This window comes from Taudactylus pleione, unplaced genomic scaffold (assembly GCF_031769625.1).
Source record: "Taudactylus pleione unplaced genomic scaffold, aTauple2 ptg000296l, whole genome shotgun sequence".
Classification (NCBI taxonomy): domain Eukaryota; kingdom Metazoa; phylum Chordata; class Amphibia; order Anura; family Myobatrachidae; genus Taudactylus; species Taudactylus pleione.
Genome location: NW_028284698.1, coordinates 7,418,578 through 7,490,666, shown reverse-complemented (window position 1 = coordinate 7,490,666; position 72,089 = coordinate 7,418,578). Strand labels below are relative to the sequence as shown.

At 46.2% G+C, this 72,089-nt stretch overlaps 1 protein-coding gene across 1 annotated transcript; it reads right to left on the bottom strand.

Annotated features, from left to right (window-relative positions):
- Positions 1-12,934: 12,934 nt before the first annotated feature.
- Positions 12,935-57,810, bottom strand: LOC148511693 (protein kinase C delta type-like). Its single transcript, XM_088482907.1, has 8 exons — positions 57,724-57,810; positions 44,081-44,254; positions 35,583-35,674; positions 28,300-28,362; positions 26,427-26,565; positions 19,872-20,015; positions 15,585-15,713; positions 12,935-13,145 (listed from the first exon to the last, which is right to left on the bottom strand). Exons 2-8 carry the CDS (start codon positions 44,201-44,203, stop codon positions 12,984-12,986), a joined length of 852 nt encoding a protein of 283 aa, XP_088339033.1. The 5' UTR covers positions 44,204-44,254; positions 57,724-57,810; the 3' UTR covers positions 12,935-12,983.
- Positions 57,811-72,089: the final 14,279 nt, after the last annotated feature.

Below are 72,089 nucleotides of genomic sequence, written 5' to 3'. Positions count from 1 at the left end.
AGAGGCCGATCCTAGGCTGAACCCTGACAGTACCCCCTCCTTTTAGGGTGGGCACCGAACACCCATAAAGGCTCAACTGGAACTCCTCAGAAAGACACAAAAAATATATTTGAAAAACACAGGAAACTCGAAAATCTTGCTTGAAGATACAATAAGAACTGGAAAATTTAGAAGAACAAGGTTCCCAATACCAGATGGATTCTGAGACTAATAATTGGAAGAAATAGTCAACTTGGTCCAAGAAAGGTTGGTCACCAGGAAGTCATCGATTCTTCTTCTTTTTCCGAGACTTTTTCGAACCACTTGAAGAAGAAGAAGACTTAAGTTGCAAAGTGTCTTTCATGGGAACTACCGAAATTGTTTTTTCATCGTACTCAGGATCATAGTCAGAATCTGTGTTATAATTCATCATCCTTATGCCTACTTGAGTCTTATCCTTCTGGACAGGTTGTACTGGATCTTTTTGAGAAGGACTCAAAGAAATGCATCTGAGCTTAATAGTAGAGGGTGGTACCCCAGAACTTGAGACTTTGTTGAGATGAGTATCCTCGAGAGAACTGTAAGGATAAGTTGGACCAAATTCTTTAATGACTGCCGCAGTAAAGGCTACTAAATCTGACAGCATCGGATCCTTTGAATCATAAATAGGCTCAACCCAGTCCCAAGCTTTACCTCGGAAAGATGAAATTATAAATTTTACTACATTAGCAGGCTTGATTTCAGACCATGGCGAGGATTTCATAATAGCGATGAAATGATCCACCAAGGCATAATACTGCGTTATATCTCCATCAAAAAGAATGGGCGTAGAAACATCACATGGATCCTGAGGGATACCTATAGATATAGTGGTAGCGTCATTTAGTGAACCTCTTAACTGATGGGGCACTAAAACGTTTGACTTTGACACAACACTAGAAGATTCTTCCTTGAGTAAAGAACCGGAGATCTTCCCTTGGGATACAGATTTTGAAATCCCTTTTTTAGATGTAAAACTTGAGACTTTCCTCTGGACTATGAGACTTGATTTCCCTGCCGGGGTACATAACTAGAAACCTTCTCTGGAGGTATGATGCTTGAACCCCCATCTTGGGGAGTAACACTTGGAAACCCTTGTTCTTGGGGTACAAGACTTGAGACCCCCTCCTGGGGTAAGACACTTGAACTCTTCTTTGGAAATGTAATACTCGAAATCCCCCCCTGGGGGATTGCACTTGGAATCCCAACCTGGGGTGAGACAGTTGAAGTCCCCTCCAGGGGAATAACACCACGAACACCATCTTGGGGCATTACACTGGGAACCCCGTCCTGGGGTAAAACACTTGAATTCCCCTCCTGGGGTATAACACTGGGAACCCCATCTTGGGATGAGGCACTTGAAATCCCCTCCTGGGGTATAACCCTGGGAATCCCATCTTGAGGTATGGAACTTGAGACCCTTTCTTGGGGAGTAACACTTGAAATTACGGCCTGCTCCTGGGGCATAACACTCGAAACGAAGGCCTCCCCTTGAGGCATGAAACTCGAAATGAAAGCCCTCTCCTGGGGCGTGAAACTCGAAACGATGGTCTCCTCTTGAGGCGTGTAACTCGAAACAAAGGCCCCCTCCTGGAGCATGAAACTCGAAATGAAGACCCCTCCCTGGGGTGTGAAACTTGAAATGAAAGCCCCCTCCTGGGGTACACCTGTAACCCCCTCCTGGGGTGCAAGACTTGGGACCCCCTCCTGGGGTGCAAGACTTGGGACCTCCACTCGGGGTAAGGAAGTTGAGACCCCTCCTGGGGCTACTGACTGGAGTCCCGTATTGGGAAAAACAGAATCCGGACTGGGACCGATGGAAATGGAATCCGGGCCGTGACCAATAGAAATGGAATGAGTAGTGTCCCTGACTTTAGAAGGTTGAAATATCCTCCCAATATTTCTTAGACGACGGTTGAAGCATCTTGTAGCTGGGCCCCAATCGAAAACTTGAACTTTCTTTTGCTCAGTGGACATCACCTCCTTATCTGTAACTGAAGAAACGGGAATCACTGATAGCACAGACAAGAGCAGAGTGGACTCAGGGAATATATGGGAATGCTGGAAATGATTGGCAGAGACAAGACACAAAGAGAAGTCAGGCATACACTAGGAGAGTGCTAAATGCAAGTGCAGATTTGCACTGACAAGACACAGGGCAGATTGACACAGATAGGTGCTGGGAAGTCCAGCTGTGAGCTAATTAATACCAGCAGGTAATCTGACACCTCAGTGACATAAGGAAGCTGCAATACTAGCAGCACATATACAAAGACACACAGACATAGAAAACAAAACAGTCTGGATACTGGGAGAGAACTACTCTCAGACTAAGAATAGCTTGGAAGCTAATACTGGAAACTGGAGAACTGTGAACAGGCTGAAGTAACTCTCTGAAAGATTAGCACAGAGCAACGCTGGTATCACTGGAACTGAGAAGAAGTTGAACAGCAACTTCCTGGAGTTCTGGAGGTGGATTTATACCCAGGGGTAGCAGATTACTGGAGCACAGCATCAGCTGACTGAATCATGCTACCATAGGTTAGGAGTACTGTCACATGAGAGGAACTGTCATGGCGGCGCCCATGATGGGAACTCCGATCCCCAGCACACATAGCCAACCATGGAAGCTCGCAAAAAGCACCTAAGGCAGAATACTCAGCCCCACATCCATCACTGCACCAGACGTCTGACCGCAAGGAAGTCAGGGGAAGCCGGCAAGGAGGTGAGAGAGGCCGATCCTAGGCTGAACCCTGACAAATGCCCATTACCAAAGTGCCACTTACATATTTGCCCAACACCATTTTATGCCCCACAGTAAGGCTTCTAATTACTTTAAAATTACCTGCTCGTTGCCATGGGGTTTCATGCTCATTGCCATGGGGGTTTATGCTCGTTGCCAGGGGTTACATGCTCGTTGCCAGGGGGTTTCATGCTCCTTGCCAGGGGGTTTATTCTCGTTGCCAGGGGGTACATGCTCGTTGCCATGGGGTTACATGCTCGTTGCCAGGGGGTTTCATGCTTGTTGTCAGGGGATTTATGCTCATTACCAGGGTGGTTTATGCTCCTTGCCACGGGGTTTATGCTCGTTGCCAGGGGATTTCACAGGAGATGCAGCTTTCAGCATCTTCTCCCAGCAGTGCCAGCGTTCCCGGCACTTCCGGGAACGCTGTGTGCATTGCACTCTGCTAACAGACACTAGAGGTCCAGTAGGACCTCTAGCATCTGTCTCCTCCTTGGCAGCGGCCATTTTTGGATGGCCGTTTTCAGCAGAGTCCATGCGGACGGCTAGTCCACATGGAATCTGCTGAAAACGGCCATCCAAAAATGGCCGCCGCCAAGGTGAAGACATACACTTCAGTTCCAGTAAGGATCTCTAGCATTTGTCTCCTCTGTGGCGGCGGCCATTTTTGGATGTCTGTTTTCTGAATCTGCAGCCCCCAAGCCACCGCGAGCAAGCTTTTTTCACCCCCTGCAATCCGGCACCCGGTGCACGTGCACCTCTAGCCCCCCCCTAGTTGCGGCCCTGACATTGGGATGGGGGGTCAGTAATGGTTGAGAACATTGAGTTGGAGAATGGGCAAACACTGTGATGGCAGCACTGACCTGCTGCTGTTCCATTTCTGCCTGGCCTTGCACACTTGCTGCAGCCTCCTGAGCAGCCCTTCAGCACCAGCTGCTGCTGCTGGGATCTGGGAGTGTGCCCGTGGCTGCTTTTCCCTGGCGGTGCGATGCATGCAGCCCATATTAGTGGGAGGGGAAGGACTGATGCTGTGCCCAGCACAGGCATCAGGAAGCCACAGTCAGTGAGTGGCTAAGCTATGAGGATAGAAGGCGGAGCCTCTCCCCAGCTCTGCCTCAGCTCAGGGGCAGACACAATTTGCTGCCTGGCTGCCATTCAGGTTGACAGCACAGGCTCAGCAGGCACAGCGGAGAGGGGAGGAAGGGTTGTGGCAGCTAAGGGTAACAAGATTGGCTGTGCCGCTGGTGGTGGTGTGGAGCCGCTTAGCCAGACAGGCTCAGCCCACTTCCTGGTTGTCGTGTCATTTAACAGCATGTAAGGTTCAGTGCAGCAGGAGGATATGAGAGGGGAGGAAGGGGGAGGGTCAGGAGAGGGAACAGCAAGGGGTGGGAATATGTATAAAGAGCCGCGCAGGCTCAGCTGCACTTCTCTGCAGCAGGCTGCTGCTGTCTGTCATATAGTTTGACAGGTGCAGCAGCAGCAGCAACAGCGGACTCAGAAGCAGCTACAGGGAGAGCGCCTCTCCAGCCTGGCGCCTCCCTGCAGTGCAGGGTCTGCTGAGCGGGTAGCGCCGGCCCTGGTTACACAATAGTAGTAAATGTGAAAGATGCATTAATCTAAACTTACTCAGTATAATGAAATGAAGTGTCATGTACACAACAGATAATTGTGTATTGACAGTGTTGTAAACAATTACAAGCCGCATGTCTGTATAAAAATTTTATGTTATACTGTACAATTTGCAAACGTGTAAACATTTGTTGTGTCCCATATTGAAAATCCAGTAAGGCTCCAATGAGGCTCTTCTTTCCTGCAGAAGCCCAAATGGTAATGACAAAGAGGAAATCTGAAACCATGGTTGTGACCTGATATAATATAGCTGCAAGGGTTGGGTATGTAATATCGCCAGATGTCAGGCTGGCGGCTGAAATCCTGACACCGGGAAGGCCGGCAGATAAAGATCCCGACAGGGGAGGTAAGTAGGCTCTCCCCCCCTAGTGCCTAACCCTAACCTCCCCCCAGGGGTGCCTAAACCTAACCACCCCTCCCCACACCCTAATCCTCTTGGGGTGGTGCCTAACCTTAACCCTATCAGGGGGGTGCCTTACCCTAAGTCTCCCTGGGAGTCCCTAAACCTAACTCTTCCCCTCCGCACGCGGCTATGAGCTCCCGATGCCCGGATTACCTTACGTTCGATATTCGGGATTTCAGCGTTCGGCTAATGATATGCGTAGAGATTTCGACGCCTATCTTTAGTCCCCTGCTGGGCTTTCACAGTCGGGAAGTCGGCAGTCGGCATTTAGCTGCAATACTAATGAGTGACGATCCATCATCTGGTGGGGTCGGTCAGAAGCAGCGAAATAGTGCTACTGGCATCATTATCATGTATCTGTGCATCAGTCCCACTAACAAGCATGAGACCAACTTCTAACGTGGCCTAATGATTCTAGCTGTATCAGGTTCTACTAGGCAATAGCGCGTGTTTGTATGGCAGCGCAAATCATAATAACTGAGATAATCAGATATATAAATGTCTCCTGTGGGTTGACCTGTTCTATTTCCCTGCCATTTTATATGTATTTAGTAGTATTTATGTGAATATGTGTAGATAATATTCTGTTAGACAGCTTGGTAACCACAGATTCCTATAGAACAGCACCACATGTAACTACACATATTATAATAAATTGTAGAAAGCTTCCTGTCTTTTTCTGTACAGCAAGTATCTAAATAATGCATCACTCAGCAGGAAATGTTCTGGAAAACATTTATTGTGTTTGTTCTTACAATTCTTCATATTTTATATTACAATCCATTCAATTTTATATCAATTTATTTTATGTACAAGGGTGGTTCAGTAAATAAGGTAACCTCTCATTGTGTAAGTTTATTCAACTCGTACATATACGTATAATCAATAGTATGGCCTTGGTACAGATTATTTTTCCACCTAGGCCCCATACTTGTCTAAGCATTTATTCCAACAGTATACCAAAGTATCTATCCGGCATACTGTAGAAGAAATCAGTATGAAGCCAGGACATGATGAATTGCTGAACTTCACCATTAGTTCCGAATTACATTCCACCTAGGTGCTCCTTCAATGGTCCAAAGAGATGGAAATGACTCAGTGCCGGGTCAGGGCTGTAGGGCGGATAGTCCAGTACCTCTCAATGGTAGCACCATAAGAACTCAGATGTGCGGTTGGGAGAGTGTGGCCATCATCAGAGGTAGTGCACCAAACCCAAACCTGTTTCCATGACATGGCATTATCATCATATACCTCAACAAGTTGGTGATGAATTTCAGCTGCTGATATGCCCTTTAGACACACAAATCTGATTACACTATGCACCTCAATGTTTGACCATATTTCCGCCAGCCCTGCCATCTTACAACTGATGTTGGGACAGTATAACTGTTACGGTCTCCTAGGACTCACCGTGTAAGACCTCTAGAATCACACAGATGAGGTCTTCACCAATAACAGCCACCCGCTGTTCCCTTAGAACTGGACACATTCACCGGTACTTAGGTGGCCGCCTGGACTTAACTCAAGATAGTAGAGGCTTACATGGTTATCCTAGGGCCACAAGATATTATGCGCCTGTTGAATCTCAGGAAAGGGTGAGATATACAAGGAGGAGTAGACAGGGTGCGGCTTAAAGAGTTGATAAATATAATATAATGACATATGAAGCACAGTGTAACGGCCATGAGGGGAAGCAGTGGTCTACCTGCTCTGGCCTGGCAGGAAATTAGAATGAAATAGAAAACATTACACACATGAGAGGTTATGTTACCTTACTTATTGAACCATCCTCGTATTACAATCCATTCACTTTTATATCAATTTATTTTATTTATATCCGGCCTCCAAACCACCCCTTCCAGCCGGCCAGCACACACCTCTGATGTTATTATCGATTGTCTATTAAATATATACTAAAACCTAAATATTAAAATATAAAAGTAAATAAATAGGAATAAAAGTAAATAAGCTAAAACATATAAATAATATTTTTCTATATATAAAACAACATATTTTATAAAATATATAAAATCTTATTCATAAAATATAAAAATTCTTAGTCTTCTACAATCTTCAATCTTCTATAAACTTCATCTACATGGTCTTCGATGTGCTGTATAATTACAAATGAATATCAGATTAGTATACCTATTACACATGTGTACTCTAGTAACATGTACAACTAGATACTGTATAACATTATATACATCTTTATTTACATTTGTGTTTATTCCCTGTTACTCACCAACAGCTGACAGCATGAAGTAATATAGCCGGGTTATATACCAGAGTGTAATATTACACCCCTACAGAGCATATGCTGCCTTATGACATCTCTTCTTGCACTAATGTGCACACTTATACAGTAAGCACCTGGATCTGTATATCTAGGGGTGGTGCAACATCTTGGTGGGAGAAGTTGGGATAATCAGTGTCTGTAGCTAAATATTGGGGGCTGCACTTGCAGGATGTGATATGTAACTGAGACTGAAGGGAAGGAGATTGGGCATGTATAGGGGCATTCTCTGGTTAGTGGGTGGTCGCAGAGGCTCTTCTCTACTAAAGGATCTTAGAAGGTGTCTGTAATTGGGAGTTGGTCTAACGCTATACTATCAGTAGGACGCTTTTGTATCACCCAGACATCTCTCATATGAATGCCTGTCTAGGTGCACATATACACTTTGTAATAAAAGCACTGACATATAAAAGGGACACATGCAGTAAGAACAGTCCACATCCCTCCCAGTCATTATTAATATATGACTGGTGATGCTTGTTTTAGGAGAAGGCGTAATATGGGAAACTAATGAATAGGGTGATGGTGTAATAATAGGAGGCCGGAATGTAACGTGAGGCTTTTATTCTTTCCATCATCTACATTTCCATGTGCACCCACAATCCATCCAATACAGCTTTATCTCCATTTTGTGGACAGTTACCAAAGGTATAACATGGGCTTCCCCTGTGCATGTCCTAATACGCACATTTAATAAACAGAACACACATTGAATGTCATCATATGTTGCAGTTAGTAAATGACACTTAGCACCTTTGTGAGCTTTCAGCGCTTTTTTTTCATAAGAAAATCTTGTTAATTATTAAGGCATGGGGGCTGATTTACTAACATACATGTGATGTAGTCCATAGCAACTAAGTAATTTCTATCATACTGTACATCTACTCTCCACTAGACTGATGAACGGTAATATCTGTTGTTGTAGCACATTGTCATATTTATATTATTCCATGACTGTCCAACACCCAGCCCACAAGGGGTCCTCAGAGCAGGGTTGCCGATATTCTGTCTGCCCCTTCCGGGAGGGAGCAGCCAGATCAGCATAGCAGGGGGCGTGGGCAACACAAGGGGGCGGGGCGGACAGATTACCGTTATTTGCAGGTGGAGCGGGGTGCGGCCAAGCAATCGCATAATTTTGTCCCTGCCCCCACTACACAATGCTGAGATTACCGCCATGACAAAGCAGGGACGGGGCCAAAATAATGCAATTCAGCATGAATCACGTCCCCGCCCCACCCTTGTTGCAGGGGTTTCTCTAGTTACTGCAGGGGGAGATGGATGGGTCGGCGGCCACCAGCAGGCCCGCCAAGAGCCGTGGCGGGCCCCGGTAATAGGGGGCGTGGCCTAATAGCGGGAGACGTGGCCACGCCCCCTTGCCGATAGAAAAAAAAAAGATTTGCAGGCTGCGCGCTGGGGAGGGGGGCGCTCTGAGCCCCCTCAGCCCAGCGCAAAGCCAGGGGGGGCGCAATCAGTGTGATCGCTCCCCCACACAGGCATAGGAGACTGCTGTGGCTGCTGCTCAGCGGCCACAAGCAGTCTCCAACTGCAGCTCAGCACACGCTGTGTGCTGGGCTGCTGTGAGGGGGGGGGCGGCGCCGGACCCGGGCCCCCACCAGGCCCCTCAGAAAGCCCGGGCCCGGGTAATCTGTACCCTCTCCCCCCCCTCTCGGTGCCCCTGGCCACCAGGAGGCTTTCCTGCCCTTCCGGGGGGCCGGGAGCGGCACCTTATGCTCCCGGTCAAATCGGCAGGGTAGGTAAGTATGTCATAGAGCCTGCAGAGTAATTAGAGGAAAAGGCCTCTAATCATAATGTAACCATCCAAAGAATAAGAACGTGCACCATCATCCTCTTTTTGCTATATAGGACTTCATGTCAGCATGGTAGCACCTTTAAAATTAGAGTGTGCAGTCCAGTCCCCCCTTCACTTGTATTTGTGTATATAAAGAAGATAGCTATTTCCTTCTGCTAGGTACCAGCATCCCTCCTATCTGTTCTTAGGTGTTTATAACCAGCACAGGTTCCTGCATTGCTGTCTACATATTAGGGGGCATTATATAGATATACAATAATAATCTGTAACTAGAAAATATAAATGAGGTTTTGGTAAATGACTGATAATGAAAGCAGGGGATTGGGTGCCGGTATACCAAACCATTTGGAGCAATGCTGGAGGATGGGAAATAAATAAAACAAAGGGACATTACTGTGTACAAACGCTGAACCCTTCTGTAGATAAGAACATGTATTAGTTCTGTGCGGTACTGTATGTGTAGCTGAGTATATAAGGCTGTGTTTTATGACACTTATATCTGATAATGTTAGGAAAACATATGTCTGTGACTGCAGGAAAATGTAACAAGTCCCTCTTGGAACATTTTTAAACATTAGTGTTTCCTATGTGATATGGGCGCTGTCATTGTATGACTTCCTTCATTCATACACATAAGCCTAAAATATGTCCCATCATATAAAAGCTGGTGAACAGGGTGTAGCACAGTACTTTATAGAAAAGTTGGTGGAGAAATAGTGGCATGTGAGGGACAAGATCATGGGCATGTTAGAGACAAGCTGGTGGGTAGGGGCTGGCATGTGAAATAAAGCTGGTGAGCAGGGAGTGGCATGTGATAGAATAGATGGAAATGTGTATGATGTCAGTGGTTTTTCTTTATTTTACTTGTTATTTATTATAAAGCCCTCAGATACCAGTTTAGAAACAAAACAGTAAAGTAGCAATGACCAGCTGACAGTGGGGTCACACTAACCCCAGAGATCTTACTTTTCTAGACACATGTCAGGACCACCAAGTGACATGTAAGAGAAAAGCTGGTGGGTAATAGGTGACATGTGAGAGAAAATCTGGTGGGAATGGGGCGGAATGCGAGAGAATAGGGGTGTGAGATAAAAGCTCATAGGTGGCATATGATAGAAAAGACTGTGGGGCATGAGAGGTAGGAGCTGGTGAGCAGGGTTTGGAATGTGAGAGAAGTTGGTGGGAAGGGTTGGCATGTTATAGAAAACTTGCCAGTCAGGAGACATTTGGGAGCAAAGTTATTGGGTAGGATGTGCATATGATAGAAAACCTGGTGGGCTGATTGTGGTATGTCAGAATAGATAGAAATGTACATATTTATCGTCATTTGTTTTGCTTTAGTTAACTTGTTTTTTTATAATAAAGCCTCCAACCACAGAGCATTTGTGTGGCCAGCCACCATTTTAGAAGCAAAACAACAGTAAAGAAATAGTACCCAGCAGAAAAGAGGGTCTTGTGTGCAAAAAGCTCTTGTGCAGGAGTGTTATTTGTGAGATAGAGACTGAGCATATATGAAGCTGGTATAATGTCAGGCAGAGCATGATACCTGTTGTAGTCTTGGTATCAATACTATATACATATATAAGTTTGTAATAGAATCAGAGCAGAGTGTGGTCCCTGTAATGTGCTGGGTATAAGATACTGTATATAAATAAGGCTGGCATAGAATCAGGGCAGTGTGTGATCCCTATAATATACTAAGTATGTACAGTATACTATACAGGATTTAGTCATAATGCCGGCTATCGGGATGCCGACACTCAGTCAGAATCCTGACCAGTGGCATCCCAACTGTAAGTAGTGGGATTAGGCACTAGGGTGGGAGGGTTAGGCACAAGGGGAGGTTAGGTTTAGGGTGCAGCGAGGAAGGGTTAGGGGCAGGGTTAGAGGTTAAGGCAGGGGTACTTACTTTTAGGCATTGGGATTGTAATCCAGTCGGAATGCCAGCATCAGGTTTCTGACTGCCGGCATCCCATACCCAACCTATACTATACATATATGGGGCTGGATTATTGTCAGCATAAAGTGTGGTATGTATAATGTACTTGTGTCAGTACTGTATATATCAGGCTGGCAAAGTATCAGGACAATGTATGGTTTGTGTAATTTACATTGTGTGACATTTGTGAGAACTTCTGTTGGGCATGGTATGCCAAGGGTGAGAAAACTTGGAAGGCAAGGTTGGCATATGGGATAAACGCTGGTGGGCAGAGGGTGACATGGGAGATGAGATATGGTGGCTGTGGGAGCATGTGAGAGAACAGCTGGTAGGGAGTGTGTGGCATGTGACAGAAATCTGGTGAGCATGGGGGCATGTGAGGGAAATGTTGGTGACCAGGGGGATATGATCAAAAAGATGGTGGGCAGGGCATGGAATGTGAGATAGAAGCTGGTAGGCAAAGGGTGGCATATGATGGAAAAGTTGGTGAGCAGAGAATGGCTTGTGATTGAATAGATACAGGGATAGGGCTGGTACGGAAGGTGTTGGGCACACCCTGGTCCTACTATAGTATAGTGATCAATTATCCTGCCCACTATGTCAATAAGTAAGGGTGTGTAGAGCTAGAGGAATAAGAGAGAGACACCTCAAATTCCTGACTCACCATGCTGTGATCCAGCAGTAAACAAGGAATGTAACTCAGGCCTCACTGACGGGCGCAGCACTGACACGGGAGAAGAGGATCCCTGCCTTGTACACCAGCCTTGGATTGCTGTAAAAGAAAGGAAGGGCAGTTCTGTGAGAGCACCACCATTCATTTCCCTGATCAAACTATACTCACCAAGTAATGAGTTCATCTGACGACCTCGGTGGAATCCTTGCTCCTACTCTTCATGGACATGACGGTGTTCTACTAGCAGGCTCTCACTGATGTTACCAGATGATCTGTGGGCAGAACACACCTTATTACTTATCCTGTCCCTATTCTATCTTTGGTGATACACTCTACAACTATTTACATTCAACCCTGGCTGTTACACTGACATACAATAACCCAATCATCCACTGCACTGATCAGTTACATTTGGGGTACATACCATCTAGAGTACATTACTAGCGTCTTTCATGAGCACTGTTATAAATTCTCCAGCGTTTGTTCCCCCTGGATCAGGCACCATAAGGCCCCGTGAAACAACTTGCTTGGTTCTCTTCTTCTTCTAGGAGTCCGTCCTCTGCTAACATCCCTGACAGGCCTCTTCTCTTCTCCTCACCCCCTGCCCTCAATTTTCCCCATTTTATTATATCTCTTATGCTTAACTCAAGCTGTATGTTTGTTTAGGTAATAATCTCAAGACTGCTATTGTTTCTCCATTTAGGCCCTCATTCAGAGCCGGACGCTCTGAGCAGAGCGCTCGCTCTGAATGAGGGCCGTCCTCCATAAAAATGGAGCGTCCTCCTGGACGCTCGTATAGCTGTGGGTCACCACCCACAGCCTATACGAGCGTGCAGGTTGATGGTCGCGATGGTCTTGACCACCGCCACTGCGAGCCGGAGCCTGCGGTTGAGTTTCTCAACCGCAAGGCCCGGAGTGATTTTGGCTCTATCAGAGCCAAAATCACTCCCACTGACATCACTAGTGATGTCAGTGGGCCGGCTTCTGACGGTAGGCGTTCCCTTGGGAACGCCCGTCTGGGAGGCACGCCCCCGGCATGCCCACCAAAGGGGGCGAGCTGTCAATCAACATCGACAGCACGCCCCCTTTGATCAGACACAACGAGCGAAGGAAAGTCCTTCGCTCGTCGCGTCTCGCGCATGCGCACGACAGAGCTCCCTCCGTCGTGCGCATGCTCAGTGCACACCAGCGACCCACTTGCGAGCGGACAGCCGCTCGCGAGTGGGTCTGAATCAGGCCCTTAGTCTTGTGAAAAGCCTATTGTACACCTGTCATTATGAATATTGATTATTACTGCTCCTTACATTATTGTTACTAGCTCCCTTTTTTTCTTTCTTTATACGTCATCCATTTAAAATTAAAATATTCAGTTAAACATGTTTACAAATAATAAAATATAAATATATTATGTACATACATGCAGAGACCTCCATTGGTGTAACCAGCAGTGCTGCTGCCTGAGCTCTGTGTACTTATAGGCAGGGTGGCTTTGGCAGGGTTCTCCAGGTGGAGTTGTTAAATGAGAACCCATGAAATACTGCCTGGTCCTTAGATGTTATTGGCTGTTTGCTGGCCTCTGCTGCTTCCAGACTTTCCAGGTGGTTCTTTCTGCATCCAGAGTGAGGAATGGCTGACTACAGAAAGAAGAAATAAGTGATTATTGCATCTTTCAATGTGTAAGATAGAAAAACAGCATTTATGAAACTTCTGTGTGCTCTGTGCCCTCAGGAGAAGCCTACGTAACCTAGAAGAGCCCCTTGGTGTGCAGACAGGATAATGAATTTCCAGAGTCACTATAGAAAGTCTAACTATCACTTTATACTCCAACCTCCAACCACTTTATTTCCCCCCATTCAATAACATAAACATTTAAAGGTTTATTTACTAAAGTGCGGGTTTATAGAAGTGGAGATGTTGCCCATAGCAACCAATCAGATTCTAGCTATTATCTCCTAGAAGGTGCGAGACTAATTATATAAGTAGAATTTAATTGGTTGCTATGGGCAACAATACCAGCTTCAATAAGTTTCTCACTACAATAAAACACCATCTAAGGATGGCATTATGTGCACCCTCAAGGGAAATAAGCACAAAGAGACCTGTCACTTTGTGCTTTCTCCCACACTGCATTGCACCCCAGGCTACTTTGGGCCACTAAGGTAAAAGATGTCAGTGGACTCTGTTATCTCCTCGCTAGGTCTGTACCGGCGCCCAAAAATATATAAATATGGATATAAAAAGACAAGCTAAACGAGGCGATGCTTTTATGCCGCTTTTCACTTTCCTTTTTAAATAGAACCCTGTGTGTAGTGACATAATTAGGGGGGGGGTCGAGCAAGGCACATGCCCTGGGTGCCATTGGACTGGCGGCATGGGGGGCGCCACTGGCTGCGGTCCAAGACAGTGGTTTCAAGTCAGTGTAGTGCAGTCCGCACTACACAGTAAGAAACACCGCCGCCAGCGTGGTACACTCGTACTACCTGGCAGTGGTGTTATTCTACCTGGCAGTGGTGTTATTCAGGTAGTACTCGTACTACCTGGCAGTGGTGTTATTCTTTTAGCTACTGAGAATCAGACAGACAATGGCTGCTGCACCCACGGCCGGAGCCGGGCTGGAGCTCACTCATGGGCTCCGCCTTCTGGCTCCCACAGTGGGTGATGGGAGAGATGTCATGACATCTCTCCCATAGTGCCGAGCAAAGGGACAGAGGAATGGACAGCGGAGGGCACGACAGTAGCGGGGATTCAAATAAGCATTGTGTTTTTTTTGTCTTTGTTCTATATATGTAAGGGGCACTGCATAGGGGGGGACTACTACTGGGGGGGCTACTACTGGGGACACTGTATAAGGGGGGACCATTACTGGGGTTACTGCATTGGGGGGACTACTACTGGGGGCACTGCATAAGAGGCAACCAATACTGGGTGCACTACTGGTGGCACTGCATATGGGGGACTGACTAATACTGGGAACACTGTAAAGGGGGCACTGAATAGGGGGGGAGGACTACTACTGGGGGCACTGCATAGGGGAGACTACTACTAGAAGCACTGCATATGGGGGACCACTGCGAGGGCACTGTATAAGGGGCACAAATGGAACTGTATAGGGGGACTACTACTGGGGACACTGTATAAGTGGCACTGCATTGGGGCACTGTATAATGGGCACTACTGGGAACACTGTGTAAGGGGCACTATATAAGTGGCACTACTGGGAGAAATGTATAAGGGTGCACTACTGGAGGCACTGGGTGCACTACTGGGGGCACTACTACAGGGGACACTGCATAATGGGCACTACTACAGTGGCCACTGCAAGAGGGGCACTACTACTGGGGGAATTAAGGTGCATAGAGTGTGGAAAGGAATGCTCTCAGAGTGATGAGAAATGGTGGTGCGACATGATGAAATGGCCCCAATTTTCAGTGGCCACGCCCCTTGTGGCATGTGGCCATGCCCACTTTTTCGACGAGCACACATACTTTGGGGGGAGGGAGGCAATTTTTAACTTGCCCTGGGCTCCAAATACCCTAGTTGAGCCACTGCCTGTGTTTCCTTATAAACTTATTATGAGGGACAGGGTAATTAAACCTGAAATTATTCACAGATGTGAATTCAGCTATAAGAAAGTATTGTCAAAATAATAAAAGTATTTTCTTATGTACTGTATTTGCACTTGTAGAAAGAAAACTCTTATAAATGTGTCTTGTCAGTAATTACTGTATAGACCTGATCACAAGAATATCTTATTTTTAAATTTCCATTTATAATTATGTAAAAGTAGCCAGGTGGCATATTAGTCACATTGCTGCCTCCTGGCACTGGGGTCATGAGCTCAATTTTCAGCCAAGGCCCTATATGCATGGAGTTTGTATGTTTTCCCCAGGTTGGTGTGGATTTCCTTCCAGACTCCAAACTTTTGATTAAACTGGACATGTGTGTGTTACATGGTAGAAGTGACATGTGCACATCTCCTTATATCTATATGACTGACACTTATACATCATCTGCTGATCTGCATTTAGTTACAGGCTGCCCAGGAGCTCATACATGTTCTGTATTATACTTACTGGAGCGGGTATGTATGGGGGTGCAACTTCAAGAGCTTCAATTGAGACCCAGTCAACATGCTGGAAAAATGGATGGTGGCGGATCTTTCCATGCACTCCGAGACGTCTGGTCGGATCTTTATCGCGCAGCTGAAAAAGTGATTTGTATTTAATTTAGTGACTTTAATTAATACAGCAGACGTGCTCAGCACAATCATGTTATACACATTTCTGTTGCCTGGCACAGAGGAATATAAAGTGATCTGTCATGGCCACAGTATGATAACACTGAGATGCTATCTGGGGACTGTAGCATGTCTCACATTGGGCCTGATACAGAGGAGGATGCATTTAATACATCAGATGAAAGTGCCGGATGTTATAAATGTGTGCATGGGTCTAAGACGCACTGAGCAAGCATCATGATGGTTACCGCCAGGGGACGCAGATTGGAATTTCATGGAGACATATACAATTCTGATAGACGTTCCTGGTCAGTTACTGGGGGTGGCTTATGTCGGTGTGCATGTCAGCAGACAGTGTCATAGACTGCATTGTAAGATGCATTTACACTGGCACCAGTGGCCATGTACCATCGGCCATGTCCGATGGTGCAACTGATGTCCAGTCGATGGTGCATCTATTTGTGCACTGCAGCAGATTACAGCATTACAGTAACAGCCGGTGAGTGTCTCAGTAGACAGCCCATCAGCTGCATAAAGTCACAGTAGCCCATCATCATTTCCCACTCCAGGAACATCTAAGCACCAAATCGTTCCTTCCCATATTCCCTGTCATATGTCTGTGCAACAATGGGGGATCAGGTCTGGCTTCATTATAAAGTGGACAATTGTTTAGAAATTTGGAAATGAAATAATTACTCTTATAAATCTTACTAGACAAATTTATAGTTATATGTAACATCATGGTGTTCAAGGCCAAGTGTACACAGCCAGAGTTCTCCAAAGACCACACATGTGACCACTAGAAATATGTTTATGGGCTTTGTTAGAATAATTAGTATTTTTCCAATTTATCTCACTATACATTAGTAAAAATAGTTTGATGATGTAGTCAGTTGTGTATATACATCCCTATGGGGGTGCAGGCCATACCGGATGATACCAAAATAGCAGAGCTGCAGGAGTTATGGATGATGTGTCATACACACTGTGCTGGTGGCGGGAGCTTCCCATTATCTCCCGTTGTGTTGGGCAAGCACCCAGCATGACGAGTATGAGGGCGTGACATTGCGGTCACACCCGAAAATGGCACAAATCTGGGGTGTGGCCTCATGGGGCACAAGGCCATGCCTCTTTTGCGACTGCAGAAAATTGAGGGGTGTCACCACTTCTGGCGTCACCTGTGATATATATGAGTATATAAGTGTAGCTGGAAACCCAAGGCTGCATACGTGACCTGGCTAGCCACCAAGACTGGCCTGGTAAAGCAGTAAGTGACCAGTATTGCCAAGCAGCGGAGTATCACTCATAGCATCACTCAGCTGACAAGGTGATATTTTATCTATAAATGGCATCAATTGATTTTCTATTGCAGCAATGAGTGGTGCATTTTGTATTGCTGCATTTTGATAAATAGCCCTTTATCGATCTTGCTGCATCCTATTGTGTATGAGAGGAGAATATTTCTGATCAGGAAATTCAGAGCCACATTTATCAGGAGACTTTGTTAATCTCATGTATCAGGAATGGTCTCTCTTATGGCCATATTCAATTTAAGGTGAAATGTCGGAAATGTCATTTTTGCCTATTTGAATTATCCCCGTATTCAAATTACATTGACTTTTCGCCGGTGCGAAAAGTCAGTGATAAAAAAACGGGGTATACGTTTTCACCAGCTTTTTGCTGGCGAAAAAAAGTGCAGAATTGGGGTTTAGGGGTGCAGGCTTACAAAAAATAGCCTGCACCCCTGGAAGTGTCATTTAAAAAAAAAAACTGCTTCAAAAAAAGTGCAAAAATAATCGGGACACCCCAAAAAAATAAGTTTAATTTTGGTGGTTAAAAAAAAAAAATAGGGGAACAAAGTGCCAAACTATCTAAATTAATTCAGGTCGGGTCCCCATGTATGCGGCAGGTGTTTTCTTCATTGCGGGGACAAGCATCATGTGCATTTTTGCATAATTTTAAAAATAACTTTAGGGACTTAAAAAAATGCTTACCACCATTTTCATGTACCCCAAATTTGATAGATTATTTTTTTGGGGGAAATAACTATTCCTAAGTGCTATTCTTCACCACTTCTTCATAGCCGCAAAAATGCACATGCTGCGGCTATTGCAAACCCCGACTTCCTTCAGCAGGTAAAAATGGGGGTACCTATAGAGATCCCCCATGTCTGGACATCTTTAGGGGGGCACCAGGCATATTTCCCAAAAATTCCCATTTTTTTTCGTAGATGGTGCGAAAAGTAATTTTAAAAAACAGGGATAATTTTTCAATTACCTTTAGCAGGTGAAAAAAAAGTGCAGATTTGGGGTTTAGGGGTGCAGGCTTAAAAAAAATAGCTTGCACCCTTGGGAATGCCCCCTTAAAAGAAATGTGCAAAAAAAATAATAAAAAAAAATCGGGACACCCCAAAAAAAAAAAAAACTTTTTTTTTTGGGATGAAAAAAAACAAAAACTAAAAACCACTTCTAAAATAGACAGATTAAATCCACAGGGGTTCCATTATATGCGGCAGGTGTTTTCTTCATTGCGCAGAGTAGCGGCAGGTGCATTTTTGCAGAATTTAAAAAAAATGAGTTTAGGGACTTAAATATATGCTAGTACCCATTTTCATGTACCCCAAATTTGACGGGACCACTTTTAAAAACGAAAAAAAAAGCTAAGTGCTCTTCTGCATCACTTCAGCAATGACGGGAAAAACACCTCCCGCGGCTATTTAAAAATGCAGAACACATTCTGCAGGGCTAAACTGGGTTACCCAGACTGAACCCTCATGTCTGGACATCTTTAGGGGGTCCTAGAGTATTGCCAGAAAATTCCCTTTTTTTTCGACAATACAAATTCGCTGGGTCCCGTTTTCGCTATTTTTAAATTGAATACGGGGATAAAGCGGGCACGCGCCCGATACTTTATCCCGAGAAAATTAGCGATGTGGAGCGAAAAGTCCAGCATGGAGTTTTTGCTCCCAAATTGAATACAGGCCTTAGAGTGGCATCACACGTGTGCTTTATATGCTGCATCTATGCATTTATAAAGCAATGAATTTTAAACATGGCGTCACATGAGCAGCAGGACCCCTCCTCTCTCTAGTGGTGCTGTGGCATGTGCAGCAGATCTGACTTAATGCCAGAATCTATTACACATGCGTGGGTCTCCGGGAAAATGGCCACCGCCATTTTCCCAGTGATTTTTGCAGCACTCTGGAGACAACCGACAGATAAGTATAAAGACTGTATGGGTGCAGGGTGTGCGGTGTGGGCCTTGTGCAATGCACACCCTGCACCCATTATAGATATGCCTCTGATGAGCAGCTAATACTATCAAATCAGGGTCGTATTTAGAGAGGAGGGGGCCCGCGTTCACTCACCATCCGGGACCCCCTCCTCTCTCTCCGGTGGCCATGGTGTACTGATAGCTTCAGTAGACTCCGGGCACTAGCCCAGAGTCTACTGCGCATGCACAGAACACCGTGTAAGTGGGTGCTGTGGCCATTTTACCAGTGATTTCCCTACTGCGCATGCACAGAACACAGTGTAAGTGGGTGCTGTGGCCATTTTACCAGCGATTTCCCTACTTCACATGCACAGAACGCTGGGAAAGTGGGTGCTGTGGCCATTTTACCAGCGATTTCCCTACTGCGCATGCACAGAATGCTGGGAAAGTGGCCGCTTCGGTCATATTCCAGGCGTTCTGTGTAGCGCCAATCCAGCTAAAGCGGGACTTCAGAGAGTGAAGTATTAGGAAGTATGGGAGCAGGGTGTGTGGTAAGAGTTCCCCTGGACCCAGGGGCCCATGTGCCCAGCACATGGGCTCCGTGTTAAATGCTGTTTCATAGGAACCCATTTGTTTTGGTCTGCCCTTGTCACACACAGAGAGGGATATTAAATAGGTCCAAAATTACGGACCTGGCATGATTTCGACAAGTTTGCCTCTTAATTTAAAGCAGCAATCAGTTATATGGCAAAATTAAGTGGTGAAATTATACCATAATCTTGAAACCTATAGCACAGTGATAAATTATATTTTAAATTAAACATCTAGGATTTCCCTCATGCTGTATATAATGTTATTTATAGCCATTAGAATTGTATAAGTGACAGAAATAACATAATATCAAGGTTACCTTTACAATGATGTCTCTGGCTGCTGCGCCTGGTGCTTTAAATAGCTTACGTTGGAAGGTAAGTCTGCTGGTGATCATTTGGGTTAGGATGACACCAAACGAATACCAGTCAGCACCAGCGTTGTAGTTCTTGCCAGACCGCATCTACCAGAAGAGAGATAATAGTTATTATGGCTGTCACCAATCCCTCTCTAATGTACATTCTTTTATCTCACTGCCCCAGTCCATCACTCTATATAATAAGTGTTTATGTGGGGATAGAATACATGGAGGTAGAATAACAATACAATATAATGCTCCAATTCAGAACACTGATGAGTGACTGTGCAAGCTTGTAATCATATTGGCATGTGCTGGGTTGTATGGGGAAGGCTGCATGTATACTATACAGGCATTACTATTACTCAGCTCCTTATTTCATTATTTATATATCATGGATATTTCCCTGACCTGGGATATCAGGAATATAATAATAGTTACTGTCTTGTCTCCTACCTTACTCACCTTTTCTTACTGTTTACATAGTAACATCACAAGACAACATTATAAATCACGTGATGACGATGATGGGCGTCATTATAAAGATCCAAATAAATAACTAAGAACTCCTTGTCATCCCCTCATAATGTGTAACCAGCACCAGTGCTATAGCCAGGACTTGGTACAGCTAAAGCAGAGGGACCACCAGGGGGTGTGGGGATTAGCTCTCTGCAGTGTTGGGTCACCAGTGATCTTGCAGATACAACTGTAACAACGTAGTCACATGTGAGAACCTGAAGTCTCACTAATGCTGGGCATACACGGCCAAATAAAATGTCTGTCAGACTGACAGACATTTTATCTGGCAGCCTGCCAGCCGCAGATGTCGCTGGCATACACTGTGAGATTTCTCTCACAGTGTATCAGCCCGACATCCGCGCTCCGCCCCCGGGGGAGGAGACATTTCCCTGTTCCTTCCATAGGAAGGAACACAAGGAAATGTCTGTCGGCCGCGGCTGGGCATACACTGCCCGATGCGGCCGACAGTTTACCGGTAAATATCACATCGGACGGTCATGCTGGACAATCCGGCATGCCCGACCGAGCAATATTTAACCCTCGATCGCCCCCCCACATGCTACAATTATCGGGGCGATCCGCCGATATCAGGCAGATCGCCCCGATAATTGTAGCGTGTATGGCCAGCATTAGAGATCTAATGGGCCTGACTCAGTGATGTACACAATGCTGATGTTTCCACAAGTGGAGTGATTATTTGCCACTACGCAGGCATCACGGTACATTACCGTAGTCACACGCTGCCAGTTATTAATCACAGTGTAATTGGCAGACAGGGAGCATATGGGGGTGGCAACTGGAAGTGTTGGCTAAAAACACAAGTGTGTCTCGTCCATTTAGGGGTGTGTCACTTCCTGCCTCTGTGATCCCGTACACAGGTAATATGGTTCTGGTGTCTCAGTTATGGCAGCCATTGTGAGTGGCCATAGACTCTCTCAAGAACTGTGAGTAAAATAAGTAGCACATTCCAGGAAATTCTTTCTTGGCTTCTATTGTGGTGCCAGTTTTATTCATTTTGTTATTTATTAAATGTTGTCAAATAAAAAAGTTGCAAAATAATATAAGACTCAGGGGCCTGTTCATCAAAACATAATTATCACATGTGATAATTATGGTTTGAAGTCGCTGCGAGTTCAAACACAGTTTAGGAGGCGTTCATCATGCCTCCTGTTCTAAACTATCACCTACGAAAAACTGCTGTTTCTACGAAGCAGTTTTCCGGAAGTGAGAAACTTTGCACTACCTTTCTTTAAGCTGTGCCTGCGGACTTCACTGCCCCCCTCCCCCCCACCTGGGTGTACGATTCGCCCCACCCCCCTTGTGCAGGTGTACGACCCCCCCTCCCCTTCATGCATGTCCGACCCCACCCCACATGTGTCCGACCCCCCCATTCCCCGTGCTTGTCCAGCCCCCATCCTTTTCCTTAGCCCAGTTTACCTGTCTTATTTTGGTGACCGGGGCAACATGTCTGCAGTGGCCCAGTGCTCAGCTCCGGGGCTCGGCAGCACAGACACAGCAGGGAGGGATCTGAATAGAACCCTCTGCTGTGGCCGCCATGTAAATCTTCACAGGCTGCCGAGTAACCAGCAGCCTGTGAAGGTTATCGGAGGCTGAACACCATCTCAGGAAGGCGTTCAGTAACACAATCAAATTTCGAAAACGTGATGTATAGCCCCGACACTTAGTGTTCACAAAAGTATTTGAAAATGATAATTTTCACATGCTTTTGTGACAAATAAGTGATGATGAATAGGCTCCTCATACTGTATATAACTAAGGCCCTCATTCAGACCCGCTCGCAAGCGGGTCGATGGTCGCGCAATGCGCACGCGCGGCGTGCGCAAGCCCCGTAGCGACTGAGAAATTCACTCACTCCGGGGCTCGCTACAAACGGTGTGGTTGTCGATGCTGATCGACAGCTCACCCCATTTTGTAGGCGGGGTGGGGGGGGGGGGGTGACTGGACAAACGGAGGCATTCCTGAAGACACGCCTGCCATTCGTGGGCGGCCCTACTGACATCACCAGTGATGTCAGTAGTGAGCTTCTGGCTCTATTGGAGCCGGAAGCTCACTGGGGCTTGCGGCAGACGAGACCCTACCACAAGGGTCTCGTCGCAAGCTCGATGGTCGCGATGGTCACAACCATCACCTGGCCGCTCGCAAAAGCTGTGGGTGGTCACCGACAGCTTAGTAAGAGGCCAGGAGGCCGCCTTTAAAAAAAAAAAAGTGTCCGCCCTCATTCAGAGCAAGCGCTCGCTTTTTGCGAGTGGCTCTGAATGAGGGCCTAAGCTCAAAATGCCATTAACACAGCAGGTAGATGACTAAGCCTGTCCACGCACATGTACAATCCAATCATTCACTCTGGTTCTTATAGGATTATTAATCAAGTGTGTATGGAAAATAATGCATTCCATGCAATCAAATGTAGATAGTTACTTCAAATCAATAATCTGATTTAGGTGAGAATGCTCTATCCACAATGATTGTTTTATATCTTAGTTTGTGTATTGCAGTTATATCACCACAGTTTTGCAGACCAGGGACGGTTCTAGGGGCGGGCTAACAAGGCTGTTGCCTGGAGCGCCGGCCCCTAGAGGGCGCCGGTGAGTCCCCCTGTCATTTGCAGGCTTTTTTTTTATTTCATTAGTATTGCTGGCTGCCGGGCTGCTGCGGCTACTGGCAGCCGGATTTATATAGCAGCAGCAGCAGCATACTCGGACGCTGAGACTGAGAAGCTCCGCCTCCTCTGCTCTCAGTCAGTCAGTGCTCTGCTCTGGGAGCTTCCCGCCCGGGCATGGCTGCTTACAACGAGTGTGTGGGAGGATGATAGCAGACTACAGAGCCAACTCGGACCGGAAGACCAGCACCAGGTAAGGATTTTTTTTAAAACTAGTGTACTGTTGTAAGTGATGCTGGGGTGTTGGTAAGGGGGGGGGAGAAATGTGCTGCTGGGGTGTTGGTAAGGGGGATAAATGTGCTGCTGGGGTGTTGGTAAGGGGGGGAAATGTGCTGCTGGGGTGTTGGTAAGGGGGGAAATGTGCTGCTGGGGTGTTGGTGGGGGGAGAAATGTGCTGCTGGGGTGTTGGTAAGGGGGGGGGGAATGGGCTGCTGGGGTGTTGGTAACGGGGGGAAATTGGCTGCTGGAGTATTGGTAAAGGGGGGAGAAATGTGCTGCTGGCGTGTTGGTGGGGGGGGAATGTGCTGCTGGGGTGTTGGTGGGGTGTTTGTAAGGGGGGGAAATGTGCTACTGGGGTGTTGGTATATGGGGGGAGTGTGCTTCTGCGGTGTTGGTAACGGGGAAATTGGCTGCTAGGGTATTGGTGAGGGGGGGAGAAATGTGCTGCTGGCGTGTTGGTGGGGGGGGGATGTGCTGCTGGGGTGTTGGTGGGGGGGGAATGTGCTGCTGGGGTGTTGGTGGGGTGTTTGTAAGGGGGAGAAATGTGCTGCTGGGGTGTTGGTATATGGGGGGAGTGTGCTTCTGCGGTGTTGGTAAGTGGGGGGGAGTGTGCTACAAAGGTGTTGGTAAGGGGGGGACATTGTGCTGCTGGGGTGTTGGTAAGGGGGGGAGAGTGCTGCTGGGGTGTTGCTATATGGGGGGAGTGTGCTGCTGGGGTGTTGGTAAGTGGGGAGGAGTGTGCTGCAGGGATGTTGGTAAGTGGGAGGGAGTGTTGGTTAGTGAGGGGGGGAGTGTGCTGCAGGTGCTGGGGTTTTGGTAAGGGGGGCGGAGTGTGTAACTGCTGCTGGTGTAAAGGAGGGGGGTGTTGCTGCTGGTGTAAGGGAGGGGGAATGTAACTGCTGCTGGTATTAGGGTGGCAGTCAAGGGGGGAGCGAGTAATGGAGGCAGGCTCAGAAACATACCCAGGCAGGTAGCCCTTACTGCTGAGAGGCATCCCTATACACCTGTAACCCTTATCACTGGGGGGCAACATAACCAAGGTACACCTTACCACTGAGGCAGTAGGCTCCTCCACATAACCAGGTACCACTCGCCACTGGAGGCAGGCTTCACCACCTACCTCTACACCTACCTCTATACCTTTTTCTACTTGAGGCAGGCACCTCCACATACCCAGGAATCACTCACCACTAGAGGCAGGTTCCTCCACATACCCAGGAACCACTCGCCACTAGAGGCAGTTTCCTCCATATACCCAGGTACCACTTGCCACTAGAGGCAGGCTTCTCCACATACCCAGGTACCACTCGCCACTAGAGACAGGCTCCACCACATACCCAGGTACCACTCGCCACTAGACACAGGCTCCTCCACACACCCAGGTACCACTCGCCACTAGAGACACAGGGGGTCATTCAGACCCGTTCGCGAGCAAAGGACGCTCACAAACGGGTCGATGTTGCCCCACTGCGCATGCGCACGATGGAGGGAGCTCCGTCGTGCGCATGCGCGAGACCCAGAGAGCGACAGGCTCTCCGTCGCTCCGGGTCTCGCACCAAAGGGGGCGTGTTGTCGATGTTGATTGACAGCACGCCCCCTTTGGTGGGCGTGCCGGCCAGATGGAGGCGTTCCCATGGGAATGCCTACTGTCTGAAGCTGGCCCCACTGACATCAGTAATGATGTCAGTGGGAGTGATTTTGGCTCTGATAGAGCCAAAATCACTCCTGGGCTTGCAGCAGCGAGACCCTACCGCAGGGTCTCGTCGCAAGGGTCTTTGACCATCGCGACCATCATCATGGACGCTCGCTATAGCTGTGGGTGGTCACCCACAGCTATACGAGTGTCCAGGAGGACGCTCCATTTTCATGGAGGAGGGCCCTGATTCAGAGCGAGCGCTCTGGTCAGAGCGTCTGGCTCTGAATCAGGCCCACAGGCTCCTCCACACACCCAGGTACCACTCACCACTTGACACAGGCTCCTCCACACACCCAGGTACCACTCGCCACTAGACAGGCTCCTCCACACACCCAGGTACCACTTAACCCTAGAGACTGACACTGACTACTGGAGGCAGTCTCATTCACATACCCAGATACTACTGAAGAACGGCTCCTGCAATGTATTCTAAAGGGCATTACTGACTGTGGCATAATGTGTTATAAAGGGCATTACATGTGTGTGGCATAATGTGTTAAAAAGGGCATTACTGAGTGTGGCATAATGTGTTATACAGGGCATTACTATGTAAGGCGCATTACTGTGTACAGCAAAAATTCATCGTGAGGGGAGAGCTTGGGGGAAGCCCAGCACCTCGGTAAGTGCTGGGCATGACCCAAAGTGTGATGAATTGTGGGTATTCTGCAAGGACACATCCCCTCCACAATCAGTCATGCCCCCTTTACTAGAAGCGTGAGCAGAGGAACGCAGTCTGTACGAACTTTTTTTTTTGGGGGGGGGGGGGGGGCACGCAAATGGAATCTTTCACCCTGAGCTCCACAATGTCTAGAACCGGCCCTGTTGCAGACCTCTATCTTCTATTAGATGCATATTGTGATGTATATGAATGTATCACCTGATGAAAACAATCTTAGTGTAACGTGTCTACAGTACACATTGCCTATAAATGCATTGTGACATCTTGTTGCACGGCTGCAATGGTGCTTTTTATCAGGAGACAACACGTGGTGGTCTCAGCTTTCAGTTTTCCTAGTGAGGAGAAAACATTGCCATGTACAGTATGTGTCAGTGTAAAGACAGATTCAATTATCCGCAGCACTTACCACATGTCTGCAGCTCCTGGGTTTAATGCTCAGAGCTATTTAATTACTTATCAATATCCACCAGCAGTAAGCCCGCAGCTCATTTATAGCCCGTCTAATTTGAGATGGTAAAAGCAGCTGAATATTACAAATGTCCTCTTATGATATGGAAACTGTTGTATGAAATTTCAGTTTACTTTCCTCGTTATTGGATAGTTTGTAGGTGTAATGTACAGGTGATGTTACAGTGTGCCTTTTGTAGCCATATTGCCTTACACCAGGCTTCTCTATGATATGTGAGTAGTTACATGAGTAACAATAGGAAATCCTGTGCATCTCACCTCAGGAGCGATGTAGCCAGGTGTTCCTGCGTATCCATTGGCTGTTCTGTCTCCCAGCATGTTTTCAATTGCAAGACCGAAGTCTGCAATCTTCAGATGACCCGTTTCAGCAACTAGAATGTTTTCAGGCTTTAGGTCTCTGTGAAGAAAATACAATCTTTGTATGCACTGTGCATATATTATATTAATACGTTAAATAATGTTAAACTTCAAATGTGTAGTTTTGAATGTACGTTTAGGAGCAATAACTACAGAGCCAGCAGCTATTATATTGTAATTTTTAAATTATTGTCCATATGATTCCACTATTTTGTATAGAATTTTCGAAGTTGGTTCAATAAACTTTTCTCAGCCCTGAGAAATATCAGACGAAGTCTCTCAGTTTCGGGGTAGATGAAGTATACTATCAGACCAAATAACATGGTCAGATGTCTGTGAGAGATTATAACCACTAATGAAAATGATTTAAACATCATTCGTCTGGTACTTCCATTTTGTATTTGTTTTTAATATCGGCTTGTTCTGCTTTGGTTGGAACACATTATGATGGGTGTGCCCATGCCTACTGTTGATACAGTGGACAAATTATGGTAGCATGCCCATGGGTTTGAATGATCCCTTACCCCGTTGAGGATCAAGTGATAATTCAGGTGTTGAGCCATTGAATTATTATTTGGATATCTATAATTTGATGTTATTTTTTTCATAAATTTTTGAGGCTTATGTTTTCTATGCTATACGCTGGTACCATAGGAACTGTCCAGAATAGTTGACACATGTCATGGGACATTTTTGTAACACTCGTTACCCGCCTACAATATAAAATATCCATTGGGTGCAATATACAGAGGTACCTCATTCTATCATTGGCAAAATTCACAAACAAGCTAGATAGTTATGTGTTATGTTACTTTGTTTTTTTCAAGCTTTTTTCATTACAGTTACACTCCAAGGAAACTTTTAAGGTATACCCATTAAAAGTCAAGTATTAATGTTTTCATACATATTTAACTGGATTTAGTTTGGTTGTTTTCCCTGTAAGTGTGCCCTCAAAATTAGTTCTATTGTGCCTTTTCTTTTGGGTTATCCTATACTTACCAATCATCTGCCCGATGTGTCAGTCCTGACGTCACAACTGGGCGGGCATTTAAATTTGCCCGCCCAGTTGACCTCACTTACAGCCAGGTCCCAGCAGCACGTGTTCGGGCAATCAGCAAGTCGCCCGTACACACCAGTAGGTGCACCAATATATTAGGGATGTGCAGGCTCGGATAGGTTCGAGTTTGCACGTGGAGTTCGGATTTTTCCCTCCAAAAAAACGGAACTCAGAAAGAGGCAAAACGTCATCTTACATGGACGAACATCATCATTCCTGGACTTTTGTCCAGGAATGATGATGTTCGTCCATGTAAGATGACGTTTTGCCTCTTTCTGAGTTCCGTTTTTTTGGAGGGAAAAATCCGAACTCCACGTGCAAACTCGAACCTATCCGAGCCTGCACATCCCTACAATATATTGGTCCAACTATAATGGTATGACTATTGATCGTACCATTAAAGCAGATATATTGGCCATCTGCTATGCTGCACAGCCAATGCAATATGTCTGTGAATGACGTCATTCACAGACATATCAGGGGTACACACCTGATGACATGCTCGCGATATATCGGTCATTCGATTAATCAGCGGATATAACGCCCAGTGTGTACCCAGTATAAGATGTAGGTGGAAATATGTGGCATTGAATAAAAGTATAACATGTAAAAAGTAGAGCGCAGGCAGACCTGATAATAAATATATTACATTCTGCATGTTCAACTTATAATCCATACTTATATTATTCCATTGTTATAGTGTAGCTTTATACTTACCGATGGACTATGCCCTTGGAATGTAGGTATTGAACCCCACATACAATCTCCGCTCCATAGAACCTGATAGAAAGAGAATAAATCAATGTTTCATTGTTAGGATGTTTACATAATGGCACAAAAATTTCAAGTCAACACTCCCTATGTATTCTGACCATGTCCCTGTCATTTGTTTTATATTTGCTAACTAATTTCTCTTTGGTGATCCCTAGCACTAATCTGACAGTATTCACCTTGCTATAAGATCGGCTAACTTGCACACCCACAGGCAAATAGCACCTTTCTATGTGATAAGCTTCACCCCAGCTCTATCCTAATTGGTTGGGGTTATACCCATGTGTCCTTCTCCCTGCATCTGACAGCTGCCTCCTTTCCTATATAAAGCTGACTTGCCCCGCTGTTCTCTCTGACCTGCCTAATGGAGCCCAGCCTGAGATCTGGCAACAACAGTGAGAACAGAATCTCCTCCAAACACATGTGGTGAGTAATATATGTATACATTACTATAGGGACATTTCTCATCAAGTGACCAATGCAACATACCTTACTGATTACTTTTATTCTCAGCACACATTTATTACTATAAGGAGTAAATTTACTAAAGAGAGTTTTTAGAAGTGAGTTTTAAAAGTGATGTTGCCCATAGCAACCAATCAGATTCTACTTAACATTTAACTAGCACCTTCTAGAAGATAATAGTTAGAATCTGATTGGTTGCTATGGGCAACATCGCTTTTAAAAATCACTTCTAAAAACTCTCACTTTAGTAAATTTACCCCTAAGAGTGTGTCCAAATATATATATTTTTTTTATCTCATGTAGCTTCTGCTTTATAAGTGTTTGACAATGTAAAAATGTGGCTAATATTGGGCCTGATTCAGACCCACTCGCGAGCGGCTGTCCGCTCGCAAGTGGGTCGATGGTCTGCACTGAGCATGCGCACGACGGAGGGAGCTCCGTCGTGCGCATGCGCCAGACACGACGAGCGAAGGACTTTCCTTCGCTCGTTGTGTCCGATCAAAGGGGGCGAGCTGTCAATGTTGATTGACAGCACGCCCCCTTTGGTAGGCGTGCCGGGGGCGTGCCTCCCTGACGGGGGCGTTCCCACGGGAACGCCTCCCGTCAGAAGCCGGCCCACTGACATCACTAGTGATGTCAGTGGGAGTGATTTTGGCTCTGATAGAGCCAAAATCACTCCGGAGCTTGCGGTTGAAAACCTCAACCGCAGGCTCCGGCTCGCAATTTCGATGGTCGCGATGGTCACGACCATCACGGCCATCAAAATGCACGCTCGTATAGCCTGTGGGTGGTGACCCACAGCTATACGAGCGTCCAGGAGGACGCTCCATGAAAATGGAGCCCGGCCCTCATGCAGAGCGTGCGCTCTGCTCAGAGCGTACGGCTCTGAATGAGGGCCATTGGCATTGGTGAGCATATGATTCTGAGTGGGACCCAGCCGCGTCCATGTGTGTATCTTTTGGTGGTCGCCCATCTACGACTTTATGCCAATGATGCTGCAAAGTCCTTCCTTGGTGTACTCTTGCCCGTAGATGCTGAAATACCAATTGGTCGTACCACTGACACTGGCACCAGCCTTATGGCAGATGCAGTTTCCCCATCCGAGTACGGCCTCCTATATGAGCGGCTGAGCTGGCAATTTATGACTTTTAAGGCCCATCGACAGCCTGTCCAATTACTTTATTATTCCCCGGAGTTTAGTTTTTCTTGCTAGATTTCTACACATTTTCTATGTATAAGTGTAATTATTTGTAATATAATTAAAAATATATTTATACTATTCAAGTGTTTTCCAGTTTGATACACCAGCGCCTGGCACAATTCTCCTGGTATAAGTGATTGAGAGTCTGTGTACACAACCATTTTCAATGACACGCCCATGGTACACCCATGACACACCCATGAGAAGGACCATCTCTGTGTATGCTCTAAGCCACCTCCCTGTCACCGCCCAGGAAAACCCACTACATTTTCAGTACATTTCTGAGACTGTGTCTCCTGTGCACCTCAATTGCAGCTCTGACCCTGTGCGCACACTATCTGGGCACAGGGGTGCCGCAAGGGGGGGGGAAGCGGGTACTAAATTACCCATGCCCGGGCTTGCTGGAGGAACCCGGCGAGTGCCCGGGTCCGGCACCATCCCTCCCTCTAACATCAAAGCAGCCCAGCACACACTGCTGTGTGCTGTGCTGCACTGGGAGACTGCTCGCGGCTGCTAAGTAGTAGCCACAGTAGTCTCCTATGACTGTGGGGAGAGCGATCACACTGGTCGTGCCCCCCACTGGCTATGCACCGGGCTGAGGGGCTCATAGCACCCCCCTCCCCAGCGCCACAATAAAATGTTTGTTTTTTACTAAGGGGGCATAGCCACGTCTCCCTCAGTTAGGTCACGCCCCCTTCTTTCCCCAGACCCGGCGCAGCTGTCAGCGCCCCTGTCTGGGCACATGCGCAGTGACAGATTCATGTGCACCACAAAGAAATCGGCAGTGCGTGCGACTCAGAGTCAGGCCCTTCATTTTCTAAGGTTCGGATCAAGATATTTAAAAAACAAAACATTTGTTGCCACGGCGCAGCACAAGAGACTCTGGCAGATAGAGCAGCAAGTGGGAGTCGTGTTTAAAAAATCCAGGACGCGCTGTGTGTGCACCGCAGAACAGACGTGCCAATCACTGGTGATTGGTTGGGGAGATGCTGCCGGCAGTGACTGCCTGCTGCTGCGCACACACAGCAGCCAATCACAGCCGGCAGTGTCTCTCATCCAATAAGCGTGGGCTGTTTGTTCCACCTGACTACCGCGCTGCTCCCGGTGTCCTGCCTCCTAGAGTCTGTCCTCCGTCCCTGCCTTCCTCGGTCCATCTGGCTGGCAAGGAACAGGAAGTTAGAACATGCAGCCCTGAAGATAGAACTGCCGGGGAGATGGCAGGCAGCTCCGTTTTTCTCTCTCTCTCGCTGTGTACTCAAGTTACACTATCAGCCAATAATGCACTATAGCTGCCCCCCCTCCCCAGCACCTCGATATTCTGCCCGGACTCCCCAGTCCTGTGAATGTCTCAGAATTGCACCCAAATACTATTGTCACAGCGCTATGCTACCCTGACCCTCCCTATTCAGCCTTAGCCCTAACCCTGCACTTTATACTGTGTCCTTACCACCCAACCCTACACTCAATACTCATCCCCCTAACCATGCAGTCACTACTGTGTCCTTATCCCTTAAACCTGCAACCACTACTTTACCCTTAACCCTATTCCAAATACTGTATCCTCACCCCCTAACCCTGCATTCAGTATTGTAGCCTCATTTCAACAACAACAATAGTCTGCACCCAATACTGTATCCTTACTCCCTAAACCTGCACCCAGTCCTGTATCCTTACACCCCAAACCCTGGACCCAGTCCTGTATCCTTACACCCCTAACCCAGCACCCAATACTGTATCCTTATACCCCTAATCCTGCACCCAGTCCTGTATCCTTACACCCCTAACCCTGCACCCAATACTGTATCCTTACACCCCTAACCCTGCACCCAATACTGTATCCTTACACCCCTAACCCTGCACCCAATACTATATCCTTACCCTCCTAACCCTGCACCCAATACTGTATCCTTACCCCTAACCCTGCACCCAGAACTATATCCTTACACCCCTTACCCTGCACCCAATACTGTATCCTTACACCCCTAACCCTACACCCAATACTGTATCCTTACACCCCTAACCCTGCACCCAATACTGTATCCTTACACCCCTAACCCTGCACACAATACTGTATCCTAACACCCCTAACCCTGCACCCAATACTGTATCCTTACACCCCTAACCCTGCACCCAATACAGTATCCTTACCCTGCACCCAGTCCTGTATCCTTACACCCCTAACCCAGCACCCAATACTGTATCCTTATACCCCTAATCCTGCACCCAGTCCTGTATCCTTACACCCCTAACCCTGCACCCAATACTGTATCCTTACACCCCTAACCCTGCACCCAATACTGTATCCTTACACCCCTAACCCTGCACCCAATACTATATCCTTACCCTCCTAACCCTGCACCCAATACTGTATCCTTACCCCCTAACCCTGCACCCAGAACTATATCCTTACACCCCTTACCCTGCACCCAATACTGTATCCTTACACCCCTAACCCTACACCCAATACTGTATCCTTACACCCCTAACCCTGCACCCAATACTGTATCCTTACACCCCTAACCCTGCACACAATACTGTATCCTAACACCCCTAACCCTGCACCCAATACTGTATCCTTACACCCCTAACCCTGCACCCAATACAGTATCCTTACCCTCCTTACCCTGCACCCAATACTGTATCCTTTCCCCCTAACCTGCACCCAATACTGTATCCTAACACCCCTTACCCTGCACCCAATACTGTATCCTTACACCCCTAACCCTGCACCCAATATTGTATCCTTACCCCCCTAACCCTGCACCCAGTACTGTATCCTTACCCCCCTAGCCCTGCACCCAATACTGTATCCTTACCCCTCTAACCCTGCACCCAATAATGTATCCTTACACCCCTAACCTTGCACCCAATACTGTATCCTTACACCCCTAACCCTGCACCCAATACTGTTTCCTTACACCCCAAACCCTACACCCAATACTGTATCCTTACACCCCTAACCCTGTACCCAATACTGTATCCTTACACCCCTAACCCTGCACCCAATACTGTATCCTTACACCCCTAACCCTGCACCCAATACTGTATCCCAACACCCCTAACCCTGCACCCAGTACTGTATCCTTACCCCCCTAGCCCTGCACCCAATACTGTATCCTTACCCCTCTAACCCTGCACCCAATAATGTATCCTTACACCCCTAACCCTGCACCCAATACTGTTTCCTTACACCCCAAACCCTACACCCAATACTGTATCCTTACACCCCTAACCCTGTACCCAATACTGTATCCTTACACCCCTAACCCTGCACCCAATACTGTATCCTTACACCCCTAACACTGCACCCAATACTGTATCCTTACACCCCTAACCTAAATGATTTTGCTGGTGGCTGCTGTTTATTCAAAGGAGTTTAAATTTGAGGGAAAAAGTTATATATCCTTATTATACTCATCATGGGGAAGGGTTCGCGTGACAGCTGAGTACAGCAATGGGACTGCAGCCCCCTCATAGTAGATTTGCCACCAGGGGGTATATTTACTAAAGTTTCTGCTGGACATGTGGGACTGGAGGAGCCTGCTTGTGGAGGGATCCAGGGGAGAGTTAGTATTATTCTTAAACCACCCCCCGCCTAAAAGTAAAGTCTAGATCCACCACTGGGTGTAAGGAGGAGAACATAATATAATTTGTTATACCACAAACCTTGATGTTTTAAGATTGTGCACACAAAATATCAAGGATCTCAATGCAATCTTATATTTTTAACCATGTTTGTTTATATTAGCACATGACCATGTCTGATGTTCCACTATATTGCAGTCACTTATCAAACATTTATTTAAAAAAAGTTGCTGCCACGGACTCAGCCTCTCACCCCGTCCAGCATTGTGAAGAGAGAGAGGGAGGGAGAATGAGAGGGAGGTAAGATATAGAGGGAGGAGGGGGAGAGAGAGGGAGGTGAGAATGAGAGGGAGGTAAGATATAGAGGGAGGAGGGGGAGAGAGAGGGAGGTGAGAATGAGGGAAGAGAGATCTATATCTTAGGTAGGAGCAGGAGAGAGAGAGAAGGGAGAGACGAGGGGAATAGAGGGAGGAAGGAAGGTAAGAGATATAGATGTAGGAGGGTGACAAAGTTAGTGAGATAGAGAGAGGGTGGAGGGGAGACAGGATGGTGGGAGAGAGACACAGGAGGAGAAGAGAGAGAGGGAGGAGGGGAAGATAGAGAGGGAGGAGGGGAAGAGATATAGATGTAGGAGGGTGACAAAGTTAGAGAGAGATAGAGAGAGGGCGGATGGGAGACAGGATGGTGGGAGAGAGACACAGGAGGGGAAGAGGGGAAGGAGAGAGGGAGGGGAAGAGAGAGAGGGAGGAGGGGAAGAGAGAGAGGGAGGAAGAAGATAAATAAAGGAGAGGGAGAGAGGAGGGGGAGAGAAAGAGGAGAGAGGCAGAGGGGGAAAGAGAGAGAGGAAAGAGAGAGCCGCCCTAGCCATGGTCATATTATTAGCAGTGACAACCAGGTACATACCACTGGTCAAGGAGGGACTCAATGACAAGGGTGTCTGCAAGCAGCCCAGCTCTACCCTCAGGTAGGCTGGTGTAAAACCGAATGTGGTTTAGCGGTTTACAAACTGCTACACATTGGACGTAGAATGAGTTTCAAACCACACCAATAGAAAATGCAACAGTTTGCTTCTGAAAACCACATCTGATGAGTGGTAATTTGAAAACTACATACTAAACTACACCTTATTAATTCTCCCCCTTCATTTTCCTGATCAGTATATTTATATACAGCTGGGTGCACACTGGAGCAATATCGGCCCGAAATGTCTTTTCTGGCCATATCGGACCAACATATCGGCAGGATCAATCAGTGTGTATGGCCAATCTGCACACTCCCATGGTCAATGCCGTAGCTAGACGGCAGTGCGCCCAGTGCAGCACTGCCGCCCCTCTCACTCCCGCTCCGCCCCCCCTGAGCGCTTACCCTACCTTCCGGCAGCAGGAGGGGGGGCGGGATCTTCCGCCGATTTTTCAATGTCAGGCGCGCACCAGCCAGAGGTCTCTATCTGCAGACCTCCGGCACAGAAAATTGTGTGGCCGGTGCCGCTGCAGGATGGCGCCCGGTGCACATGACCCCTCAGCCCCCCCCTAGTTGCGGCCCTGCCATGGTCATTAGCGATATCTTCTGGTCGGCCATGCTGAATGGCCAACTGGATGATATCGCATGCAGTGCCGTGCAAGGTAATGAAAAATGGAACAAGGTATAATTCCATCCTTCATTACATAGTTTTGATGTGTACCATGGATACGATACGTCGGCCCATCGGCTGCCATATTATCTGGGTACACATCGCACCAGTGTGTACACAGCATGACTTAGCTATGATCGGTGACATGTTTGGACACTTTGATAAAACAGCTTTACAATTATGTCACAGCTGTTATTCCCGGATATTACTGATATCCATATTCTAAGATATAACACAGATGTAATTTATGCTTATAGCACAGTGTTATCTATTTCTATACATCAGAATAAAACGTTCATTAAGTCCATCCTCTAATTGCTTTTACAAGATATCATTCTATATCCTCACCTTGCACTGGGGATGTCAAGGCGGCCTTCCCTTGTGAGGAGCTGATGGAAATCCCCACCACATGCGTACTCCATGCCAAGAAGCACGTGCTCCTGTTTATGGAAGAAGCAGTAGTATCATTACACATGTCGGGGAAGCCAGGAGGGAACAAATTGGACTGTGGGGAAATGTCATCTATTTACCAATAATAAATAAACAGAAATTATATGAGTTTTGCATTTTTAAAAATGTTTTTCCCTTATTTTCTCCTCTTGGGAAAATAAAGGACAGTCATAGGGAGGACAAGGAGAACATACAGTGGGTAGGAGAACTGGTAATAAGAAGTATCACACTGAATGAAAGCTCTATAGTGTTTTTACAGTGAAGTTCTTAATACATCACACCAGTAACATGTTTATTTTTACAATGACAAATTAGAAAAGGAAATAAGTTGCCCTACATGCAAACATTGGGCCTGATTCAGAGCCGGTCGCTATTTGCGCTCGCTCGTCCAGAAAATAGGGGTGGCTATTCAAATGAACCGTTCGCTGTTTGCGGTCTGTTCACGCCTCTAGGTCTGAACGAGCGAACAAAACTTGCGGTCATTTTTTGGGAAAATACGCCCCATGGCCGCTCACATCCTACGTCATGTCCGCTATTTATTAGATTAATCGAGTACATCGAACAGGGTATGAGCTGCTCGCTATTCTTGTGGTTGGTTTTTGCTACCACAATTTTGCGAGCAGTTCTGGCTATAAAAAAACCCAGTGACGTGGTCAATGATGCTGCTGTTTTAATTATGCACACCCATAAAACGCCCGTTTTGACCTTTAAGCACGCCTGCGATCGGATCTCCACTCCCCGTTTTCAAGCACCTTCCCCTGTTACCACCCACATACGCCTCATCCTGTCACTCAAATTATCAGGCATTCGCTATTTTGCTAGCACATGAATTTCGACCGCAATGACTGTTTCGCGCATGCGTATAACGATCCGTACACATGCGCAGTTGGGCAAACATCGCTCGGAGCGAACGAGCTGCCGCTTACGAGTGGCTCTGAATCAGGCCCATTGATAATAATTCAAGCATCTAAACCAATACATCGCAATGAATGAGTAATTACACAAGGGCTGCATTACTACATTAGCATTAGAAGCTGATATCAATGGCACTGATCCCAAATCTATGGGCCACATAGCACTGATCCCCAATCTATGGGCCACATAGCACTGATCCCAAATCTATGGGATCCCCAATCTATGGGCCACATAGCACTGATCCCCAATCTATGGGCCACATAGCACTGATCCCCAATCTATGGGCCACATAGCACTGATCCCCAATCTATGGGCCACATAGCACTGATCCCCAATCTATGGGCCACATAGCACTGATCCCCAATCTATGGGCCACATAACACTGATCCCCCATCTATGGGCCACATAACACAGGCAAAGCTGCTCTTTTCTTCCTGCAGGAACCAGGACAGATACACGGATACCTGGTACAGAAATACCACTGTCTCCCTGTATCTGTCCTTTCTTGCATGGCCCTGAGTCTGGCTTTCTGCAATCACCCACACAGCTGCAATGATGCATCTTATAAGTAATGTCAGTCAAGCAGCAAAAATGAATGAGCTACACTGTGATATGCCCCCAGACCATTACTGTCCTATAGTAGAGCATGGTCTCACAAGTTTTACCACATGGGAGGACAGGTAAGTGATATGTAGGGGAATGTGTTACTGCATAGTTGGGACACCTACTCTTCAGGAACCTGTGGGAGGTTCCTGATTTTTCAGGTAGTCCTCCCGCACCCCCAGAGCAGGCACATCTCCCGCATCCCACCTACTGCCGAGTAAAGTGGGCAGAATAGGGAGAATCTCACCAGGAATCCATGGTCCGTCTGGAGGGGAGGAGCATAATGACGTGTTTCTATGACAAATGCATCATTTGGCCCCACTACCTATCCAAATATGGGCGATTCACAGCATTTTGTCATAAGGGGACACAGCCTATTTATATAAATAGTCTTGTCCTGCCCATTACTGCCCACCTGCATCTCCTTTCCGGCTTCTCCCAGAGAGCACAATGTAAAAGTAGGTAAGTATGAGTTGGGAGGGGTGGGGAACAATTACAGCATGTTACTGCAGTGAGGAGGGGGATTGTCTTGTTACAGAGGTTAGGCAGGAATGTGTTATAGCAGTGATGGTGGTATAATAAATAATACATCCCTAACTATATGATAACAAGAGATATGGTAAGAACTTACCTTTGTTATCTCTGTTTCTACGAAGTCCATAGGGTCCACAGGGTTGACCTTGGGGTATAGGTTGGGAACCAAATCCGGGCACCACGCAGTTAAAGCTTTTAGCTCCCAGGATGCACTGGGTCCACTCTCCCTATAACCCCACCCCCAAGCCAGAGGCACCTCAGTTTGTAAGTAGCCAAAGGCCGGAGGAGGAGAGAAAAAGAGAGAGAAAACTGGAACACTCAATAACCATACTCACCGAAATGGGAGACGGAAAACCGGTGACCAGCCACACAGCCCATATGAAGCCAGGTGCGTCAGGGCGGGCGCCCTGTGGACCCTATGGACTTCGTAGAAACAGAGATAACAAAGGTAAGTTCTTACCATATCTCTTGTTTTCTACTTCAGGGTCCATAGGGGGTCCACAGGGTTGACCTTGGGGATGTCCCAAAGCAGTTCAACCAAGGGTGGGGACGCTCCTGTGCTGAGAGGAGAATCCGTCGCCAAAAAGGAAGCATCCTGAGAGGCAAAGGAAACCAATGCCTAGAACCTTAAAAAGGTGTGGACAGAAGACCACGTGGCCACCTAGTAAGGTAAAACAGCCGAGGCGCCACAGCGAGCCGCACACATGGCCCGAGAAAAAACAAGCATCAACAACAGGAAGGCCTACCCATGGGTAGGCCCCTGAGGAAGACCTACGAGGCCATCCAGCCAACATTTGGTTATAGGCCGGCCATCCTTTCCTGTGAAAACCAGAAATCTCAGACCACCAATAAGGAGTCCGATTTCCGTAAGGAACCTGAACGGATCACAAAAATCCAAAGAGGCCAGACCACAGTCAATGAGGCCACACCAGCCGAGAGGACTGGGGACAGAATGGCCGTACCATAAGTTCCAGAACAATATGGAACCTGAAAACCACTAAGAAGCAACACAGGGCGAGAGCAACTCCCACCCTGACATGATGCCCTCCAGAAGAGGGAGCCACATGAGAACGCTCCCAATTCAGACACTCTCCTGGTTGATATAAACACCCTGAGAGAAAGAGAGAGCCTAAGCAATAGACCATGTAATGGCTATCACAACCAGCGGTTCCATTGACTGTCCCCGGAGGTAACGAAGAACCACTACTTACTCCCCAGGAGTCCCTAGGGAGGACAAATGGAGGCATAATCAAGAAAACACTCCAAAGGATGAACTGGATACCAGAGTGAAGCAATTCCATATCTTAACCATACTGACAGTGTAGAGATCCGCACTGTCAGGAAGACCAGGCCAAGTGTGAAACCCAAGCCAGCCGGAAGGAATGCCAGAATATCTGGAAATCCTGGACACCGGAGGATTGTATCGACAGGTACAATACCATAAGATTTATGGCTGCCACAGTTTGTGGTAGGTCCCAGCAAAAGCTGATCCATGTGCTCTAATCATTCCAACGATGACAAAGCCAGGGAAGCCGTAAGACCACTGTAAGGACACAGTCAAAGACAAACGACCCAGGTCCAAGGCAAAACCAAGGACCCTGAGACAACAGGTCCGGGCAGTGAAGCATCAGGGATGGAGTATCGATGTAGAGACTCCGAAGATCCAAGTACCCCTGACATCTGGGGCAAGCAGGAACCACCAGCAGGAAAGCATCTCCGTCTCGATTGAAAACACTTCCAAAGACCTCGAGGAAGAAGGGAGACCGGAGAACACAGGTACACAAAGTGGAAGGACCACTTCACCGACAAAGAGTCGCTGAAGTTTGCTTCAGAATCCCCAGAGCTGAACTGTAACACCCTAGTGTGATAAAGTCAGAAGGCCATGAGGGTCACCTCAGGGGGGCCCCTCCTGCTCACCAGGAGATGAAACCTCTCTTGGGGAAGAGACTAGTCCCCGGGATGCACGTCGTGACGGCTGAGGACTCCCGCTTCCCAATGGAGAGCTCCTGAAATGAACGCTGCCGAGATGGTCGGGAGGAGACCCTCGGACTATGTCCGAATATGTGACATACCTGTCATTGCCACCCAACGAACAGTGTTGCTAAAAAGGAAGCCACTGTCCTGACCCTGTCGGACTGAACCTTTTCAGGTTCACCGGGAAACAAGAGTTATGCCAGAGTAAGTTAATTGACAGGGTGGAATCGACAGACGTCCAACTGCACTGAAAAGGATTCGATCCAGACACTGTCCATAGCAAAGAAAACCCTGGACGAGATGGCCATAGCCACCCGGACAGGGACCGACTTGCCTCCGGAGAGAGCATCATCGTTTGAACAGTTATCCGACAGAAAAAACTCATTCCATCTGGAGATGAGCCAATTATGGAAAGGCCTGGAATGGAACTGAGCCCATTCCACCATGCATCCCAGAGTGTAAAGACATCTGTCGACTGCGCAGACAACCATGTACTCCTAATGGAAGAGAGGAGATTCCGTCTTACGCCAGAAGAATTCTCAGATTCTGAGAATCCAGCAGGGATCCTAGATGAAGAATACCCAGAGAGGGATGCAGGGAGGACTTTTTCCCCGTTGATTAAACGTCTGCACCCTGAAGAAGCCACAGTCATCCTGACCTGGCCGTAAAGTACCCCGGTGATCCCGCTAAGAGCAGGAGGCCGTCCAGGTACAGGAGCATTGGGATATACTGAACAGAAGAACTGTCAGAAAATCCAAAACGCTGGTAAACCCCTGTGGGGCTGAGGACAGTCCCAACAGGCAGAGCCCGAAAAATTGTAAGTGTTGCTGTGATACAGCAAACCTCAGCCCATGCTGAGGAAAGGTCTCTGTAAGTACCCGTAGGCACGCGTCCTGTATATCCAGTGATACCATAAAGTCCCCAGGTTCCAAACATCGTATGATGGAGCATAGGGATTTCCTCCTGAGCCCAGGTAGCTTTAGGAACTGGTTCAGGGAATTGAGACAGAGAATAGGCCAAAGAGGACCATTCAGCTACCGCACCAGAAAGAAAGCAGAACAACCAGTCCCTCACTGAGATAGTGGGGATGGCCTAATTAGCTCCGCTTACCGCAACAACTGCATAGCTTTCTGGATCTGTAAGGCCCTTGTAAAGAGGGCGTACCCTCCTACCCACGTAGCCGCGGCAACTTGACACTAATACCGGGCGAACTGAGAAAATCGGTATCTCCCAGTTGTAGGCCTGTCCCGTCAGGCTGAAGAGATATCCGTAGGTTCAGAAGCAGGATCGGCTGGCAGTCCAGGCCTGCTCGGTACTGGATATGTCGGCCCTTGTAGATGCCGACAGTCTACGAAGAAACAGACCTTTAGGCTGACCCAGAGGACAAAAAAGACTTAACAGACTTAGTCTGAGGCCTTGTAGTGGGCATAGCTGAAAGCGGTAAACTTGTCGTTAGTAATACTGCCAATGTTACTACAATCTTGTCAAGGTCAGGACCAAACAATATCAACCCTAAAGATGGTATCTGCACCTCTGCATTCCCAGAGCGCAGCCATAGGGTATTACGGAGGATACAGTCGCAGCCGGAACTCTGAAAGTTAGGAGACTGGTATCCAATATAGGCATTTCCACCTATGACAACAGCATATATTACGTGAGCGACCAAATACATTTGAACCCCCGACGTGTTGGAGGGGAAAAAACGTTACAAATGCATCAACCCAATATGCAATAGTATTAACCAACCATGCTATAGCCATGGTAGGATGGATAACAACTCCTGAAAGCAAGTATACTGATTTCAGGCAGAGTTACCACCTACGGATCCGAAGAATCCGACCACGCAGGAATGGGAGGCGTAGTAACGTCTGTAATCAGACGAGTAACACGCCCATCCCCCCCAGGAGGGGCTCGTGATGACCCTCAGGGAATTTGGGACAGGAGGCCAAACACTGTTGTAACACCTCCTATCTGGCAACAGCCAGAGTCCCGCTATGCGATCCACCCGCTAGTCAGCAACAGGGAACCCGAAGGCACGCAATACTGAGGGTGTATGATACAGGTGCAGGTCAACATTCACTCTAACCAGAATGGACCTGCTACCAGCCCTAAAGCAGGGATAATAATACCTGAAATAGGCTTCCCCCCGTGTAAGAGGGAAAGAGCCCCGAACAGTACCCAGTTCACGGCAGAGCCAACTGGGAAGTAACCACAGGGCGTCAACCACGCCAATTAGCGTTTCGTAGAAAACGACATCCACCCAGGGTGGCTGTTGTGGTAATCCCTGCAAGGGGAATGACAGACTATTGTGGCACCAGGGGGAATTCATATACTGCGAAAAACCCCTGCAGGGAGCGGTAGTCCGTGTCACAGGGGAAGAGAGCAAGAAGCTGCGAAATACCCTGAGATGAAAAGGGCAGTATGGTGAAGTAACCCCAAGTGAGGTACAACAATGGGGCCCGCCCGGCGATCCGCAATTGAGAGGATCCCGAGAAAACAAACCGCCCAAGGGGGTCGTGAAAGAGGCCGGCACCAGATGACGCCACATACAGAACCCTTTATGAGTCAAATCCTCCGCACTAACACCTGCAGCACATGACTTGCAGGATAGTAAAAATGGGTGCAGTATAACGCTCTATCTCCTGGTCAGACATATCTGACCAATCTTGGCGGAAATATTAAGCAGCGCTATACTGGTCCTGACTGATGCCAAAAATTAGCTGCAGGGACCCATTTTCAGCGTATGCAACACACAGTTCCATCTAAAATATGGCAACGTGCAGCACGCAACAGTATGTGACAAACCACACAAATATTAACAAGTATATAAATGTGAGGTCTCAGAACCACCCTAAGTACAGCTGTATTAGGGCAGATAAAGAAAAGGGATAGATATACACTGACAGGTGAGAGAATAAAGTACAGTCAGCACTAGCATAAGTCACATACAATGCAGATATATACATATATACATAAACATGTCACATAATATACTGCACTATTACACTGCATTCAACTGCCCAGATTCAGTGTCTGGGAAGGCTACAGTGCTGTGTACACTGACCTGATGGTGAGGTACGCAGGGGGACTGGACTCACTGCCATCCTGAGAGATTTCTGCTGCACCACAGAGATAAAATGGCCGCTGGAGACCTCAGAGGAAGCGTGGCCCGCGGAGGAAGCAGCTCAGCGACGCCAGACTATGGATACTGAAAGGCGCGCTGAGCTGAGGGGAGGAGCCGCTGTAACAGGGAAGGCTGCCTCCCCTGGCCGGCTATTAACCCCCGGGACGCCGGCTCCCTGCACCGATCGTTAAGTCCCTGGTGGTCTAGTGGACACACGGGGTATGGGGGGCCCGCCGCCACTGCCGGCGCCTCCGGTCTGTCCCCTGAGACCGGAGGCACAGGACTGCATTTGAAATGCGCGGATCACCGCAAGCGGTGATCCGCGACCTTACCTGCTCCCCGTGGATCCGGCAGCAGTCCTGGGCGCCCACAGAGTCCGGCTAGTACAGACTCTGGGGTCCCGCTGAGATCCCCAGATCTGTACTGGCGTCTCAGCGCCAGCGGGGTGACGGAGCGGCAGCTTAGACGTCCTATGGACAGTCCGACGCTGCCGCTCTGAAGAGTCCAAAGTCCATGGAAAAAACTTTGTCCCTAAAAAAATAAAATAAGCTTAGGGGCTGCTAATCAGCTCCCCCTGCGCTAACGGTGACCCGACTCCGGCCGGGCACCAACTTAAACTGAGGTGCCTCTGGCTTGGGGGTGGGGTTATAGGGAGAGTGGACCCAGTGCATCCTGGGAGCTAAAAGCTTTAACTGCGTGGTGCCCGGATTTGGTTCCCAACCTATACCCCAAGGTCAACCCTGTGGACCCCCTATGGACCCTGAAGTAGAAAAATAGAATAGTGGACAGCTGGCTCTTATTGGTATTTCTATGTTAGGGTATCCCATACTCATCACCTGCTATGTCCTCCCATTTATAAGCCTAGTAACTGCAGCCCCTCAGATAACCCCACTATTAACTGATTATCGGCGAAGGTCTGTGACATATTTAGGCCAAGTAAATAGCCAGGTCTCAGCACTGGAGTATATATGGCAGGAGATACAAAATTGCTGTGTACATGAATATAAAACTGCAGGAAGCACTTAATAGTCTGATGCGACACATACACTCATGTACAACGTTCAATTCTATTGTCTATTTTCAATAACCTCTATATCACCAAGTGTTGTAGATACAGAATGCCAGGATTTCTGGAAATGATTAGATGAGATTTGCTTTCTAGGAAAGAAGAGTCACAGCAGAGGAAATTTAGGATATATGGTATATGTGTATATATTGAGCAATAAAGCGATAATGACAGCAGTACCTTGGTCTGGAAAGCAAAGTACCCATGGATAAGGAAGGCGCTTCCCGATGCAAGTTCTAATATCCTCCTCTCCACAAACACCATATCCTCCTCGCCCTCCGCTAGCAGCTCTCTCTTGCTCATGATTTTTACGGCCAAATGGTGACTGCCATAGGAATCTGCAGCCAGCAGGACCTAGAGGAAATATTACAGAGTCAGCCTCATAAGCCACACAGGAACATAAAGGCAAATGCATTGTTGTATCACAGTGATTGTGTATTACCTGTTGGATTACTGAAAAAGAAAAATACCAATAAGAAGCTTTTGTTCTGCAGTCACCTTCCCACACCCATAATCCAATTTATCTGGGACCATGGAGGATACGGGTCTGATCACCAGTTCCAAGTGGGCAGGGACAGGTACTTTGAAATATACACCACCCTCCTCCCCCTCTCAGTACCTGCATTGCTGGAGGTAAAAGTTTGCAGATACTGATGAGAGGAGTCTTTGCTAAATGTGCATTAGACAAAGAATTGCACCTTGTTTTCCACTTTGCAGAAAGAAACTTGAAGTATTTGGGATATGCAGCTGCTCTAATGTGTGATTGGCTGACAGTGTAAAGCTTGGTACACACTAAATTACATTTTGTACCCATCTATGCGACTGCCCCTCCCCCTCTCCCCTCCCCCCTACCGAGGGGCCGACATATCGGGTGGATGGTACACACTAGATGATTCAGTGCCTGACTGCCCGATATGTCGGACCCTGCTGTATCCCACAGCATGGGGTCATCAACCGCATCATTAAAAAAAACATCTAGTGTGTACACACCTTAAGAGACTGCTCCTGATTGGCTACCCAGCTATTAACTATCCAGGCTCACTTGAGCTTAATTCATTCTATGTAGGGTCAGGGTATAACTAATTTTAAGGGGCCATTGGCCGTCATTCAGACCCGCTCGCAAGCGGGTCGATGGTTGTGCATTGCGCACGCGCGGTGTGCGCAATGCACCTGCGCAAGCCCCGTAGCGAGTAAGAATTTCACTCGCTCCGGGGCTCGCTACAAACGGGGCCGCTGTCAATGTTGATCGACAGCTCGCCCCGTTTTGTAGGCGGGGTGGGGGGGTGGCTGGACAAACGGAGGCATTCCTGAAGGAACGCCTGCCATTTGTGGGCGGCCCTACTGACATCACCAGTGATGTCAGTAGTGAGCTTCCGGCTCTATTAGAGCCGGAAGCTCACTGGGGCTTGTGGCAGACGAGACCCTACCACAATGGTCTTGTCACAAGCGCGATGTTCGCGACCATTGTGACCATCACCTGGCCACTAGCAAAAGCTGTAGATGGTTACCCACAGCTTAGTGAGCTGCCAAGAGGCCGGCTTTAAAAAAAAAGCGGCCGCCCTCATTCAGAGCGAGCGCTCGCTTTTAGCGACCGGCTCTGAATGAGGGCCATAGATTGAAGGGACTCCCAATATATCTAGAGAGACACATCTCTCAGAAGCAGTTATTAATGTTATGGCTGATTGTAGTGCCCCTAGTAACTAAAACTATTGGAAAAGCATAATGTGTATTAAATCTCTCAGCAGCTGTCTGAGCTGACAGCTGCTGAGACGGGACATCTGCCGTTAATCCATTGCGGCAGAGAAAGAAGGAGACCGCTCTATACCATCAGGTGTCGGACGGACGCCGATCACCTGTGGTCTCCGTCCGCCTCGGTGTACCAAGAGTCACTCACGGCCACACTGTTTGCTCCCACACCGGGCTGAGGGACTTCAACACAGCCGCACGACACTTGTCGGCGAGCTCCGGCACACCACTAAGGACGGGTGAATTGTACCAGACTACCACCAAAGATCCAGGTGTATTTGGGAGCAGTGCTGCACACTGATCCCAACGAGCTCTGGTGCACTACAAGTAACATCCAGGCACTATTTACAAGAGTGTTTACCAGATACTTTCAGCGTATATGTGAGAGCGGTGGTGAGCATACAAGTATCAATTTTATCAATTCACTACTAAAGGATCCAAGAATTTTAGTGGAGACATTGTATTTCGCAAATTATTTGAATGGTCACACTAGTTGTTGCAACCAAGACATCAATGTCATCTTATTATAATAGAAGCTGCATATAGATGTTGTATTTTTATTGTATGTTATTAAATATTTAATTATTAATCAGAGAGGCTCAAGCACTTCTTTAAATCAATCAAGTATATTTAATTAGATAGTCCACAGCAGCGCAGTACCTCCTTTTCTTCTTTATTCACTTGGTGAAGTTTTTTGTCAGACTAGCAACTGACATATAGGTTTTGCAGCGCTGTGTACATCAGTTTTTGATCAACCGAATTAGGAGTATTGTATTATTCAACAACACATTAGTGTTCTATTGAGCGCCAGGATAACTGAGGGTATCTAGATGACCCACCTCAGTCATTTTTATACTTACCTAAACTCTCTAAATGGTCAGGAGCCTCCCAAAAATCGGGTTACGCTTCCGACCACCCGGAAGACTAGGAAAGTCAGCCGCAGCCAGCCCGTACCCCCCATTGCTGGCCACTTACTATGCTGTCCGGGGGATCAGATGATGCGATTTGTGTTAAATTGCGTCATTAAAGCCCCACCCCCCGCTGTACAGTACCTGTATTACCGGCTCTGCACAGCGGGGGTGGAGCCATGATGACGTGATTGAGCAGCCACGCCCCCCGCTCCGCCTACCTGCTGTGTTCAGAGAGCCGACCTGGCTGTCCCCTCCCGGAAGGGACAGCCTAAAGGTAGGCAAGTATGCTCTATGGGTTTGAGAAGATGCCATAAAAATGTTAAAAGCTGTGTTCATCAACAGAGAAATGTCTCTATTTACTACTCCAGAGTATTATTGTAGCTGGAGCGACTCCCACAAATTATCAGTTCAGGGGTAATGTATCCGCGTAGTGCTTTCTAATTTAACCACAATATATATGCAGCAGCTTGTGTTTAAGATGCCGATCTCATCTCACTAGTGTAGGCACAATAGCCACAGCGGTCGACTTGGTCACCGTCGGGGCTGCCTCACCTGTGTTTTCCTTAGTTCAAAAAGGGATCTCTTGATAGCAGGTGAGTGAATTGGCTCAGATGTGAAAATATATTTCATGCTGTTTTTCTCATGAGGGATATATATATATATATATCACACACTTTTTTTTGGGGGGGGGTGCCGTAGTACGCTCATGCTCTGGGTGCCCTGGCCACATATCTGTGTGTGTGTGTGTGTGTGTGTATGTATATATATATACACACACACACATGGCAGGGTCACACATACATACATGCATACATACAGGCAGGCAGGGTCACACATACATACATGCATACATACAGGCAGGCAGGGTCACACATACATAAATACCTACACACACACACACATACATACAGGCAGGGTCACATACATACATACAGGCACGAAGGGTTACATATACATACAGGTAGGGAGGGTGATAGACATAACTGTGGTACCTCTCTCACCTTAATTTGGACCATGCAGCTTTTTCCTCATCGACATGCTGCTGTAGCCCCGCCCTCTGATGAGGTCAGATGAACATGTGCTCTGAGCTCCACCAATCAGGGCTCAGCATAAGCTCCTCTGACCACGGAGTCTCTCACTAGAGCAGCAGGAAGGCAGGACAGCTGCTGCTGCTCTGTATCACAGCACCTGGCAGGCTGGACACGGACCCAGGAGGCTGTCAGCTACTTGACAGCTGCTTCCGGAGTCAGACTTCAGGGTGTCCTCTGGGAACTAAGGTGCCTGGTGCTCGTGCTCTGGTGGAACCGCCCTCCCTATGCATATGTATGTATGTATGTATGTATGTTCATTAATATCAAGAAACAGGGTGTGGACAGTATTATGTTATCAATTATAGTACTATGTTATCAATAAAATTGCGAATCAATACAGAAATAAAAAGGCTCATTATTGGTAGGAGGCTACTTGTGCAAACTGTACTGAAACATGGACATACACACTCTGCATAGTAAACAAATATTAGCAAATAAAGCAGCTACATGTGCAAAATGCACTTAAACATGGTCATGTACATGGTGAACAAACGTTAGCATATAAAACAACTACATGCGCAGAGTGCACTTAAAGGCATAAACCTATCCTTTGTGCATAGTAGACAAACATTAGCATATAAAACAATTACATGTGCAAAGTGCACCGAGGAATAAGCAGTAAATAATTAAAACAATAATACATCTTACCTAAAGACATAGGGTCTCATTCAGACCCGGTCGGCAAGTGTTGAGCTCTCGCAACCGGGTTGATGTTAAGACCCTGCGCACGCGCAGCGGCCGCACTGCACGTGCGCAAGCCCCGGAGCGAGAGAGAAATTCTCTCGCTCCGGAGCTCACTACAAAAGGGGCGGCTGTCGATGTTGATCGACAGCTCGCCCCGTTTTGTAGGCGGGGCAGGGGGGTGGCTACACAAATGGAGGCATTCCTAAAGGGACGCCTGCCGTTTTGTGGGCATCTGCACTGACATCAGCAGTGATATCACTGGGGAGCTTCCTGCTCGATCAGAGCAGGAAGCTCCCTGGGGCTTGCGGTTGCCGAGACCCAACCTTAGGTTAGCTTAGCTAGCGACCAGGAGGCCACACTTGCAAAGCCCAGCGGCCGCCCTCATTCAGAGCGAGCGGTCACTTCTTTCGACCGCCTCTGAATGAGGGTGATAGTGACTAGAGCAAACACATGCTGTTGTGTTTGTGCTTAGGACATGTGCAATATTATGAGCAGTGACAGGAAGTGACATAGGACCAGGTGTCCCCCTATGTTTGTAAAAACTGGGTGTATACTAATAATACAGATCACTCAAGCAATTAGAAGTGTGTGGCCAGTGCGGTAACTTGTTAAAGGCTCATAGAGAGCAAAAAACAAAGTGTATAAGTGCTGAAAAACTGGCAGAAATATCCATGACAGGAAGTGGGGCAGTTACCATGACAGTGAAATACAGGAAGTGTGGCATAATTCCTTCAAAATGGCAGGAAGTGCAGCAGGACAGACTAAGTGAGAGGAAGTGAAGCACGGTAATATATACTAATGTTGCCACAGGAAGTGTGGCAATTTTACAAAATTAATGAAAGGAAGTAGGGAAAGCTGCATAAGTCAAACACACATATTAACAATGTATATGCCACATATTAAACCAGAAAAACAGATGAGCCAAAATATTAGTATAAAGGCTAGTCAGAATAAAAAACAAACAAAAATAAAAAGATAAGAATAAAATATAAAATTAAATGTCAGTAAATAAAAAGAAATAAATGAACACTGCAGCATGTACTAGCTATCGTAATAAACATAAAGTATATTTCAATTAATTTAGTATACATGTAATAGTACAATGTGTGATATGGGCTCATATATATATAGCAGCTCAGGGGGCCTGGGTGACATAAAACCAGGGTATTCCAATGAGATTGTTATGATTATATCGGTGCAATAGGACAAGAACTGGCCGTGAAGGATTAAATCGGTCTCTCGACGTCTAAGCCTCAGGAGCATGTGAAAAAAGTCCATAGTAGTTTCATCTGTTAATGATATAAGGTCAAGTTTATCAAATAATACGTGATCCATTTCATCATAAGCAGAAGAGAGCTCCTTGCTCGTATAATTTATTGAGTGGACTTTGTTTCCACTTATTCTGGAATAATGCTCGTCTAATTTATTGAGTGGACTTTTTTCCACTTATTCTGGAATAATGCTCGTCTAATTTATTGAGTGGACTTTGTTTCCACTTATTCTGGAATAATGCTCGTCTAATTTATTGAGTGGACTTTGTTTCCACTTATTCTGAAATAATGCTCGTCTAATTTATTGAGTGGACTTTGTTTCCAGTTATTCTGGACACCCACCAGCATCGCCATATAGAGGAATACAGCGGCTATAGGGCAAACAGATCCAGGGCACCAACGGTTACACGAAACCATGGCAATTGGTGGAACCCCTCCATTTGATGAGGCCCTATTGTCTCAAGCTGAGCAAGGAGCTCTCTTCTGCTTATGATGAAATGGATCACATATTATTTGATAAACTTGTATATACCTATGTAAAGAAGATGGATTAAACTATTCTTTGGAAGACTGGTGAGTGCACCCCTGTGACTGATTTTATATATACAGTCGGGTGCATAAATATTGTGACATTGACAGAATTTTCATATTTTGGCCTCTATTCACCACCACAATGGCTTTGAAATTAAACAAACAAGATGTGCTTTAACTGCAGACTTTCAGATTTAATTTGAGGGTAATTACATCCAAATCACGTGAACGGTGTAGGAATTACAACGGTTTCTATAAATGTGCCTCCCACATATATATATATATATATATATATATATATACTGTGTGGATTTATTTTCAAAATCTGTGTTTTTTAAAGTCAAAGACGACAATAGTACATACAATCAATCAAATGGCCAGAGATGACCTAAACAAGAGACATTTATACAAAGAGAAGAAAAGGGGAAAATAGATTGCATAAATTTTACAAATAACATTTAAGTTATAATAAAGAAATCATGGAATGGTAAACGATCCCAAAATTATAGTATGAGAAATAGTGGATAGAGAAACACAAATATAACCAAATCAAGAGAAAAGAAAAGGATTAAAAGGAAACTGCAGAAAAAATAGAAAAATAAATAAATAAAATAAAAATAATGAGTTGCTTGTGTCCGCTAAGAGGTTGTAGAGGGAGGAGGGGGAGGAGTGGCAGTATAAGCAGCATAATCTAAAGTGTCTTTAAAGCTTAACCAAGGATACCAGGTGGTAGTAAAGTCAGAGGAGGGCAATTTTGAAGAGGATATTAGGTCCTCCATAAGCATATAGTGATCTATTCTCTGGAACCACCGAGAGATAGGGGGGCGAACTGAGGATCTCCAAAAGCACGGTATGGTCGCTCTCGCGGCATTCATCAAGTGCCGCAGTAGGGACTTTTTAAACTATGATATGGGTATATCCATAAAATTAAGAAGCCAAAATTCAGGCGTGTTTGGTAACGGGAGACCAGTGATAGTTATAGATAACCTATGCACTGTTTTCCAAAAGTCAGTCAACTCCGATCACTGCCACCAGATGTGGAGCGGGGAGCCCTGTGTTTTATTACATCACCAACATAGGTCTGATAAATTTGGAAACATCTGATGGATGTACACTGGGCACCGATACCACATAGAGAGGATCTTATATTGAGTCTCTAAAACTTGCAAAGAGGAAGAGCTAGCAAATGTAAAATGAAATATCTGTGAGCAGTGCTCATCAGTCAACTCCCTTGTCAGTTCTACCTGCCAGGCATGTACATTAGAAGGCAAGACTACAGTTGGGGTTGCAAGACACATCTGATATAGTAAAGAGATAAGATGTCTAGGTGGGGCCTCACCCAGGTACAGAGATTCAAATTTGGTTAGAGTCTATCTGGGGCTATCAGTATTGTATGAGAGAATATAATGCCAAAGCTGAAGATAAGCCCAGAACAAATGTGATGGGAGTCGGAGTGTCTGCTGGAGATCAGTAAAGGATCTTAAACCACTCTCAGTAATTAAATGAACTATACGGGAGATACCTGCCTCGGACCAACTAGATAAGGAAGAGGCTGAAAGTCCTGGAGGAAAATCAGGATTATCTAGAAAAGGTGTAGGTAACGACACCCCAGGGATAAATAAAGGGGTATTCTGAAACCTCTTCCAGCAATTAAGGGTGGGATCTAATGTGGGGTGTGAGAGGCGGAACTATGGGGATTTATGCATATTTTATATTAAAAGTTCTTGCTTTTATACATTTCTGTGGAACTGTCAGTGTTGTCGAAAGCGCAGCCAATTACTGTATTAACTATTTTTTTTAAGTACTTGCACACTCTTCTATATTGGCTGCAACGTTCCTATACTTAAAGTCACATAGAGAACGCTATCTTTCAACAGTAATTTTTTCTTTGATATCTACCTTATAGCATATAGTACATTCAGTTCACATTATGCCACATGGTGCCTAAATTCAAGTTATGCCACACAGTGCCACCACTTCACATTATGCCAAGGTGCCCTCAGTTAACATTGGTGGGCAACTGATTACTGTACCACGGGTCTTTGCTTTGGATGCTTTCTTCTACCCCTTGTGCTCTGCACGCCAAATCTGCTGCACATGAGCCACTGTGAGGCACTGGTCTGGTGGATAGGGACAGACTACAAAGTACTTGCCATGGGCTAGTGTATACAATACACAGTATAGAATACACTAGTATCATCATGGTGAGTATTTTGTAGACTGTCCATTTCTGTATTCAATACTATGTCAGCTGTTCTTACCGCACTGTTCGGCACTGATGCCAATGTAAGCTGGGTGCAGGGGTGGCTGGCCCCCTAAGCCTCCAGATCCCATAGCAATAGAACGCCATGCACCCACTATAGCTAAGCCCTTGCAGTTGGGTGCTCCATGGAGTAAGACCATTTATTCCATGAGGCAGGTTGAATAAGTGGTCTGTTTTTCCAGGTATAGTACCCAGAGCTATTCAATTACAGAACCAAGAGCAGCCCAGACACCACAAATGATGCTCATTTATGCTCACACCTCTGGGGGGGTGCAAACATAAATAAGCATTAACTTCATTGCTGCTCGTGGGTTTGTAATTAAATAGCTACGAGCACTTTACCAGTGGAAACAGATGAAGCGACTCAACCCGTGACTAATTGAATCTGCTCATGTGTTTTTATTTCTTCTCATATGGATTACCATCTGCCTCCTGAATTAGATCAGACCAAGAAAGAATAATCAATGTTAGGTAACTATATATTATGGGAGCAGCATTTTTTTCTTGAGTGGTGGCCAAACCTAATTATTAGTCACAGGGCCTGATTCAGCAAGGAATGCAGTTGCTAATATGGACACAATTGGACTATTGTTATGAACATGCATAATCCCGATGGAGCAGGTAAGTTTCCTAACCCTACCCTTCTCCATCTCCCCAACTCTCCCTTAGGGGTGCCTAACCCTAACACTCCCGGGTTGGTATCTAACCCGAAATCCGCCCCTGGGGGTGCCTAAACCTAACCCCCCCTATACCCTAAACCTAACCCTCCCGGGGGGGTGTATAACCCTAACCTCCCACCAGTGGTGCCTAACCCTAACCCCCCCTTCCCCTAGCCTAACCCTAACCCTCCCCGGGGGTGCCTAAACCTAACCCTCCCTCCCACGTCTAACAACTAAGTGTCCCCGCTTGCCTTCGTTCGGGAAGCCATCCTGTCGGGATTCCGTCATAGGCCTAAAGATAGGCGTCTGGATTTAGGCACCTATTTAGTCCCGTGTCGGGGTTTAGACAGCGGGATTCTGACGGACGGCTAACCGTCCGCTGGTGAATTGACTGTGTCCTGCCACAAAGTGCTGTTTGTGGGTGGTAACGGGGGGGGGGGATCAGCCAAACTCAGGCATGCCAGTGCGTTTGAACGCAGTTGTTGAGGCATGCATAAATTATCCACTGTGATGCCCTACACAGCCTGAGGCCTGATAGCGTGCATGGAAATGAGCAATTTCTGAGTAAGGTCAGGGCTTGCGCAAGTATGCATGTGGCTTCGATGGTACATGATTGTACCGATGGTTTAGCAGTCTTGCTAAACATTACGGATGTGTGTAAGGTAAAGTGGGCGTCCTTATGTAGTGCAGCAGCAGCATTGCGTTCGCAATTAATTAGCATACTATCGCAGTTGAAGTGCAGTGAATCAGGCCCACAGCTGGAAGATTTATTTCTTTAGGATTAGTTAATATAATTCTTTAAAATCAGGGACAATATTAATTTCATTATAATCATATTTCTTTATTATCAAGGGCATCATATATTTGTTTAGGCAACAATTTTATTTATTGATGCAATATTTTTTGTCACATATTTTCTCTGATACTCAGTGACCAGGGGCACTAAGGGCCTGATTCAGACCCGGTCGCGAGCGCTGTGCGCTCGCAACCGGGTTGATGGTGGGCCAGTGCGCATGCGCACGATGGAGCTGGCTTTGTAATGCGCATGTGCGAGACCCGGATCGCGACGGGCACTCCGTCGCTCCGGGTCTCGCAACAAAGGGGGCGAGCTGTCGATGTTGAGTGACAGCTCGCCCCCTTTGGTGGGCGGGCCGGGGGAGTGGCTGCCCAAACTGAGGCGTTCCCATGTGAACACCTCCGTTTGGGGGCGGTCCCACTGACATCATGAGTGATGTCAGTGGGAGAGATTTCGTCTCTGTCAGAGCCGAAATCTCTCTGGGGCTTGCGGCAATGAGACCCTACCACAAGGGTCTCATCGCAAGCCCGATGGTCGCGATGGTCTTGACCATCACGACCATCTTCCTTGCCGCTCGCTATAGCTGTGGGTGGTCACCCACAGCTATGCGAGCGTCCAGGAGGCCGTTCTAAAAAAAAAAAAAGACCGGCCCTGATTCAGAGCGAGCGCTCTGTCAGAGAGTCTGACTCTGAATCAGGGCCTAAGAGAGGCCTGACAGTGTGGATCTGAAAACCCCCATCTCATGTATGGGTAACAAACTGCATAATAAACCACAGAGTAAACTAACTCCTGGGTCTTTTATAATACTGTTACTGCCAAAGATTCTGCACATTGCAGGTTGCACCAGAATGGGTATGAAGATGACGACAGGTGCACGTGCAGCCAGTGATTGCTTTCTATGGTGCACGTGCAGCCAGTGATTGCTTTCTATGGTGCACGTGCAGCCAGTGATTGCTTTCTATGGTGCACGTGCAGCCAGTGATTGCTTTCTATGGTGCACGTGCAGCCAGTGATTGCTTTCTATGGTGCACGTGCAGCCAGTGATTGCTTTCTATGGTGCACGTGCAGCCAGTGATTGCTTTCTATGGTGCCTTTCTATGGTACATGCGCAGCCAGTGATTGCTTTCTATGGTACATGCGCAGCCAGTGATTGCTTTCTATGGTACATGTGCAGCCAGTGATTGCTTTCTATGGTGCACGTGCAGCCAGTGATTGCTTTCTATGGTACATGCGTAGCGTTCCCGCTAGGCTGTTTTAGAGGGGCGCGGCGCCCTGCCCTCCTTCTGGAGGGCAAAAAGCACCCTGCCCTCCAGGAGGAGGGCAAAGAGCGCCCTGCCCTCACAGCCTGCGGGTGCCGTTCTCACCCACGGGACGCAGTGTCTCGCGGGTGGAGAAACATGCGGTGTCCCGGTCACCGCTGGAGAATGGACGCCGGGCGCATGCGCCCGGCATCTATTCTCCCTTTCTGCAGCGCTTGGGGGCTGCCCGGCATGTCCGTAAGCGCCGGGCACGCCCCCAAGTATGACGAAAAAAGGACGCGTCTTATAGACACGCCCCCTTTTCATGGCCACGCCCCCTTTTCAGGCGCGCGCATAAGGTTGCCCTATCTAGCACCGGCGCCCTGCCTGCCGCCGGAGCTAGAGTGAACACTACATGTGCAGTCAGTGATTGCTTTCGATGGTGCCTGTGCAGCCACTGATTGCTTTCTATGATGCATGTGCAGCCAGCGATTGCTTTCTATGGTGCATGCGCATCCAATATTTGATTTATTTGGTGCATGCGCAGCCATCAATTGCTTTCTATGATGCATGCGCAGCCATCAATTGCTTTCTATGGTGCATGTGCAGCCAGCGATTGTGTTCTATGGTGCATGCGCAGCCAGTATTTGATTTATTTGCTGCATGCGCACATTGCCTACCCTCCCGATTTGGCCGGGAGCCCCCCGATTTTTTTGGGTGTCGCTCCCGGCCCCCCGGAAAGGCAGGCAAGCCTCCCGGAAGTCTCCGAACCTCCCCACCTCCCCCCTGAAAAAAACAGAAATACCCGCAGCGGTGGGCCCGGTGACGCGATTCGCGCAGAATCGCGTCATCGTGGCCCCGCCCCCTGCTTCACAATGCCGAAAATCACGGCATTGTGAAGAGGGGGCGGAGTCACGATGATGCGATTGTGCGGCTCCGCCCCAGTGTCACAAAATGGCAGCCCCCCCGCCCCCCAGCTCCGCCCTCAATTGCCGGCCCCGCCCCCGCCATTAGCCGACAATCAGCTCCCTCTCGGAAGGCTGGAGCTGATTGTCGGCAAGTATGATGCACAGCCAGTGATTGCTTTCTATGGTGCATGCGCAGCCAGTGATTGCTTTCTATGGTGCATGTGCAGCCAGTGATTGCTTTCTATGGTGCATGTGCAGTCAGTGATTGCTTTCTATGGTGCATGTGCAGCCAGTGATTGCTTTCTATGGTGCATGTGCAGTCAGTGATTGCTTTCTATGGTGCATGCGCAGCCAGTGATTGCTTTCTATGGTACATGTGCAGCCAGTGATTGCTTTCTATGGTGCATGTGCAGCCAGTGATTGCTTTCTATGGTGCATGTGCAGCCAGTGATTGCATTCTATGGTGTATGCGCAGCCAGTGATTGCTTTCTATGGTGCATGTGCAGCCAGTGATTGCTTTCTATGGTGCATGTGCAGCCAGTGATTGCATTCTATGGTGTATGCGCAGCCAGTGATTGCTTTCTATGGTGTATGCGCAGCCAGTGATTGCTTTCTATGGTGCATGTGCAGCCAGTGATTGCTTTCTATGGTGCATGTGCAGCCAGTGATTGCTTTCTATGGTGTATGTGCAGCCAGTGATTGCTTTCTATGGTGCATGTGCAGTCAGTGATTGCTGTCTATGGTACATGTGCAGCCAGTGATTGCTTTCTATGGAGCATGTGCAGTCAGTGATTGCTTTCTATGGTACATGTGCAGCCAGTGATTGCTTTCTATGGAGCATACGCAGCCAGTGATTGCTTTCTATGGTACATGCATGGTTTGCAGATATACACACTTGCACATGCATCAGAATCAGTCCCTATGTGTCTATCTTTAGATTTTTCTACCTCTCTGTAAACTGCTCACTAATTAAACCCCAACTGCACCATAGAGCACAATGAAGTGACTCTGCCACCATCCCAGCACTATACCTATTAAAGATGGTTCAATCAAACAAAGTTCCATTGTAGTCTTATTCTCCCCCAAATAAATCTATTGACAACCAGCCTATTAGATATGTAGCTCGGACGATTGCATGTACATAAGCTACAATCCAGAAGCCCTCCAATCCAACCCCATAGGCCTCACATTTATACTTCATAACACATTAACAACACAAATATTCATAAGTAAACATGAGGATTTCCACATGAGGAATATCATTATATGGAATGTGTATGCAAAATCAAAACTGACAGATTGAATGAAATTGTGCTGCAGCTTTGCTAATTTCTAATAGCATCCAAATTCAAACTAAAGGTGCCCATCCACTAGAAGACATGAAAACGACTGCATGATTATGACATTGTAATCATGCAGTCGTTTGTCATTCTGTGATGAGCCTGCACTGAACGAGCAGTCGTTCAGTGCAGGCACATCAATCATCTGCAAACAAGCTGAACCTGACGATATCGTCAGATTGTCTAGCATGTTTGCACGATGATAGATGTCTAAACGACCAGCGGGCACGCGCATCGCTGGTCGTTTTAGACATTTTTTCAAACGATTTGCAAACGATTTATGAACAACAACAATATCGTTATCATTCAATCGTTCACAGAAATCATCTAGTGGATGGCACCTATACAGTAACTCCCCTGTGACTATTGGAACTTCATTGCTTACCTTTCCAAAACTACCCTGGCCTAACTGGTGGTAAAATGTAAGTCTCTGGATGGTTTCAGAGGCTCTATGGCAGGATGACTGAGCACTGCTGGTTCCTAATGGAGACATAAAAGAACATGTCAACATCTACCATATATTATAGATCATTAACTAAGGGGTTTATTACAGCAAAGACCACATAAAGACCTGGACATCCAAGTGACATAAAGATTTCTATTCCTGTATCCTACTACCTACTGAGTGCCAAGTGCAGTAATAATATTAATTAATACTATCCATAGTAATAATATACACCTATGAATGCATACAGATATAAACCCTTTATCTTGTATAAAGATTTCACTTTGTAAATAACAGTACTGCCTGCAACATTTATGTTACCCATATACATATCCAATTCCATTTTTCAGTGTATTAAGTTCTTTGGTGGAATGTTAGATTGACCCCGACATTTAGGAGCGGCTAATATATGGTATATATATATATATATATATATATATATATATATATTTATCACTCTGAGCCTGATTCACCTTGGATCGCAGTTGCTAACTTTTGTGCAATTCTATAGGCAGGTTTTAGGTGAACATATGCAAATGCTGCATTCGAGAACCCGGGGAGGAGAAGCAGCTGGGTCCCGATGGGGGCAGGGCCAAACGATTCACGGCATTAAGCCCCGCCCCCTCCGCGGCAAATTGCCGCATATTTAAATAAGGGACGGGGCTAAATTACGCGATTCATGAAGAATCGTGTCTTTAAGCCCCGTCCTGTATACAGGGAACCGCGATTGCCGCGTAAGCTCTCCCCATTCTACCCACTTCATTAGGAAGTGGGCAGAATGTGGGAGAAGTGCCTACCCTTCCGGGGGTGCGGGGGTTACCCGAAAAATCGGGAGCCTCCCGCGAAAACCGGGAGGGTAGGCAGGTATGATCTAGGGACATCGAACCCACACCCAGCATTGTGGCTGGTCAGACCTTACTCACAAATTACTAACTTTCCAGGTCACGTGGAAAGCATGCCCATGCAATGGCGTTTTGACGCACAGGCACGCCTGCATTTCCCTGACCACCCCCCCGTCACCACCCCCAAATGCTCTCTGCCTGTCAATCAATCTGCTAATGCACTGCGTGGAGTTCGCGGTATCTGTCCGTGCATTTGCATGCGCAGTACGCAACAATCGACAAATAGCATGCGCATTAGCAACTGTGACCCAAGCTGAATCAGGCCCTTTGTATTTAATAGATGAGCCTGATACATTATTTAGAAATAACAAATACAGAAATGTAAGAGATGTGATTGGTGTGGGAAAAAATTGGACTAAAACAGCAAAAAATGTTGTGACCCTAAAGTTCCGTGTGACCCTTGTGATCCCCCAGAGTTAAGGCTCCCCCAGATTTTGGGGATAGCAAAATCTGAAAAATTAAAAACATTGTTCACTTTTTATCTTACCTCATAAGTCTGCTTTAATGTAAACACCGTAATGATTAATGTGGCAGTTCTGTATTTTCTAATGCAATCTTCTCTATTAGAAACCAGATTGACTACTATAAATTAAATAAACTTGATTACAGAAATAATTTATAAAAGTTTTGATTAATTGATGGGATATTTGGTCTATTACATCAATATGATGCAAATAGACATAGGTTATACACAGTACATATACCTCCTTCCAGTGCTTAGAATGCTCCTAGGGATGTGGTGGAACTCCCCCCCCCCCCATCCTCGGCACATTATCAATAAAGGGACAGCGCACGCTGCAAAAAAGGGTGTGGCCTCAAAGAAAGAGGCGTGGCCACACAATAGTATCCCCAATTCAAATTACGCCATACAGTAGCACAATCTTATTCACATTACACTGCACATCATAATGCACACATAGTAATATATAGTGTGCATAGTAATATATGTGTGCATTATGATGTGCAGTGTAATGTTATGACACACAGTAGTGCCCCTTATACACAATGCCCATGAGCTTAACTACCATAGATACAAGGGGTGCAGCTGCTATGGGGCCCAGAGCTGAGAGGGGCCTATCTTCCGTGTCAAAGTTACATGTGTTATATAAAATGTTCACCACTGGGTGGTACATAGGGGCCCTTACAAACTTTTTTGGTATGGGGCCTTTAAATTCCTAGTTACACCCCTGACAATGCCCACGGTAGTAGTACCCTTAATACACATAATGCCCACAGTTGTAGTGCCCCTTATACAATACCCACAGCAGTAGTGCCCCTTACACATAACGCCCCACAGCAGTAGTGCCCCTTACACATAATGCCCACAGCAGTAGTGCCCCTTATGCAATGCCCACTGTAGTGGTGCCCCTTCTGCAGCACCCCCAGTAGTGGTGCCCCTTATGCAGTGCCCACAGAAGTGGTGCCCCTTATGCAGTGCCCCCTATTCAATGCCCCCAGTAGTAGTGCCTTCCCAGTAGTAATGCCCCCTATAGTAGTGCCCTTAGTAGTGCTCCCAGTAGGAATGCCCACATTAGTAGTGACCCCAGGATAAATGCCCCCAGTAGTAGTTCTCCCAGTAGTAATGCCCACATTAGTAGTGACCCCAGGATAAATGCTCCCAGTATTAGTGCCCCCATTGGTAGTGCCCCCAGTAGTAATGCCCCCATTAGTAGTGCCTCCAGTGGTAGAGCCCCCAGTGGTAGTGCCCCCATTAGTAGTGCCCCCAGTGGTAGTGCCCCTTACACAAAAAAATACAGCTAAAAATACAAACCCAATACTTACCTTAAGCCCTGCTGCTGCATCCGCTGCGTCTGGTCCGACCGCTCCTCGGAACTATGGCATCTCTCCCATAGAGCCCACTGCAGGAGCCAGAAGCTGGAGCTCAGGAGTGAGCTCCAACCTCGGGCTCACTGTGGGGAAGGAGCCGGGCGCCAGCTGGTAACAAAACCTCAGCGGGCGTCTGGCAAATGGAGCCTCCCTGCGGCATGGGGCGACTGGCCGGGTAAGGTGGGCTGGAGGAGACGGAACGAGGAACTGATGGAATGTAGTTCCGACCCTTTCTGACCCACTTTAATAACTGCCTCCTTCACTTTTAATAAGAAATGTAACCATATGTGAGGTAAATGTAACAGCCAGTGAGTGTCAGACAGCCATTAGATTTCAGAGGTTTAGCAAGTGACTGGAGCTTCCTTGCCATGGGCAGCTCCTCATAAGCCTCTACATCCAATTACATCACCCACACACCCAACCTGAGTATCACTGCTCCAAACCTGAGCTCTTATGTGTGTCTGATTCAAAACAGCAGCTCCATGGCACAGACAGATAGCACAGTCATTGTATTACACATTAGCGATACTTGTTGTGGAGAAGATACAGGAGCTGATCCTGAGTTGGGAGCAAAGCAAGTAACTGTGCACCTTGGTAAAACCATGCTTCAATGCATTTTGGGCAGACATGGCCGTAGCTAGGGTAGTGCGACCGGTGCCATCGCACAGGGCACTACAGGTCATGGGGCGCTGTTTGGGCCTGTCAAATTTCTGTTTATTATCGTTCTCACTAGTAGCTTCCTCTTATTTCATCCCCAGCATCTCCTGGCCTCCCCTATCTCTACCCTGGTCCTTCCCCATCAGGCCATTCCCCTTTTTTGGGTGCATTATGTCCCTTTGAAAAATGAGGGGGGCGCCAGTGCTCTTTCTGACACAGGGCACCAAAAAATCTAGTTACGGCTCTGTGGGCAGATTTAAAATGTGCAGAGACTTCAGGTGCATATCCACTACGCAATATTAATGGACGACTGAACGATAACGATATCATTCAGTCATCCATTAATCGTGCACTGATCGGGCAGCAAAATGTCGGCAACGACCAGCGATGCTCGTTTTTTGCTGGTCGTTGCCGGCATCGATCATCGCCCAAACATGCTGGTCAATCTGCTGATAACGACAGATTGACCATGTTCGGGGATGACGGAGGGTACCTACACTGAACGACTAAACTTTCAGTGTAGGCACTCAGGGGATGGGGAACGTCAGTACGATTACAATGTCGTAATTGTACTGTCGTGTACCCATCTGATAGTGGATGTGCGGCTTTAGATGAGTGTGTACACACTCATATCTAAATTGCAGTGTAAATATAAAGCTGTCCAGCATTTGTTGGCTACATGCAATACAAGCCATTATTTACCCTGCATGCATAAAAATATATTTATCATCAATAATATTTATTTACATTTTCAAGGGAGGGGTAAGAATAAAAAAATGGGACAAGGAAAGGAGGGGAAAGAACATTTTGGAATGTATAAAACAAAAATATATCAATGTATTTGCACCCCTTGCATTGATACATGGTTTGTTCCAGATACAAAGATACTTGCTATTATTGTTTTGCTTTACTCCCAACTCAGAAGCATTAAATATTGGGATTTATAGGCATTCTCAGATTGACCAGCAAGGCAAATAACAGTAATTTAGATTTTGATGCAGGTAATTTAGCATTTTGGAAATAAATTCTAATAAATGTATTTTTAAATATTAGTAGTTGAGATAGAGGCCTCAGCACTTCTCTAATGTGGTACAGCGACCAAAAGACATTCACAGTGTTTATATGAAAATAGTTTGTATGTGTGAGTTTCCCTTACTTCTTTTCTCTGCAACTGCGTCATGTACGTCACTCATCTTCCTCTCAGCTCCGCTCTCACTCTTCTCGTCCGAGCTAGATGGTAACTTTCTCCACTTCTTCTTGTCCTTCCTCAAGATGGATCCCTTCTGTTCTTCATCAGAGGAGTCAGAAACCATCCTCCTCTTCCGGGCTTCTCCAGCCCCGCTCCTCTCCTCCTCTGAGCTAGATGTTATCTTCCTACATCTCTTCTTAGTCTTCCTCGTGATGGATCCCTTCACATCTTCCTCATCAGAGGAGTTGGAGCTAATCCTCCTCTTCATCGCATCTCGAGCCCCGCTTCTCTCCTCCTCTGAGCTAGATAACTTTCTCCATCTCTTCTTATTCCTCCTCATGATGGTTCCCTTCACCTCTTCCTCATCAGAGGAGTTGGAAACCATCCTTCTCTTCATGGCAGCCTTCTCCATCTCTGCATCCACAGCTAACGTCCAACTGTCACTATTGCACCAGTGGTTTGAAAGTATACAGCTCAGCTGTCCTGGCGGCAGCCGCATGCCTCAAAAACAACATGTGGCAGTTACCTGCCCATATCACTGCGCTGTATATGGTGTATGCTGGATGTGTCTATGTTCATGTAACATCTATTGGGAGGCATGGGTGAAATGAACACTGGATAACATAGGGGTTTCCTAAATTATGAATTGGAAGTGATTTTATCAATGTAGATTAATCAGATAAAAATGTATCTATATTAAGAACATATGAAAAGATGTTTGTTTATTTAGCAACTAGTTATTGGAAGAATAAACAGAGGGCAGAGAGGTGTCAGTACAAATAATGTTATAAAGCAGATGAGCACAGTAGGTAATTCTTAAAGTTTAGTCTGTAAATGACACTCAGTCATGGAAGTGTCCCCTCTCTCACAGGGGGAGATGTACTAAGCCTTGGAGAGAAATATAGTACCAACCAATCAGCTCATCACTGTCACTTTACAGGATGTGTTTGAAAAATGTCAGTTAGACACTGATTGGTTGGTACTTTATCTCTCTTCAAGCTTAGTACATCTGCCCCAAATATTGTTATCTTTATTGTCATACAATTTCTCACTTTCTCAACGTCCTGCACTGTGTCCTGCAATTTGCAGATCTATTCTTTTTGTTTCTGAGAGCTATGTTTCAATAACAAAAATATCAAATATTGAAAAATCTCTATTTTGCAGGTGAAAATTACACAGCAGTGTTATACGTGTTATATTACTTTCTGTTAGTATCAGATGACTAGCTATGCCTTGGATTGCCATATAGATGTGAGATAGGGGTTTCTCCATTTCTATCAAAGCCGCTGACAGCTTTCGCTGGGTCTCTATGGCGAAGGCTTCACCATGCAAAGTGGCGGGAGCTCTCCTCCTATCGGTATTTCCATCTCAGGATGGTGATAGCTGCGCATCCTTATTGCTAATTTTTTTTTATTATTTAATAATGCATTTGTTCTAAATTAAAGAAATTAAAATAATTATTTGTTGTTTTTTATTTTTCTATTCTTATATCTTTTATTTCTTTTTACTTTTTTTTTACTTTTAAGGTAGAACTGGAAGGCCAAGTCTGGTGCTCTTGCCCACTGCACATGTGATGTCACACTGATACACTTGTTGGCAGAAGTGTATCTTTTTGTGTATATGCACCAAAACTTAAGTATGGGTGATGCAGAGTCATACACATTTCCACCAGAGGTGTAACCACAGGGGCGTCACTGGGTGTAGTGACACCGGGTGCAGCACTCATCTACTGCACAAAAGGAAGCTTGCCCATGCGCCCAGAAGGTCACACCCAGTGGTCACACCCTCAAAATGTCACATCAGGGGGTGTGACCTCATGCGTGCCATCCATCACCTCTTCATCGAGTTGGTGATAACAATATAGCATAGCAGGTCTACTATTTCATTGTCAGTCCCTCGCATTGTGTCAGCCGGTGCGGACTGCACCCCCCTAGTGACGCCAAGTGGTGTAACTGGGCTGACAGTTAAATGTCAGTGAGGGCATGTGAACGAGACAGCAGGATATGTAGAGTTGAGAATATAAACGTTATATTGTATAGTGCAGACAGGGACGTATCTATACTTTGGCCAGGATTTTACTTGCCAGGGGCGCCGGCCGCCAGGGGGGCACCACCCGGCAGTGCCACCATAGCAATACATGCGCTCTGCTGTGGATGGGTATGGTGTGCTGGGCACCCGCTGCAAAGAATAAGTAGGGTGGAACTCTTAGAGCGGAGAATGCTCTAGGACCGGCACACCTGACCCGGACGCTGCTGCAATTTCTGTTTGCCGGGTGCCCGCTGTGATGTATATCAGCGGCGCACCCAGCTGTTCTGACTGCTGTGAGGGTTATGTATAGATCCCCTTCAGTAGGTACATCTACGGAAGGGGATCTATCCACAACCCTGCTGTGAGCCTGTGAGCTCAGCCTCCCCCGACTCCTGCATGGCGCCCTGGCTTTCCAGTCTCTCCAGTGACTCAACTCCTCCTAGTGCAAGGAATCGAGGAGCTGTTGGGCAGGGCACTGAGAGATTAACAGGTCAGTCTCTTGTTAGTGTTGGCCAGGTAGGGGGTGGGGTGGGTTAGAAGGTCAGTGTCTTGTTAGTGTGTGTTTGTAAGTATGTCGTGTGGTGTGTATGTATGCTGTGTGTGTGTTTGTAAGTATGTCATGTGTGTATGTAAGCTGTGTGTGTTTGTAAGTATGTTATGTGTGTATGTATACTGTGTATGTGTTTGTAAGTAAGTCACGTGTGTATGTATGCTGTGCATGTATTTGTAAGTATGCCATGTGTGTGTGTTTGTAAGTATGTCACTTTGTATGTATGCTGTGTGTGCCACACACACATTTTATATAATATTATATATATATATGAAAAGTTTTAAAAAACTGACAGTTTGGAGAGCACACATAAACGCTACACACATTTCAGTCTAATACTTTGGTGATAGATATAACCTGTACTGTCCAGACTCCAAGTTTAATGCCCAATTAATTCACTATGTCAGGGTACTTTAAGAGAAAACAGTGTAACTTGGAGTCCGGACAGTACTCTACAGGTTATGTCTATTACCAAAACATTAGACTGACGTGTGTAGAGTTTATATGTGCTCTCCAAACTCAGTTTTTTTAAACTTTTCAATCATGGTCTAGGTTTATTATCATTGGCTCTACATTCAGATTTTTGGTGATATGCTATCAATATTAGGTTGGACCTGATATATTTATTATAACTCAAGGTGTTAGTTCACTTATCATATGAAGATTCATACATGCATTTAATTATGAGGATGATTTAGGTTATAGGGGGAGACAAAGGTTATATCCCTGTGTCCACAATGTCCACCTTTCTAGATAAATGTATTTTCTTGATAATGTTATAGGTTTCTAATATCTAGCCCTTTATGTGATGTCCATGAAGTGTTGTTCCAAATGTTATATGGACGTATCTATTTCTGTATCTGACATGTTTTAGTTGTTGTTTATGTCCGGACACTGCGCGTGGCCGGGGTAACGGAGATCCAGACTGGGGGCGGCTCCACTATCCTAGGACTGACGCGGTAACAGCGCTGGTGTGAGGGACAGGTGTGATGACGTCATCAGCATGTGACCCGACCCCGGACGTCGCACAGTGCGGACTTCACGTGGTGTTATGCGAGTATAAATGTCTTTGTTGTATGTTGTTTAAATGTTTTACTTTGATGAAGTGGCTACAATAAATGCTCAGAAACGATGATTTTTATCACATTTACCTGTGCTGCTTTATTAGAGACAGAGTGCGGCCTGTGTGAATTTCATATTTTGGGTCGTCAGCTGTTGACCTTTATTGGAGGGCACCTGCATCTTGTACATTTGGCTATGGGAGTGCCACCCTTGAGGAATATATATATATATATATATATATATATATATATATATTCTCAACAATTGAACTGGCACTCAAATTAAATGAAGTGTGTGCCAGGGTGCCTTCCGTGTAGAAATTGGATATCTGAACGAAGAAAACAGCGGCACTCCCAGACTTGCTTCTTAGTGAAATAAAGTTTTAATGCATGTCATTCAGCCGACGTTTCAGGGCCAAGACCGACCCTTTTCTCAAGGCAGGCGTTGCAATACTGTTATACATCAAAACATCATGGACAGTAAGAGAAAAACAGGAATAGTTAATACCTTAAATAGCAGTTACCTTCCCGTGTACTGGTGCCGACCGAGGCAGGCAGGGGGAGGAAAAGGCGTGCACGCTGCACCTGCTGTCCTCCAAAGATGACATCACTCCCATGTGCGTGGGTTGTCAAGGTAACTCACCACGCTACAGGTACGCTGTCTCCCCGGTCAGCGGCAGCTACTCGGAAAAAGATAATACTGTGTTAAGTCCAATAAATATATAAATCTCAATATTGTGTCTCTTTGGATTCCAAATGTTAATCATTGCTAAACATCATAAATACAGAACAAACATACATACAACGTACACAAGACAAGAATCTCCAGATGATACAACATACAGAAGTTGACAACATAGTACCTACAGGATCTAGAAAATACATCTAGGACTAAATACAAGGTTTTTTTAGTATAGAAACACGGTTTACTTAAAGGAAAGCATTCAAGGACAGTTTCTCATTAAGTCCCATATGGTGGATGGTATTGAGTCGGTGAATCCAGGTTGCTTCGAGCCGTAACAATTTATCCCCTCTATTTCCTCCTCGTAGAGAGGTGGGAACGTGATCTATTAGAATATGTTTTAAAGCTGACAAGGGATGACCAGCTTGCAGGAAGTGTCTCGCCACAGGTTGTTCGGCTGTTTTTTTTTAACAAAGCTGATTTAATGGGCGAGCGATGCAAGGCCATTCGTTCTCTAGCAGTCCTGATGGTTTTTCCGACATAATAATGCCCACAAGGGCATATTATGAGATAGATTACAAAGGATGAAGTGCAGGTAAGGACATGCTTCAGATGATACATCTGATCCCGATGAGGATGTTTAAATGAGGATCCAGTTAGCATATGGTGACAAGTGATGCAGTTTATGCATTTATAGCATCCAGGTGCTTTAGCACGGGGAAGTTGTCCCTCACTTCTAGGTTGGTTAAAGCCGGTGATGTCCGTGTGGACCACCATGTCTCTGATGTTTCTGCCCCTTGTGAAGCAGGCCATTGGTCTTTTACCTCTAAAGCAAGATAAATCCTTATCAGAAGTGACTATGGGCCATAAGGCCCGTGTGGCTCGTTGAATCACTGGGCTGCTGGTCTGATATTCCAACTTCCATGGGATTATATTACTGTTATCTTTAATTTTAGGTTGTAGCAAAGTGTCCCGTTGTAATAATAGTACTTCATCTCTTTGTTTCCTCAATAAGGATAATGGGTATCCTCTTGTCACAAACTTATCGACTATTTTCTCCAACTCCGTTATGGTATGAGAGGGGTCACTCGAAATGCGTGCTATTCTTAGCATTTGAGATTTTGGGAGCCCCTTTACTAGCGATTTGGGATGGTGACTATTTGCCGCAAGCAATGTATTGCGATCAGTGGGTTTAGAATATATCCCCGTTTTAATACGGCCGTTCTCAATACTGATCAGAACGTCCAAATAGTGCAATGAGGATGGACTTGCTTGGTAAGTTAATTTAATTGGTGAATCACGGGTGTTTATTTGTTGAATGAGTGACTGGAATCTATGTAAACCCCCTGTCCATAACATAAACAAGTCATCTATATATCTCATATAAATAAGTATATGTTGACTTATATCCTCCTTTGCGAAAAACATATCATGTTCTTCCCTGAACATGAAAACGTTGGCGTAGCTTGGAGCTACGTTACTGCCCATGGCACAGCCCGACACTTGTTGGTAAAATTTTCCATTGTATAAGAAATAGTTCTGTGTTAGGGTTAGTTCAAGTAGTTGTAGAAACAAGGCTTTATCAATGTTAAATTTCTGTTGTTGTTCAATAAAGCCTTGCATAGTAATTAATCCTTTGTTATGAGGAATAGATGTATAAAGACTTGAAACGTCCATAACACAAATAAGGGTGTCTTGTGGAACAGTGGTAATGGTTTGAAGTGCCAGTAAAAAAAGCTGTAGTATCTTTAAGATATGATGGCTGTGCCATGACCAATGGCTGAAGAATTGCGTCGAGGAACATAGAGATGGGCTGATACAGAGAATTCCTTGCCGATATGATCGGTCGTCCCGGAGGTACTTGTAAGTTCTTGTGAATTTTAGGTACCATGTATAGTATAGGGACCACAGGAAAATCCTGTATCAAAGCCTGTTTCACTTTTTCACTAATCTTACCATCCAATTGCGCTTGCAGAAGGATCTGATCTAATTCCTTTTTATAGTCGCTAGTGGGATCTCTGGCCAAACACTGATAGGTATTGCCATCAGCTAGATGTTTTTCAATCTCTTGCATATAATCTTGAGGTCCTGTATCACTATCGCGCCCCCCTTGTCAGCGAGCCGCCCCTTTAGTAGCATCAACCGGGACATTAGGAGAAATGGTCCCAAAAGGACTGCCACCCGTAGGGTGTATGTATGTTTGTTCTGTATTTATGATGTTTAGCAATGATTAACATTTGGAATCCAAAGAGACACAATATTGAGATTTATATATTTATTGGACTTAACACAGTATTATCTTTTTCCGAGTAGCTGCCGCTGACCGGGGAGACAGCGTATCTGTAGCGTGGTGAGTTACCTTGACAACCCACGCACATGGGAGTGACGTCATCTTTGGAGGACAGCGGGTGCAGCGTGCACGCCTTCTCCTCCCCCTGCCTGCCCCGGTCGGCGCCAGTACACGGGAAGGTAACTGCTATTTAAGGTAGGAACTATTCCTGTTTTTCTCTTACTGTCCATGATGTTTTGATGTATAACAGTATTGCAACGCCTGCCTTGAGAAAAGGGTCGGTCTTGGCCCTGAAACGTCGGCTGAATGACATGCATTAAAACTTTATTTCACTAAGAAGCAAGTCTGGGAGTGCCGCTGTTTTCTTCGTTCAGATATATATATATATATATATATATATATATATATATATATATATATATATAGTGGTGAGGGGGAGGACACACACAAGAAAAGTATACAAGTGAAGAGGGGCCAAAAATTCTTTGAGCATATGTATAATTTAAGTAAAAGATTAGGGGTCAAAGCAGTAACAAACAAAACACACACATACATATACAGTAAGTGAAGGTGAAAGGTAATAGGGGATCATTATTTATAAATAAGAGAAGGGGTGAGGGTAACAGCAAAAAATAATTAACTGTCCATATAAGTGAAGAGTTGCGAGGGGACAAAAAAAATCATCAAATATAAACTATACAAATAACAATACAATTGGAGAAGTCAGGATTGGACCTAGGGATCATAGTAACAATGTTATTTTAAATGTTGTTAGTCTATTTACTGATATATTTTGTGTACCAAAGTGCTATGTCTAGCGTTCCCGCTAGGCTGTTTTAGCGGGGCGCGGCGCCCTGCCCTCCTTCTGGAGGGCAAAAAGCACCCTGCCCTCCAGGAGGAGGGCAAAAAGCGCCCTACCCTCACAGCCTGCGGGAGCCGTTCTCACCCGCGGGACGCAGTGTCCCGCGGGTGGAGAAACATGCGGTGACCCGGTCGCCGCCGGAGAATAGACGCCGGCATCTATTCTCCCTGTCTGCAGGGCTTGGGGGCTGCCCGGCGTGTCCGTAAGTGGCGGGCACGCCCCCAAGAGTGACGAAAAGGGGACGCGTCTTATAGACACGCCCCCTTTTCCGATGACCGCGTCCCCTTCTCGGACGCGCGCGCGCCAAAAGGCGCGGGCATGCCCTCTCTAGCTCCGGCGCCCTGCCTCCCGCCGGAGCTAGAAGGAACACTACTATGTCCATGTCAAATATATCTTTAACTGTAAATATCTCAGTTTCTTCTAAACACAACATAACACGTCATCCACTTTCCTCTTATATGAAGTCATATTGATGCCTATATAAAAACATAAGGAGCATACACACTAGACGATATGCTCCCTGAGCGATATCGTCTAGTGTGTTCCTGGCAGGGTGTGCTCAATGTCGTACATGACATTGAGCACACCCACTGAACGATATCATTAACGATATCGTTCAGCGCCGGGATCTCTCCCCATTCCCCAACATGCAGCAACCTGACAATATCGTCAGGTTGACCTGCATGTTTGCCCGTTGAACGATAAAGACGAACGACCTGCAGGAACGCGCATCGTTCGTCGTTCATCGTTATCGTTCATTATTTAGGTAAAAAAATGGTCAATAAAGTGAACGACTGAATGATATCATTATCGTTCAGTCGTCCACTTTAATCGCCCAGAGTGTACGCACCTATAGGCGTAAGTATGCTGGAAATGGACGTCACTTCTGGTTCTGAGTATCATTGTGAAACTGAAAGTACTAATCATACTCACCAGATATAATATGACTTCCTGGAGAATGGAGCTTACATTCACACCCTAAAGGTGCGTACACACAACAATGTTGGTAACCAACAATTTTAGTGAACGATTTTCGTTCAGATTTTCCCTTGAAAAAGTGAACGAAAATCGTTCACTAAAAATCGTTGGTTACTAAAATAATGAACGATTTTCAAAAACGATGAATGATGAACGAATTTTTAATCATGCATACAGTGAACGAAAATCGTTTGTTGGACACTCAGAATGGACGATGAACTACAAACTACAAAAGTGAACGCGCATGAACGATTATCGTTCAGCTTAAATAGATGAACGATTTTACAAACGGTTAAACAATAACGACGTTATAGATAAATCGTTAAAAAAATCGTTATGTGTGTATGCACGTTTACTCAGTGGTTCCCAAACTGTGCGCTGTGGCATCCTGGGGTGTCTCGAGACACTTTCAGGGGTGCCTCAGGTTGGTGGTCCAGCACCAAATCAAATTATGTAAGGTCAATTTAATGTAAATACAGTATGTGGACAAACAGAAGCACAAACCTGTCCACCACCACATAACTGAACATAAGGATGACAGGTAAGCACAATTTACTTCACGTTACTACTGTACTACATTTTTTTCTGAATTTCTCAATAACAAACTTAAACTTAGGGGTGCCATGAAAACAATCCTGATACTTTAGGGTGCCATGATTTAAAAAAGTTTGGGAACCACTGCCCTAACTAACAGAACCCTGTTTCTCAAAATGCGTTGGTACAACTAGCAAAGCTCCTGGGATTCTAATAAAGGAGGACTACTTTCCCTGAGCGAGTGAGGACAATTGGGTGTCCTGAGGGTCCGGAAGCTCATGATTACATACACATCTAATTCATTCATTATTCTGGTAAAAGTCCCCAGATTGGACTATTTTATCCATACTTATGTGCACACTCATTGGATGTTTATTTAATATTTTTTTTTAATAGTTGTTTAATAAATACCATTTGGATTTTATTTTGATTCTTGTCCCATATTTAAATGTATGGTTATATACCTACTAAAATGGACATTTTATATTAACGTACATTATTCCTACAGTATTGATATATTTATGTTATTACATGCACGTGAATTCGTCGTAGAAGAAACACACAGTAAGTAGACAAGGGAAGTGTCATTCCTATTACTTATTATCATCTTGTGAAATATCTTTTTTACGCCCTTCCCCTCCCCTTATCCCTGAGTAACGCCATTTGTGGAACATTACCACCATATCTTATGGGTGTAAGTGTATATGACATACACAGGTTTCTAGGTGCCCTAGGCAAAGCTACAC

What these genes read in the sequence shown, in the direction of transcription:
- LOC148511693 (XM_088482907.1), bottom strand. Translation starts at nt 44,203, where the DNA reads ATGAGCAAGAGAGAGCTGCTAGCGGAGGGCGAGGAGGATATGGTGTTT. An exon ending in CCAGAGACATCATTGTAAAG is followed by an intron (nt 15,714 to 19,871) that starts GTAACCTTGATA and finishes TCACTTTTTCAG; the next exon opens with CTGCGCGATAAAGATCCGAC. An exon ending in CCCCATACATACCCGCTCCA is followed by an intron (nt 13,146 to 15,584) that starts GTAAGTATAATA and finishes TTCTTTCTGTAG; the next exon opens with TCAGCCATTCCTCACTCTGG.